Genomic DNA, 72089 nt, shown 5'->3' on the forward strand with positions numbered 1-72089 from the left:
GACCATCCTGTCTGTAGAGGTCCCACCTTCCCCAGAAAGAGCCCCAGTTATCCAAAAATCTGAATCCCTCCCGCCTGCACCATCCCTGCAGCCACGTGTTTAAATGCTCTCTCTCCTTATTCCTCATCTCACTATCACGTGGCACGGGCAACAACCCAGAGATAACAACTCTGTTTGTTCTAGTTCTGAGCTTCCATCCTAGCTCCCTGAAAGCCTGCCTGACATCCTTGTCCCCTTTTCTACCTATGTCGTTGGTGCCAATGTGGACCACGACTTGGGGCTGCTCCCCCTCCCCCCTAAGGACCCGGAAAACACGATCCGAGACATCACGTACCCTTGCACCTGGGAGGCAACATACCAAACGTGAGTCTCTCACGCTCCCACAAAATCTCCTATCTGTGCCCCTGACTATAGAGTCCCCAATTACTAATGCTCTGCTCCTCTCCCCCCTTCCCTTCTGAGCAACAGGGACAGATTCCGTGCCAGAGGCCCGTACCCCATGGCTTACCCCTGGTAAGTCGTCCCCCCCACAAGTATCCAAAGCGGTATACTTGTTTCTCAGGGGTACGACCGCAGGGGATCCCTGCACTGACTGTTTTTTCCCAGTCCCTCTTACAGTTACCCACCTATCTCCAATCTTTGGTGTAACTAATTCCCTGAAGCTGCTATCTATGACCCCTTCTGCCTCCCGAATGATCCGAAGTTCTTCCAACTCCAGCTCCAGTTCCCTAACTCGGTCTTGGAGGAGCTGGAGATGGCAGCACTTCCTGCAGGTAAAATCAGCAGGCCGGAGGCTACAGGCGGAATTTGGTTTGTTAACCACAGGGAGGACAGTGGAACAGCTCAGAAAGGTGAAGGGGACGATTTACGAGCACGGTGAGAAGACCAGCAAGCTGCTTGCACTGCAGCTCAGAAAGAGGGAGGTAACTAGAGAAATAGGGAAAGTTATTGACGGGGATGGGAACTTAGTTGGGGACTCGGCGGGGGTGAGCAAGGCCTTTCGGGATTTTTATAGCAGGTTGTATATAGCAGCACAGGGTCTCGCTGTATGCGGATGACCTACTGTTGTATGTCTCAGACCCAATGGAGGGGATGGAAGAAATTATGGGAATTTTAGGGGAATTCAGCCGGTTTTCAGGGTATAAGCTCAATATGGGGAAGAGCGAGATGTTTGTGGTCCAGGTGAGAGGTCAGGAGAGGCGACTGGAGGAACTGCTGTTCAGAGTGGTAGGGGACAGTTTCAGGTACCTGGGTATCCAAGTGGCGAGGGATTGGGACAGGCTACATAAATTGAACTTGGCCCGGCTGGTGGAGCAGATGAAGGAGGATTTCCGGAGATGGGGTGTGCTCCCATTGTCTCTGGCGGGCAGAGTTCAATCGGTAAAAATTATTGTGGACTTTGTATGGGGGGGGGAAGTCCCCGCGAGTGAAGAGGGCAATGCTCGAGCGGAGTCGGGGGGGATGGTGAGCTGACACTGCCAAATTTCAGCAATTATTACTGGGCGTCTAATATAGCCATGGTGAGGAGGTGGCTGGTGGGGGGGGGGAGCCGGCATGGGTGCGCATGGAGGCGGCTTCTTGTAAGGACACAAGTCTGGGGACATTGGTAACAGTGCCTCTGCCGTTCCCGCCGGCGCGATACTCCACCAGTCCAGTGCTGGTGGCGGCCCTGAGAGTCTGGGGGGAGTGGAGGAGACATGTGGGAGCAGAGGGGGCATCGGTATGGTCCCCAATCTGCGATAATCACTCATTTGCCTCGGGGAGGATGGACGGGGGGTTCCGAATTTGGCGGCGAGCGGGGATTGAGAGGATGGGGGACTTGTTTATAGAAGGAAGCTTCCCGAGTATGAGGGCACTGGAGGAGAAGTTTGCATTGACAGGGGAAATGAATTCCTATATTTACAGGTACGGGACTTTCTGCGGAGGCAGGTACCAACCTTCCCACTCCTGCTGCTAAGGAGGATTCAGGATAGGGTGGTTTCTAGAGGATGGATAGGAGAGGGGAGCGTCTCGGACATATATAAAGAGCTTATGGGTTCGGAGGAGACGCAGGCCTAGGAACTGAAGCAAAAGTGGAAGGTGGAGCTGGGGGGAGAGATAGAGGCGGGCTTTTGGGCGGACGCGTTGGGTAGGGTCAACGCAACCGCGACATGTGACAGGCTCAGCCTGATCCAATTTAAGGTCGTTCATCGGGCTCACATGACAGTGGCCCGGATGAGCTGATTCTTTGGGGTTGAGGACAGGTGTGCGAAGTGTGCGGGGGGGGGCCAGTGAACCATGTCCATATGTTTTGGGCACGTCCAAAACTGAGAGGGTTTTAGCAGGGGTTTGCAGACGTCATGTCCAAAGTATTAAATACGAGGGTGGCAATGAGTCCAGAGGTGGCGATTTTCAGGGTGTCGCAGGATCCGGTAATCCAGGAGGAGAAAGAGCCAGATGTTCTGGCCTTTGCTTCCCGGGTAGCCCGGAGGCGGATATTACTAGCATGGAGGGATTCGAAGCCCCCAAAATCGGAGACCTGGCTATCGGACATGGCTGGCTTCCTCTGCCTGGAGAAAATTAAGTTCGCCATGAGAGGGTCTCTGTTAGGGTTCGCCCGAAGGTGGCAACCATTCGTCGACTTCTTCGCAGAGAATTAATCGTCAGCGGAAGGGGTGAGGGGGGGCGGGAGGGGGTTAGGCTAGCGTAGATTAGGGGGGTAAGTAATGGTGGGACCTGTGGGAGAGGGAGGTGGTATTTGCACTGTTAATATTTTCCTTGTTATGTACATTGTTGATTTTGTTGCTGTTACAATGCCAAAGAAATACCTCAATAAAATGTTTATTTAAAAAAAAATGAAAGCAGTCCAATTCTACCACAGTAACTCCACCTTGACAGGTTTGCAGATTGTCAAAATCAATAATGGAGGTTAATATAAATTGGTGTGATTAATTTAAGATTAGACTTCTTACATGGTTAACAAAGCTAACCACATTAGAAAGCAGTCTATAAGTTTATACAGTTAGTGGTTAATAATGTTCTTGAATTTATACAACCTCATAATTATAAACTGTGTGGGTTTCCTCTGGGCCACTGGTCTTGGCCTGTGGGACGTCAGAATGATAAACCTCTAACTGGCCAGTTGTTGTCTGCTGCTCTCAGATTCTGTCTGCCACCTAATGCACTGGCTCCAGTATTCAAAATAGCTGACTTAAATCTCAGCTTCCCTGATCTTGGGGAAAACTTGCCCATTTAATATAACACTGGCTAGAGCAATGATGATGGTTAAATAAAACACATCGAAGGGGAAGCTAGATTAGTACATGAGGGAGAAAGGAATCAAAGGTTATGCTCGATGGAGTAGGGCAAGGGGAGGCTCATGTGGAGCATATACACCAGAATGATTTAGAGCAAATGGTCTGTTTCTGTGATGTTAAGACCATAAGACATAGGACCTAGGAAATTAGGCCACTCGGCCCATCGAGTCTGCTCCGCCATTCAATCATGGCTGATGTGTTTCTCATCCCCATTCTCCTGTCTTCGCCCATAACCCCTGATCCCCTTATTAATCAAGAACCTATCTATCTCTGTCTTAAAGACACTCAGTGACTTGGCCTCCACAGCCTTCTGCGGCAAAGAGTTCCACAGATTCACCACCCTCTGGCTGAGGAAATTCCTCCTCATCTCTGTTTTAAAGGATCGTCCCTTCAGTCTGAGGCTGAGCCCTTGGGTTCTAGTTGGTCCTAATATTGAAAACATTCTCTCCATGTTCATTCTATCGGCAAACCCCTGCCAAAATTCACCAAAATAAACATTCATGCAGCTGATTAGGATTCCAGTTGTAACACTTTGAATATTCAGACAAAAAGTATTCACTTTGAGAGTGGTTGTGCTTGATTTGTGGGTTAGGTTGATGCAGTCTCATTAAGATTGTTGCCTGCTGCACAATGTAGTACTAATTAGACAGACAAAAATGAACATGGAGATCTTTTGCTACTCTGTACACACTGATCATCTTCCAATTTTGAACATAGTGATTCCTTACTGCTTACACATCATATAATCCCTAAAGAAATGGGTGTGAAGGTGCACACTCCATTACGCTTAAAACTGCTTCATGAACATCTACCTATTATGCACCACTGCATAGGAACTGTTGGAATAAGGTGGAAATCATTACACCTAGGAAATATGCTCAATAGAAATTTAAAGGAAAGCATTGCATCATTTGATTAGGTCATTTATAACCCTCTGGATTCAACATTGAGTTCACAATTTCAGTGCGTAAGCTCACCGCCCCCCCCCCTTTTTTTTCCAATGGCAACTGGAGGTGTGGATTCAGCTGTTGCCATTTATACTGCCTCTCGGCCCATCTTTTGTTTCTTTACTTGCCCCATTACAACTCCTTTTGTCATTTAATCTCACAGGCCCTTTCTTTTGGTTATTTCCGCCCCTTTCACTTTTCCTACATTTCTACTACATGCTTAAACCCTGTCGCATCTCTAACTTTTTCTAGTTCTGATGAAAGTTCATTGACCTGAAAGATTACTTGTTTCTCTCTTCACAGACGCTGCCTGACCTACTGAGCATTTCCAACATTTTTTCATTTATAGTTTTGTTGATTTGCATCATCATAACTCCTAACATCTGAGCTGTCAGGAATAGTATCAATCAAACTAATTTATCAGAGAGAGTATATTATAATTGTGCTCATGCAAGTTGTGTTGGTAATCAAAACCTAAATCAAATTAAATGAGGGGCAGTATTATTTGATTGAATTGCATGCTGATGTTTCATTTCATAGGGATAAAGGGCGGGATTCTCCGACCCCCCACCGGGTCGGAGAATCGCCGGGGGTCGGCGTGAATCCCGCCCCCGCCGTCCTCCGAATTCTCCGGCCCCCCCAAAAATCGCCCCAGTGCGAATGGCGCCGCCCGCCTCGGAGAATGGTGGGGACCAGCGCAATGGGCCCCGGGGCCGCCCGAATTGTCCAGGCTGCGATGGGCCAAAGTCCCGCCCGTTTAACGAGGGTCCCGCCGGCGTAAATCAAGGTTGGTCCCTACCGGCGGAACCCAGCTCCATGGGTGGTCTCGGGGGGGGGGGGGGGGGGGTGCGAGGCGATCTGGTCCGCGATCGGGGCCCACCGATCCGCGGGCGGGCATGTGCCATGGAGGCACTCTATTCCTCCACGTCAGCCTTGTACTGATCCGCGATGGCCGACGCGGAGATGAACCCCCCCCCCCCGCGCATGCGCGGGGATGACGCCAGCAGACGCTGGCGCTCCCGCGCATGCACCAACTCGCAGCGGCCGGCGGTGACCCTTCGGCGCCGGTTGGCGCCAAGCCCCTTCCTGCTGGCCGGCGCAGCGCAAACCACTCCGGCGCTGTCCTAGCCCCCAAAGGTGCGGAATCCTCCGCACCTTTGGGGCGGCTCGACGCAGGAGTGGTTCCCACCAGGGTTTGGGACGTTTTTTCCCGCCCCGACGATTTGCGCAGAATCCCGCCCAAAGTCTTCCATTATAAAGTCTACTATTCCATTTAATGGAGAATAATTATTTGCAAAAACACCTTAATTATCTGAGACTTTACTCCAAGGCCAGTTTCATAAGTTCTAACAATTGATGTTGGGTTTCCAGATTAAATTCTTTGTTCTTATGTGCCCAGTTTTTAAACTGAGTTCCAGTGACCATAGATGGTCCATAAGGGGGTCTGTGAGATCATCAGATTTCTACCGATTTCTACATATATGAAGCTTGTAATGTATGTGCTACAAGCACAGTACTTCAAGACTCTGCCATTTTCAGCAACATTGTTGTAAACCCAACTAAACCATGGTCAATGTTTTACGGAGATTGATCGGGCACACGTCCGACCTGAACCTTTGTGAAATTGTGGGAGAAGACGTCAGGTGCTTGTCACGACATCATGGTGCCCTTGGAGCAATATTTTGGTTGGCGCGCACATGTGAGAGAAGTGTGCCCGCTGTCAATTGAAAGGGGAATTAAGTCCATTAAGAATGCAATTTGACCCTAATTTTACGTTTCTGTTGATCTTTGTTACATTCGGGCAATGCCCCTAACAGGAGCTGCCCTTTTTGCTTTGTCCCTAAGTTTGTTTCCTTTCTTTTATTTGGTTCACTTCAAAAGATTGGCCCGTGCGCTTGTGCGGTTGGTGCATGGATCAGTCGGTCAGGTGGCATTCACATGTTTTCACCATTCTTGGCCCAGGGTGGGATAAAATGTCCAGGATGAAACAAAATAAAAGAAAAGCATTGAGGGTTGAGGTATTGTGTGTTATGCTGCCTGTTGCTTCATTCTGCATTATGGAGAGAGTTTGCAGCATTTCTTTTGATGCCAATTTCCTTTGAACAATACTGCGGCTCCAAGAGGTAGTCATCAGCCTTCAGGGAGCTTGTTGGAAATGCCCACCTGCACTGTCACCTCTCTTGTCGCACCCCCCACCCCCAGCAATGCTCAGTCTTTCAGGAGTGTGTGTTTCGCTCTGGATAGCCATTAATTGGCCAACCAGCAGGAGCGGGAAATCAAACTCTGGGATCAGAAGCACATTTTGCATGCGCTTCCAGGCCAGCCGAGAGCGCGCGCCCAACAAGTGAAAAATTCAGGCCCATGAAAATGTTTGAAACCTTGCATGAACAAGTGGTGAAAGTACTGAATGGAAGTTACAATTGAAAACTTTTCAATTCTTCTTAACAAAAATGTAGGTGCTCCCAAACACATAGCAGGTACAAATCATAAGAACTAGGAGCAGGAGTAGGCCATCTGGCCCCTCGAGCCTGCTCCGCCATTCAATAAGATCATCTAACTTTGCCTTAAAAACATTCAACGAGGAAACCTCAACTGCTTCACTTTGCAGGGAATTCCACAGATTCACAATCCTTTAGGTGAAGAGGTTCGTCCTCAACTCAGTCCAAAATCTGCTCCTCCTTATTTTGAGGCGATGCCCCCTAGGTCTAATTTCACCCACCAATGGAAACAACCTCCCTGCTTCTATCTTAATTATTCCCGTCGTAATTTTATATGTTTCTATCAGATTCCCCTAATTCTTCTCAATTCCAATGAGTATAGTCCCAGTCTACTCAGTCTCTCTTCATAAACCAATCCTCTCAACTCCGGAATCAACCTAGTGAATCTCCTGTGCACACCCGCCAATGCCAGTACATGCTTTCTTAAGTAAGGAGACCAAAACTGTGCACAGTACTCCAGGTGTGGCCTCACCACCATCCTATACAGCTGCAACATAACATCCCTGTTTTTAAACTCCATCCCTCTAGTAATGAAGGACAAAATTCCATTTGCCTTAATTACCTGCTGCACCTGCAAACCAACTTTATGCGATTCATGCACAAGGACACCCAGGTCCCTCTGCACAGCAGCATGCTGCAATTTTTTACCATTTAAATAATAGTCCATTTTGCTGTTACTCCAACCAAAATTGATGACCTCACATTTACTATCTCCCAGACCCTTGCCCACTCACTTAAACTATCTATATCCCTCGGCAGACTTCCAGTGTCCTCTGCACACTTTACTCTACCACTCATCTTAGTGTCATCTGTGAACTTTGACACATTACTTGGTCCCCAACTCCAAATCATCTATGTAAGTTGTAAATAATTGTGGTTCCAAAACCAAAACTGATCCCTGAGGCACACCACTAGCCACTGATCGCCAACCAGAAAACACCCATTAATTCCCACTTTTTTCTTTCTATTTGTTAACCAATCCTCTATCCATGTTAATACATTAGCCGTAATGTTGTGCACCGTTATCTTATGCAACAGCCTTTTGTACAGCACCATGTCGAATGTCTTATGGAAATCCAGGTACAATACATCCACCAGTTCCTCGTTGCCCACCACGCTCGTAATGTCCTCAAAGAATTCCAATAAATTAGTTAAACATGACCTGCCTTTCTTGAACCCATGCTGCGACTGCCCAATGGGACAATTTCTATCCAATGGAACAATTTTTATCCAATGGAACCGAAAGAGAGAATGCTGGAAAATCTCAGCAGGCCTAGCAGCATCTGTATGGAGAGAAAAGATCTAACGTTTCGAGTCCACATGACCCTTTGTCAAAGCTAAAAGGCATAGAAAGTAGGAGATATTTATATTGTAGGGTGAGGGAATGAAAGATGAGTCATAGCCACAGAAACCAAGGGAAAAGAGTGCTAATGGCAGTCCCCTGAGAGAATAAAAGGTGTGAAAGGCCAAACAGCAGAGAAACTAAAATCAGAAGGTGAGCTGTGACAGATGTAGATATCATAGAATTTTTTCATAGAATTTACAGAGCAGAAGGAGGCCATTCAGCCCATCGAGTCTGCACCAACTCTTAGAAAGAGCACCCTACCCAAGGTCAACACCTCCACCCTATCCCCATAACCCAGTAACCCCACCCAACACTAAGGGCAATGTTGGACACTAAGGGCAATTTATCATGGCCAATCCACTTAACCCGCACATCTTTGGACTGTGGGAGGAAACCGGAGCACCCGGAGGAAACCCCGCACACACAGGGAGGATGTGCAGACTCCGCACAGACAGTGACCCAAGTCGGAATCGAACCTGGTACCCTGGAGCTGTGAAGCAATTGTGCTATCCACAATGCTACCGTGCTGCCCCAAGATATGGGGGGAGGGGGGACATGGGTGGGAGAGAAGTAAAATGAGAAACGGGGGGAAGGGGAAAGCAAAAGGGAGAAAAGGTAAGGAAAGGGGGGATAATATAGAAGGAAAGAGTGGGGTGTAAAATTTATTAAAAAAGACAAGAAATGAATAAAAGGTAAAAGCAAGTTAAAATGAAATGGAATGAAAACAAAGGGGTTGAGATGGGGTAGAGCTAGTCATCTGAAGTTGAATTCGATGTTGAGACGGAAGGCTGTAGCGTGCCTAACCGGAAGGTGAGATGCTCTTCTTCCAGTTTGCGTTAAGCTTCACTGGAATATTGCAGAAGGCCAAGGACAGACATGTGGGCATGGGAGCAGGATCTTGTGGAAAATGGCAAGCAACGGGAAGGTCAGGGTGTCCGATGGTGTCACTGCCAATTTGACTTTGACCGTGCCCTCAGCTTCATGCAAGTACCGAAGCTGAGGCTGTCTCAAAGTTTAATAAAGTAACACAATTTTGAAATGTGCTTGCCACAATCGTGCTTTTAGGCCACTGGTACCCCTCCTGCATGTATGTACATATCATCTTAACAATGAAGGGAGCTAGGCTCCTATGAGCAGCAGTCAGAACATCCTGTGCAACATACAGTCCATTGTGAATAGTCAGAGAAGGCACCACATGGGGCAGCACGGTGGCGCAGTGGGTTAGCCTTGCAGCCTCACGGCGCCAAGGTCCCAGATTCGATCCCGGCTCTGGGTCACTGTCTGTGTGGCGTGGGTTTCACCCCCACAACCCAAAGATGTGCAGGTTAGGTGGATTGGCCACGCCAAATTGCCCCTTAATTGGAAAAAATTAATTTGGTAGAGAAGTCACCACATCATCCATGAACGTAAGAAATAAGAGCAAGACGGGCAGCACAGTGGTGCAATGGTTAGCACTGCAGTCTCACAGCGCCATGGTCCCAGGTTCGATCCAGGCTCTGGGTCACTGTCCGTGTGGAGTTTGCACATTCTCCCCGTGTTTGCGTGGGTTTCGCCCCCACAACCTAAAGATGTGCAAGGTAGGTGGATTGAACATGCTAAATTGCCCCTTAATTTGAAAAAATGAATTGGGTACTCTAAATTTATTTTTAAAAAGAAATAAGAGCAAGAGTACGCCATACATCCTCACCTGCTCTGTCATTCAATGAGATCACGGCCAATCTTCAACCTGAATGTCATTTTACCACCCTATCGGCAGGAGCTAGGGAATGTGGATTGGGAGCAGCTGTTTAAGGGTAAATCCACATTTGAAATGTGGGAGTCTTTTTAGGAAAGGTTGATTAGAGTGCAGGACAGACATGCCCCTGTGAAAATGAGGGATAGAAATGGCAAGATTAGGGAACCATGGATGACGGGTGGAATTGTGAGACTAGCTAAGATGAAAAAGGAAGCATACATAAGATCTAGGCAATTTAAAACTGATGAAGCTTTGGAGGAATATCGAGAAAGTAGGACAAATCTCAAAACGCGCAATAAAGAGGGCTAAAAGGGGTCATGAAATATCTTTGGCTAACAGGGTTAAGGAAAATCCCAAAGCCTTTTATTCATATATAAGGAGCAAGAGGGTAACTAGAGAAAGGATCGGCCCACTCAAAGACAAAAGAGGGAATTTAAGCGTGGAGTCAGAGGAAATGGGTGAGATTCTTAATGAGTGCTTTGCATCAGTATTCACCAAGGAGAGCGACATGACGGATGTTGAGGCTAGGGATGGATGTTTAAATACTCTAGGTCAAGTCGGCATAAGGAAGGGGGAAGTTTTGGGTATTCTAAAAGGCATTCAGGTGGACAAGTCCCCAGGTCCAGATGGGATCTATCCCAGGTTACTGAGGGAAGCGAGGGACAAAATAGCTGGGGCCTTAACAGATATCTTTGCAGCATCCTTGAGCACGGATGAGGTCCCGGAGGACTGGAGAATTGCTAATGTTGTCCCTTTGTTTAAGAAGGGTGGCAGGGATAATCCAGGGAATTATAGACCTGTGAGCTTGACGTCAGTGGTAGGCAAACTGTTGGAGAAGATACTGAGGGATAGGATCTATTCACATTTGGAAGAAAATAGGCTTATCAGTGATAGGCAGCATGGTTTTGTGCAGGGACGGTCATGTCTTATAAACCTAATAGAATTCTTTGAGGAAGTGACAAAGTTAATTGATGAGGGAAGGGCTGTAGATGTCATATACATGGACTTCAGTAAGGCGTTTGATAAAGTTTCCCGTGGCAGGTTGATGGAAAAAGTGAAGTCACATGGGGTTCAGGGTGTACTAGCTAGATGGATAAAGAACTGGCTGGACAACAGGAGACAGAGAGTAGTGGTGGAAGGGAGTGTCTCAAAATGGAGAAAGGTGACTAGTGGTGTTCCACACGGATTCGTGCTCGGTCCACTGTTGTTTGTGATATACATAAATGATCTGGACGAAGGTATAGGTGGTCTGATTAGCAAGTTTGCAGATGATACTAAGATTGGTGGAGTTGCAGATAGCGAGGAGGACTGTCAGAGAATACAGCAAAATATAGATAGATTGGACAGTTGGGCAGAGGAATGGCAGATGGAGTTCAATCCAGGCAAATGCGAGGTGATGCATTTTGGAAGATCTAATTCAAGAGCGGACTATACGGTCAATGGAAGAGTCCTGGGGAAAATTGATGTACAGAGAGATCTGGGAGTTCAGGTCCATTCTACCCTGAAGGTGGCAACGCAGGTCGATAGAGTGGTCAAGAAGGCATACAGCATGCTTGCCTTCGTCGGACGGGGTATTGAGTACAAGAGTCGGCAGGTCATGTTACAGTTGTATAGGACTTTGGTTAGGCCACATTTGGAATACTGCGTGCAGTTCTGGTCGCCACATTACCAGAAGGAGGTGGATGCTTTAGAGAGGCTGCAGAGGAGGTTCACCAGGATGTTGCCTGGTATGGAGGGTGCTAGCTATGAAGAAAGGTTGAGTAGATTAGGATTGATTTCGTTGGAAAGACGGAAGTTGAGGGGGGACCTGATTGAGGTCTACAAAATTATGAGAGGTATGGATAGGGTGGATAGCAACAAGCTTTTACCAAGGGTGGGGGTGTCAATTACAAGGGGTCACGATTTCAAGGTGAGAGGGGGAAAGTTTAAGGGAGATGTGCGTGGAAAGTTTTTTACGCAGAGGGTGGTGGGTGCCTGGAACGCCTTGCCAGCGGAGGTGGTAGAGGCGGGCACGATAGCATCATTTAAGATGCATCGAGACAGATATATGAACGGGCGGGGAACAGAGGGAAGTAGATCCTTGGAAAATAGAAGACAGGTTTAGATAAAAGATCTGGATCGGCGCAGGCTGGGAGGGCCGAAGGGCCTGTTCCTGTGCTGTAATTTTCTTTGTTCCTTGTATCCCCATTTTCCTTAATTCCATTATCACTGACTGGAAGGATCCAATTGCAGTGATGTATCCTACTGTTGTTTACTTTGCAGTTGCTTTTTTGTTTCTCTGGTGGTAGGTTGAGTCCTGTTTCGTTGTTGATGCTGTATTGTATCTTCCCCGTTAACATGCTGATATTGATGGCATCATCCACATAGAAGCTCACAGCATCCACCTCTACACCAGCTACCCCTGTGTTGTCACTCACCTGGGATCTGTAAAATTGCTAAGAATCTCAGGGGCATACTTCAGAAAGTATCAACAGATGGGGTTAGTTTAAAGTTTCTCTGGGCGCAATCTTACCAAAATTGGCAAAGTGTCATGTCCGGTGAGAAAAATGGTGCAAATCCCGTCTTCTCACAGAATTTTGAGCCTCTTTAACAAAAGTTTATTTATCCACGTGAATGACGCCACACTCTAGACGGCCTCCCGCTAATACACCCATCACGGGTAACTTAATCACTGCAAGAACTGGGGAACTCCATATAAACACCTCCCCAGCATTTGTTTCCGACCCATTGGAGGTGAGATAGCAACCAGGAAGTCAGCTCTAAGATTCTCAGAGGGAGCCCTGACCAGACCCACACTCCAGAAAGCAGCCCACTGCCGAGGTGACCACCCCCGCCTGAGAGCCTATGGCGATATTAGTGAGTGGCAGCTCACTCCAGAAGAGGACGTGCAGCAGTGTCAAAAGAAAATTAATGACCAGCTGCGCCTCTATCGCATGGAGGACCACAGGGCCCTCGGGCATCCAAAGGCAAAAAATATCAGCAGGGGCACAGCCCGGGGCCATCCATCCAGGCGACCCTGAGGATATCCAACCCATCTGACACCCCCTCCCTGTGAGCGACACACCTCCAGCCTGGCACACCGGGGAGGGTAACATTGCAACACCCATGCTGCCTGAAAGTGTGCCCTCCAAGGGACACCTGCCAAAGTCATCTAAGACAACGGGGCATGAAAGTCAGCAGACTGCCTCAATCTCAGCTGGGGCTCCTGGGGATACACCTAGATGTAATGGGGGAGGGGGAGGAAGAGCAAGAAATAGTAGGTGTCCAGTGAATAAAAGCACTAGTTAAGATAGTTACATCATTTGTAAATAAATATCACTCTAATCACCAGCAGAGTTTTCATCCTGTCATGTTATGGCGCCATGCTCCGCAAAGTCCCCCACACACTCGGTGCTTCATCCCTGTGCAGTGTGAGAATTTCAGCACTATGTCTCTCACATCTCCCGCACTGATGACTCAGTAAAGACGCGTGACTGCTGGCACCGACCGCACCATCACCCCGACCCCCCCCACCCGCCAACTTCATCAGCACTCAGGCCTCTCATTTCGACAACTCTTCTCCAGTGATGGAATATGCCACAGGCTGACAAAGTGCAGAGAGGCTGACCCACCTCTGAGGTTAGTTGGAGGAATACAACCGGACCCCTGAACTCGAGGGGGCTGTTGCCGATGAGAGCTCATCCCACGTCTCTTAAACCCCATGATAAGCCCGTTCATTAACAGGATGTGTTGAGCTCTCTGTCAGACAGGAGTCAGGCATGTCGCTGAGGAAGAGAGGAGCATCGCTTGGTCCTCACTGCAAGTCGTCATCATTGTACCGCAGTGTCCGGCCAATGGATTTAGTGCCCTGCCCATGAAATAGGGCACCATCACGGAAATCTACCACTGGCACCACGTCATTTTAAAGGGACTTGACTGTATTCTTCTTCTAAATCACTTATGAAGACCAGTTAAATCCTTCTGGTCCATAGGCCTGATCTGCGTAATCATCTTCACCACAACTAACCATGCTAATACAGAGGACAGCAAAATCACATTTTGTTAATCAATTATGCCAATAACCTAGGCAGGCTCTCTGTTGCTGGTGGATTTACAGTGAGCCTCGCAGGCAGTTTTTTTATGAAATAGCTAACAACGAAGATCCTCATGACTAAGTTTGAGGAAAATTGGAGTGGAACTTAACTGGACAGGTGACCTCATACGTGGGTATAGAAACTGTTTGGCATTTCAAAACTGTTGTTTGTCCATTTCCAACAGTGACATACACTGTATTGCATTACTCTATTCTGCTTCTGTAGAGATTAAGAGCACGGGTGTTTGCATACTCTGACTTATTGATCAGCACAACCCTTATGTGCTTCCTCATTCTATTACAGCAAGACCCATATCCTGTTTGTGTTCGTGTTATGATTTCATCACAGCTAACTTTCATTTCTGAAATTGTCTGCAATAAACTGGACTTCTAACCACAAACTGAACATTTTATTACTATTCCTTATTGAATCTAACCTTCATAAGACAATGTAAAACAGGGAAATTGTTCTTTGGTGAGTTCTTCGCCAATTGCCGAATTCCTTCTAGAATGTTCACAATTTTAATGTTCCAAAATGATTTTTCAAAACTCAGAAGTACAAGTGGACTGTCCCTTTTTTTTTAAAGTCTTACAGAATATTGTTCTCCGAATTAAAATATGGATAATGTAGATTTCAGAAGGTAACTAAACACCAAAATATTGCCTTTTTTTATTTCAGCTTTTTCCAAGTATGAAAATTTTGGTTTTAAAGTTGCAGTGATTGCTTCCATTGTCAGCACAGCTGTCATTTTATTGATGACCATGGCTTTTTTAACCAGTTGTCTTCTCAAATGTGTGAAGAAGAATGAAAGAAGAAATCAACAGAGGTAAGGAGGGTGTTGGTGAAGAATGTGTTAAATTGTGATGCTATGAGGATTGTTGTTCCTTCACTGCCAATTTTCTCCCATTTTGTCTATCCCTAACATATGATTCAGGGCCATGTGTGAGGCCAACACTCCTCATGCATGAGCTTCGATAGTGGGTGAAGCCAGACAAGCCTGACTGTGGCAGGAACCACAACCAAGCTTTATTGTGCCCTCGTACAAGTACTTTCAGCGAGGCTCACTGGAAATCCACCAGCAACAGAGATCCTCCCTGTTTTATGGCCCTCCTAATCCAGAAGCATCGACGATACCTCCATTGCTGCATCAACTGAGCCCAACTAACCCGGCCCAAACTGGAGATGTGACATGGTTATTCAGATGATTCTTGCTTTGGCTCACACAGTTATGGAATAGGACTGCAGCGATTCAAGAAGGCAACTCACCACTACCTTCTGAAGGGCAACTAGGGACGGGCAATAAATGCTGGCCTAACCAGCGACGCCTGCATTCCGTAAATTATTATTTAAAATGTTTATAAAAGTGGGTCAGCACACACTGACAGGTCTGGGGAATGGTTTCCCACAGTGTTCGTTATAAATGTGAGCTGGGTTATAAAGAAATGAGAATTCACATTCTTTCCTGAGGAAAGGAGCGAGGGCGTAAGTCAAGCCACAAAACCCCTGGGTCCTTTTCAGTATCCAGCCACACAGCACTTTCAAAATAGCTTAAACTAGAAAAATGTATCGTATCGTTTAGAAGGATGCATCTCCTTGGGTTTCAGTAAGGAACACTAGCAATGGGGAGGTAAGGTTAAAATCAAGTCAAAGTGAAATAAAGTAATATACTAAGTAAGATAAAGTTAGGGTAAATGTAGTAAAAGTTAGTAATGATTTATTCTACTCACGCTCAGTGTAATAAATTGCTTTTAGAGTTACAGAATGGCAGATCAGCATAGCCAAGTGGAGCGTACATCCTGTAGTACGAATGAAGTTGTGGTTACATCATGTGTCCCAGACAAACACATCTGTATGAAGTGTCACCGGCTGCACAAGCTTGAGCTCTGGGTTTCGAAACTTGAATGGGGGTTTCCGTCACTGTTATGCATCGGTGAGGCAGAGAACTATGTGGATAGCACATTTAACGAAGGTGGTCACTCTGCAGGTCAGTACAGCCAGAGAGAGAATGGGTGACTGTCAGGCCACCTGAGGCAACCAGGCAGGTAGCGCAGAAGTCCCCTGAGTCTCGCTAATTGGTTTTCCATTTTGGGAGCTAATGAGGGTGATGGCTCTTATGGGGAATGCAGCCAGATCTAAGTCTGTGGCACCATAGGTGGCTCAGATGTATAGGGGAGGACAAAGAATGGAAGGGCAATAGTGATCGGGAATTCAATAGTCAGGGGATCAGACAGGTACTTTCTGCAGCAGTAAATGTGACCCCAGGACGGTGTGTTGCCTCCCTGGTGCCAGGGTCAAGGATATAACGGAGGGGCTGCAGGACATCCTTCGGGGAGAGGGTGATCAACCAGAGGTCGTGGTCCACATTGATACCAATGACATAGGTAGAAAGAGGGATGACACCCTGAAAGCCTGACTTAGGAAGGAAATTAAAAAGTATGACCTCAAGGTTATTTCTAGTTCCATATGCCAGTGAGCATAGGAATAGGAGAATTGATTGATTAAATACGTGGCTGGAGAAATGGTTAAAAGGGAGGGCATTAGGTTTCTGAGGCATTGGGACCAGTTCTGGGGCAGGTGGGACCTGGTCAAGCTGGATGAGTTACATCTTGACAGGGCAGGCACTGATGTACTCACAATGAGATTTGTTAGTGTTGTTGGGTTGGGTTTAAACTTGCTTGTGAGAACCTGAAAGATGGTCCAAATTGGAAGGAAGTATTCAGGAGGTAGTAGTGGGACTAGAAGACAGGAGAGACGAAGCAAAGCATCGAGTATGTGTCGAATGTGGAATGTTGTCAAAAAGACACAGTTAAGGGCACTTGACCTAAATGCGCGCATTTGCAACAAGTAGATGATCTCAAGGCACAAATAGAGGTAAATGGGTATGATATAATTAACATTATGGAAACATGGCTGCATGGTGATCAACACTGGAAACTAAATACTTAAGGATATTCAATGTTTAGGAAGGATAGACAAGAAGGGAAAGGAGGTGGAATTGCGCTGATAAGGGATGGGATCACTGCAGTAATAAGGGAGAATCTCTGATCGGAAGAACAATGTGTGGAATCTGTTTGGATGGAGCTAAGAACCAGCAAAGGAGAGCGGATATTGGTTGGAGTTGTTTATAAACCACCTAATAGTAATGGTAATGTGGGGCATATTATTAATCAGGAAATGAGAGAAGCATATAGCATGGACAATACTGTGATTATGGGTAGCTTCAATCTGCACACAGACTGGTAAACCAAGTGAGCACTAATGCTGAGGAAGACAAGCTTCTGGGATGGGCTTCTAGAACAGTACGTTGAGGCGCCAGCTAGAGAACATGCTATTCTAGATTTAGTACTATGTAATGAAAAAGAACTAATTAATAAACGTACTGTAAAAGAACCTTCAGGGATGAGTGACCACAACGTAATAACATTTTACATTATATTTCATGGTGAGGAAGTTCAATCTAAAGCTGATTAAAGGCATGAGGGGAAAATTAGCTGAGGTAGATTGGGAAATACATTAAAAAGTATGACTTTGCAGAGGCAATGGGTAGTCTTCAAAGAATTATTTAAGCATGCAAAATACTTAAAGGAATAGACAGGGTAAATGCAGGTATGATGCTTCCCTTGGTTGTGGAGCCTAGAACCAGGGAGCACAATTTCAAAATAAGGGGGAAACCACTTAGTATCAAAATAAGGAGAAATTTCTTTACACCGAGTGTTGTGAATCTTTGCAATTCTCTACCCAAGAGGACAATGGAGGCTCAATAATTGAGTATATTTGAAATAGTGATTGATAGGAAATAGAGATTGATAGATTTAAAAAAAAAAAAATTTAGAGTACTCAATTCATTTTTTCCAATTAGGGGCAATTTAGCGTGTTCAATCCACCTACCTTGCACATCTTTGGGTTGTGGAGGCGAATGTGCAAACTACACACAGACAGTGACCCAGAGCCAGGATCGAACCTGGGACCTCGGCGACGTGAGACTGCAGTGCTACCACTGCGCCACCGTGCTGCCCTGATTGATAGATTTCTGATTAACAATTACGTAAAGAGTTATGGCAATTTCATAAAGTGTTAGAGAGATAGTGTATGTAAAAGGCATTGAAGTTAATAATAATAATAAAATATTTATTGTCACAAGTAGGCTTACATTAACACTGCAATGAGGTTACTATGCATATCCCCTAGTCGCTACATGTTCAGGTACACGGAGGGAGAATTCAGAATGTCCAAATTTTTTTTTAAAAATATATTTTATTCAAGTTTTTTGGCCAAACATAACAATACGTAGTGTTTCTTTTACACAACAATAAAGCAATATAAATAACCGTGGCCAGTTTTAAACAAATAAATAAGTAATATATAAACAAAAACAAAAAACAAAACTAAATGGCAACTTCCTTGTCCAAAATAAATACTCTCCAAAAATACAATCCAACAATCCAATAAACAATTACATATACCAAATACCTATACATATACAATAACATCCCTGAGAGTCCGTCCGATTCCTCCCCCCTGCCCTTCCCCCACCCCCCCTCCCCCCTGGGTTGCTGCTGTTGTCTACTTCTTTTCCAAGCCCTCTATCTTTCTGTGAGGTAGTCGACGAACGGTTGCCATCGCCTGGTGAACCCCTGAGCCGAACCCCTTAACACGAACTTAATCCGTTCTAACTTTATAAACCCTGCCATATCGTTTATCCAGGTCTCCACACCCGGGGGTTTGGCTTCCTTCCACATTAACAATATCCTGCGCCGGGCTACAAGGGACGCAAAGGCCAACACGTCGGCCTCTCTCGCCTCCTGCACTCCCGGCTCTTCTGCAACCCCAAATATAGCCAACCCCCAGCTTGGTTCGACCCGGACCCCCACCACCTTCGAAAGCACCTTTGCCATCTCCACCCAGAACCCCTGTAGTGCTGGGCATGACCAAAACATGTGGGTGTGATTCGCTGGGCCTCTCGAGCATCTCGCACACCTATCCTCTACCCCAAAAAATTTACTAAGCCGTGCTCCAGTCATATGCGCCCTGTGTAGCACCTTAAATTGTATCAGGCTTAGCCTGGCACACGAGGACGATGAGTTTACCCTACGTAGGGCTAGAATGTCCAAATTAACAAACAGCACGTCTTTCGGTGTCTGATCAGCCATGATTGTATTGAATGGCAGATCAGGCTCAAAGGGCTGAATGGCCTGCTCCTGTTCCTATCTTCCTAAACATTTGGAGGAAAATATCTAGAGGGCGCGATTCAGCGGACAAAAGTTTAAAAAGTCCACTTTTGGACATGTTTGGTGGGGTGTTTTTCAGTGGTTGCTGCGCCAAATATCATTGAGCCATTCAGTGGCACTTTGCCATTTTTTGGGGCCTCGGGGACTTTCTCCCCACCGAGGCCATACTTCAGTCAATTTCCTGTCAGTGAACTGATCTCACCCGCAGGAACGACTCTTCTCAGATCTGGACGCCATTTTGAACGGCAGCCCCAATCTTTTCTCCTCCCCCCATCTCTCTTTCATGCTCCCGCTGCTTTATTAAGCCCCACCCTTAACACCCCCAACCTTGTCGAGGACGCTGGAACCCCACCTTCCACCCAGGCCCGGCCCCTGGCAGTGCCAACCTGCCATGTTGGCAGTGCCAGGCAGTGCAAAGGGGCCCAGGTGCCAGGGGAGTGCCCGGGTACTATCCTGCCTTATCCAAACCACCCTGGGGATATCTAATAGCCTGCGAGACCCCCCTCCCCAGGTGCTGTCACGCCTGGAAACCTGTGCTAATTGGCACCTTGGCGAGGTCTTGCAGGCACGGCCGTTGACACCCTGACCCTGGGTAAATATGCAGATCTGGATTTCGCCCATCGAGGGCAAGATCCAGATTGCGCAGCTGGACCAGTCGGGTGACTCGTGATTGGCCTGGCGAGGAGAGCCATTAGGGGCTCTCCCAGGATTCACCTGACGTGCCCGGATCCGCGCCAGGCGCAACACGATCGCTAAATCATGCCCATAGTCTACAAACCTATAAAGCTGGGGGGTAGGAAAAGACCAACTGCTCCATCTAACCTCACTTGTATAACTGTGGTGACTTTCTGCCATCACTTTCTATCCAGACAAAGTCACGTGATCATCTTGGAGAGGTCAGAACCAGGTAAACATTCAGGCTAATTAGGGGAACAATGTAATTTTGTTTCAAACATCATTTCAACTAAATTCTGTAAACAATTTTTCAGAGTATTGCAAACTTGGCTTGAATGTGATGTAGTAGAAGAGTCAGAGAATGTCACCATGGTTACAAAGGCAGAAACAATAGCAACAATAAAACTCCAGCTTAATATACTAACTAAAGAATTAGAAACAAATGGATTGGACAACAAAGAATTCTGCAGGTATAATTTTTAGAATCTAAAGTGCCAAAGAACTTTCATTAAGAATGATACACTTTCCTTCAACATACAAAGAAATAGATGTCCCTGATAATTTAATTGAGCGCTAACAGATGTGAAACTGAGTCACACAGACCTTTGAAAATCCTGCATTTGAATCCATGTCCACGCTGAGCAAATCAATAACCTGAGAGGGGGGGGAAATCAGTTCTCACTCCTTTTCCAGCATCCTCTGCTAGAAAGGAATGGTAAATGAGTGTTGATTTCAATTGATATCTGGTCACAAAGTAACCAAATACTCATGCCGGAAATCTCCGGCTGTTCCCTGGCAGTGGGATTCTCCGGTCCTGCCACAGCGGGCACTCCTGCCTGTGGCAGTGTGGGGTGGCATCACGGGGAAATCCCATTGACAGCAGTGGGAGCAGAGAGTGCCGCCGCCAGCAAACGGCGCGCCGCAGAGAAACACGTGGCTGGCAGACTGGAGAATGCCGCCCTCAGCATCAAGAGGCTCGATTCAATGAAGAAAAATCCATGTCTGGTTTTGGGTGTGTTTCACGGGGTGTTGCCCTGCGTCTTCAGCGCTGAGGAAAACCCCGCTATTCAATGGCAATTTGCCTTTTTTTTGGCCTAGGGGAGTTTCTCTCTCACCAAGGCCACACTTGAGTCATTTCATAAGATATAAGTTCATAAGATAGGAGCAGAATTAGTCCATTTGGCCCATCAAGTCTGCTCTGCCATTCTAACATGGCTGAAGACAATCGCCCAAGGCCGGAATCGAACATGGATCCCTGGCTCTGTGAGACAGAAGTGCTAGCCACTGTACCACCGTGACGAGCCCAGCAGGAAAGATTCCTCACAGATCAGGGCGCCATTTTGTCTGGCTGCCCCGATCTGTCCCCCTACCCCCACTTTCAGCCACCCCCCCGCTCCATTTTCGACCCCTCTCCGCCCCCTGGGTGGCACTGCCTGGGTGTCTGGTGAGACTGCCAGGTTGGAAGTGTCAAGTTGCCAGGGTGTCAGAGGGAATGCCAGGGTGCCATCCTGCTCTGATTGCCATGAAACGCGAGTGTTATTGGAGCTGCACTCTTCCAGCAAGTGGATTGGTTTACATAACACTCCTAACTTGTGCCTATAGATGGTGGACAGGCTTTGGGGAGTCAGGAGGTGAATTACTCACCACAGAGTTCCCAATCTCTGACCTGCTCTTGTAGCCACGGTAATTATATGGCTGGTCGATGGTCACCCACAGTATATTGTTGGTGGGAGGCTCACCACCACCTTTTCAATGTCACTTAGCGATATGCAATAAAGATGCTGGTCCATGAACATTTTTTGTTTTAAAAGCCCATTCCTGACCGTTGTCCAGATCTTGCTGTATGTCGGCAAAGACTGCTTCAATATCTGAGGAGTTACAAAAGGCACTGAATAGTTTGCAAACATCTATAAACATCCTCATCTCTGATCTTAGGTTGGAAAAAAGGCCATTGATAAAGCAACATAAGATGATTGGGCCTGGAAGACAGGGCTGAGGAACCCCTGCAGGATGTCCTGGGGCTGAGAAGTTTGGCTCCCATCAACCATTCCGGTCATCCATGAGTGGAGAGTTTTCCTCCTGACTCTTGTTGACTTCAGTTTATAGCCAGTAACGGCAATGGGTGGGTGAACAAGTCTGTCATGATATACAGCCAGATTAGAAGTGGACCAATTCAATATATGAAAAGAAAGGGAGAGGTCAAAGTGAACATAGGCCCCTTAGAAAATTAATCGGGGGAGATAGTTATGGGGAACACGGAAATGGCAGAGGAGTTAAACAGATATTTTGCATTTGCCTTTATGATGGAAGAAACTTTGAACATCGCAATTTTGAACATCCCATTAATACTAAAGAACACGGGGGAGGAATTAAATACCATCACTAGAGAAGTAGTAATAGACAAATTAATGAGGCGAAAGGTAGGTAAGTCCCCTCACCCTGATGGCTTGCATCCTAGGATCCTAAAAGAAGTAACTACAGAGACAGTGGATGCATCGGTTGTAATCGTCCAAAAATCCTTGGATTCTGGAGAAGTACTGGAGGATTGAAGAACTGCCAATGTGACATCCCTATACAAAAGGGAGGGAGGAAAAAGCGGGTAACTATAGGCCCATTAGCCTAACATCTATTGTTGGGAAAAAAGTTGGAATCAATTATTAAGAAAGTAATAATAGCACATTTGGAAAATCATAATCTAATTCTAATCGAGCAGAGTCAGCATGGCTTCATGAAAGGGAAATTATGCCTGACTAATTTATTAGAGTTCTTCGAGGACGTCTCAACCAGAGTGTATAGAGGGGAACCAGTCGGTTTGTTATATTTGGAATTACAGAAGGCGTTTGACAAGGTACCTCACAAAAGGTTGTCATAAGCTAAGAGGCCATGGTGTTGGAGATAGTATATTGTCATGGATAGAGAATTGGCTAATGGGCAGGAAACAGCGAGTGGGGAAAGGGGTTCTTTTTCAGGTTGGCGACTTGTAACCAGTGGGATTCCACCAGGATCAATGCTGGGATTGCAACTGTTTACAATATATATTCATGACTTGGAGGAAGGAAGCGAATGTACGGCAGCCAAATTTGCAGATGACACAAAAATAGGTGGAAAGACAAGTTGTGACAGGGATACAAACAGTTTGCAAATAGATATTGATAGGTTAAGTAAGTGACCAAAAAGTTGACAAATGGAGTATAATGTGGGAAAATGTGAAGTTCTTCATTTTGGAAGGGAGAGCAAAAGAACAGTATTATTTAACTGGAGAAAAACTGCAGAAAGCTGCAACACCGAGGGACTTGGGGTTAATTGTACACAAAACACAGAAAGCTACACACAGGTGCAGCAGGTAATCAGGAAGGCTGATGGAATGGGGGCCCTTATTTTCAAGAACATTGGGGTATAAGAGTCGGGAAGTCTTGCTGCATCTGTACAAGATACAGCTGAGACCACGGTTGCAATTCAGCAGGCTTACATTAAAGTCCGCTGAATGGCGCATTTAGCGGGGTGTTTCCCAGCGCACTTCACTATTTATTTTGGCCTCGGGCAGTTTCTCTCTGCCGCGGCTGCATTTAGAGCAATTTCCTGAAGCTCTCCAGCAGGAAAGGTTCCTTGCAGATGGGGCTTCCATTTTAGAAGGTTGCCCCGATCTTCTCTTTTCACCCACCCCCCTGCTTTCAGGAATCCCCCTTTTTCTGAACCACCTTCCCTCACCCCACCCCTCACATCCCTTCTACCTCGTAAGGCTTCCCTGGAAATGCAAACTTGGCAACTGGGCACCCGGAGATTGCCAGCCTGGCACCATGGCAATGTCAGGTCAGCCGTGCCAAGGTGCCCGGGTGGCATGGGGAGTGCCAGGGTACCATCCTGCCCTGTCCCCAACCACCCGAGGGTCTCCACTGGCCTGTGAGACCTCCTGAGGTTATGCCTGTTCCATGTTTGTATGGAGCAGTACTAAACGGAACCCTGGTGAAGTTTCGCAAGCGCGGCCATTGAGTCCTGGGCGCCAGGTGAATCCAGCATCCGGGTATTTAAGTGAGCCATTAGGCTCATTTAAATATGAAGACCTGGACCTTGCCCAGTAAGTGCGAGATCCAGATCGCGCCGCGCAGTGCTAATCACAAACAACAGTTATGGGGAAATCAAAGGGAATCAACAGTTATGGGGAAAGGACAGGAAAGTGAACGTGAGAAATGTTGGATCAGCCATGATCCTATTGAATAGCGGAGCAGGCTTGAGGGGCCGAATTGCCTACTCCTGTTCCTATTTTGTATGGTTTTATGGTGTAATGCCTGCAAAAGACCCTGGATACCTATTCCTCAGGTTACTTTAATGTTAAACGTTAGTGGACAGGAAGCATTTTTGTTCTTGACACTTTGAGATTCGGAAATGGTTTAAGTTATATGCTACTTTTACCGGCATTGTTTATTTACCAGTTCATTGAACAATAATTTTGTGGCAATAGCCTCCTCCTGGTCTTTGCTGCCATAGCCTTCTCCTGTACGGCTGCTCCGGGTTTCCTCCCACAAGTGCCGAAAGATGTGCTTGTTAGGTGAATTGGACATTCTGAATTCTCTCTCTGTGTACCCCAACAGGCGGCAGAATGTTGCAACTAGGGGATTCTCACAGTAACTTCATTGCAGTGTTAATGTAAGCCTACTTGTGACAGTAATAAATATTATTATTACTAGCCACCCCTCAGCTCTCCATTCCCCCTGCTCAATGCTGGAACTTTCTGCCAGAAACAGTTGAGCAACTGATTAAACCAGCTTCAGATGTGGGTTCGCATTCAGTGCGAACATCGCACCCATTATTTTAATAAACTTGCAAAAATTTAAGCCGAGGTCAAATTTGTATTGCTTGCGTCAATGGCAACGATATATACGGCTGAGCAGAGATTAGTTGGAGTATTTGTTCACCCCCAACAGGCGAGGGGGCACCTACTCCTCAAGTGCCTGAAATCTCAAGCAGTGGAGTTGATTGGAGCCACCAACTGATGCCTCTGATGGCAGTGAAGGCACAGGAGAATAAGCCAATGGCATGGCAGGTTGTTGAAGAGGGCATCAACACTTTGGAGGTTCCCAGTCGGCAATGCTTGATGCGGAGTAGTGGTTCTCAAGCCATAATCATTTGGCTCCCTCTATGAAAAAGAAGTACAAAGTGAAGAGACCACTATTGAGTTGCCACTGGTTAGGACGCCCAAGGTTGGTGGTGTTGTAACCCAACACACGGGACTTGCGGGGTGGGGATAATTGGCTTCTCCGTGTCCCTTGCAGAGTACGAACGCCCTCATTAAGGGGGCAGGGAAAACTCTATCCATATTGTTTATAAGGTTGGCCAGTTTGGCATCGACCATTAAGACCCGGGTGGGATCTACCGGGAAGCAGTGTATTATTGCCTTCATAAAAGGTACAGTACGAAGTCTTACAACACCAGGTTAAAGTCCAACAGGTTTATTTGGAATCTTTGACATCTTCTTCGGAGCCTTCAACACGTCATTGATGAAGATGAGCATCTTGCCAAGGTCATCCCCACACCCCCACTACTTGCCTTCAAACAATCGCGCAACGTTGCACGGTTTGCAGCAAACTACCCAGCCTTCAGAAGAACAGCGACCACAACACCACACAACGCTGCCATGGCTCCTCTACAAGACGTGCCAGATCATCGATATGGGTACCACCATTACACGTGAGAACACCACCCACCAGGTACCCAGTACATACTTGTGTGACTCGGCCAACATTGTCTACACTGCAGAAAAGGATGTCCCGAGGCGTGGTACATTGGCGAGACCATGCAGACGCTGCGACAACGGATGAACGGACATCACGCGACAATCACCAGGCAGGAATGTTCCCTCCCAGTCGGGGCGCACTTCAGCAGTCAAGGGCATTCAGCCTCTGATCTTCTGGTAAGTGTTCAACAAGCTGGCCTTCAGGTCGCACGACAACGCAGAATCGCCGAGCAGAAACTAATAGCTAAGTTCCGCACGCAAGAGTACGGCCTCAACCGGGATCTTGGATTCGTGTCTCATTACATTTAACCCCCCACCATCTGACCCGTGCTTGCGAAATCCTATCAACTGTCCTGGCTTGAGACAATTCACACCTCTTTAACCTGTGATTATCCCTCTCTCCAGTCGCACCGTCTGGACCTGTAAAGACTTAATTACCTGCAAAGACTCGCATTCAAAGTATCGTCTTGAACCATTGCCTTGGTCTATATATGCTGTGTTTGTGTAAACTACATATTCACTGACACGATGAAGGAGCTATGCTCCGAAAGCTCGTGATTCCAAATAAACCTGTTGGACTTTAACCTGGTGTTGTGAGATTTCTTACTGTGCCCACCCCAGTCCAACGCCGGCATCTCCACTTCATAAAAGGTAGAACCCTAAATAGTAGACCAGGAAGGGCCTGGCCTGGTATGGAACAATGGATGACGAGGCTGACCCCCAAACCATCGAGAGGTCAGATTCCGACAGCAGACTTCAAACCTACCCGGATCGCTGCAGACCCAGGAATCTGGGACGTTAGAACAAACTGGTCAGCTTGAGCAGACTCGGATGGAATGCGAAAGACATTCACGTTGTTAAGATTCGATAGCCAGGTTCAGGACAACTGAACAAGATGGAGAGTAGAATCTGTTTTATTCTGGTAGGATTGTTTATCAATATAGTGTGGGATTTCTGGTGTCCCCGAAACTATGGACTGCTATCACATGTGTGAAACCAGTTAACAACAGTGAAAGTGACGCAACTTGAGGCCTAATGAAGATCCGTGTACCTCATGCAAGAATATATGCAAACTGCAGCATCCTCTGAAAAAGATGCTAAGGAGGTGAATGTGATCTTTAGATGAATAGTCAATGCCATCTCCAAACATGAGAGATTAATTTGAATGGGAAATTTTAATGCTGAAAATAGGACGTGAGGCAACACAAGTGCTGTGGAAAATTCTGACTTGGTTAAAAGAAGTATAGAGGAGAACGGCTGATGAATTGGCGAACTGACAAACATATGCATCTGCATATTGAAGAGGAATGCAATGTGTGGATGTTGCCCAGTGGATAGAACAGAATGATGGAAGGAATTTAAAGGAAACATTTCTAAGTTCAATTGAGGCGGGTTTTTTAGGGAGTTTCCTGCCGGCTCTTGTCAGCGAGTTCCCCACCACTATGAAACGGCACTTTAGTCACTTTTGTGGGACCTGGGGAGTTAGTCACCGTTTTTTTTTCAACACTGGGAGCTGAACTGGAGATCGGGCCACCTTTTGAAAGGTGCACCGATCTCTAAGTGAGCTTGTGGGTCCCCACACTCCCCACCCATTGGCAATGTCACCCCCCAAACATATGGGCACTACTCCCAAGTGAGGAGACCCACTAAGGGGCACTATGGGGTCCCCTCTTGAGGCCCCCTTGTCCCCTTACAGCCCCCCCCCTCCAGGACCCCCACTGTCACAACCCCACCTCCCAGAGGGTCATACTTACCCGCGTGCACCCTCCCCCCTTCTAACCCACCCTCCTTTCATGGGCATGGCCCCCCCTCCTCGGACCCTAACCCTTGGCATTGCCACCCGGGCACTCTTGCACTGCCACCCTTGCACCCGGGTAGTGCCACCTGTGATGTGAAAAGGGGCATACAGCAATATGATTTGTGAGGCCAGCTCTGTGGGATGGATCCGAATGCAGCTCGTTACACGGCCTGGGTCTTGGGAGGACTTGGAACCAGAAGTGCTGATTAGCGATATTGAACATGCAATTAAGATTCTGGAGATCTGCAAAGCGACAGGCCTGGATGCCAAACCTGCTGAAGCTCTGAGGCTGGAATAGTGAGGGCCTTCAAAGCAATGAAATAAATCATTGAGCTGATATGGAGAAGTAGAATTTGGCCAGATGATTGGCTAATTTCAGAGCTGGTGACCTTGCCAAATGTTGATGACAGCCAAGACTACTTAACCAGATAAGCCATGCCTTCTAGAAATGATCAAAGTCTCTCATACTTCATCACAGTGAGGAATATTTCAGTTACTTGCAGGTGAGGGACATCCAGCACCATTCTAATGCTGTGCAACATAAACGAGAAGTGTGACAAAAAGCAAAATTACAAATGGTGGGTACTCTTTTCAGACTACATAAAGGCCTTTAACATATTTCACAATGCAGAGCTATTGAAAATCTAGTGTGGGTTTGAAGTATTACATCCCTTAATCTGGCTCATTCAGAGACTTTACAAACAAGCAAAATGTGTGGTTCATGTACTTCGATCCAAAACAGAGCTATTCAGTTTTGGCAAAGGTGCCTGCTTTCATCACTACCTCTTGATGCCATAGGAGAAAAGGCCATGAGATAGGTCAGCTGTCCCAAAACATCACAAGATGGCCACACAATCCGGAATATCAGATTTGCTGACAGCATTACCCGAATGGCCAAAGTTGAAATGCTGAGAAAGTCAAGTCTCAAGTTTAGGTTGAACATCAACACCAGTAAGACATGCTCAGTGACAACTTATAGTGAGAGCAGCGTGACGATTCAGTCTGCAACCATTGTGAATGTCGGTCAATTTTTAATTCCTGGGATTGAAAGTGACCGCAAATATGGATAGCAGCACTGAAACCTAGACTAGGCAAATAACTGCCTACTTATCAGCTGAATGAAGGGCATCCAACATTAACCAACATGTGAAAAAGCAAGTTGCAAAATCCCTGGTGTGGAACATCACACTTTACGGGTGCAAGAACTGGACCCTCGATAAGGTTGATGAAAAGAGGTTTACAACTTTTGAAATGCGGTTCTGGTACAGGCCCCTTTCCAGTCAGTTGGACAGAGTGGAGAACCAATGTTCCAGCTTCTTATGGGCTTTTAGCTGCAAAGAAAAAGCAGTGATTGAGAAAGTTTGATCAGTGGAAAAGGCAGGCCGAGAGTTTGGTGTTGGCGACAAAAGAAGGTGAAACATCAGGAAAGAACTGAGCAGATTAGAGAAGGACTGGATGGATGGAAAACAGCAGAAAGTGGATGGGAGGAGGAATGCCAGTGGCATGCAGAGTTGCAATGAAGAGAGAGAGAGACAGACAGAGAGAGAGAGAGAGAGCTCCTCTTGGAACATGGCTAATTGTGGATGGATGGTTCTCCCCAGTGCGGCTACCTCACAGTGAAAAGGCAAAACTAAATAACTGAGGAAACTGGAGTAGAAACTAATTCAAGATGGACTAAACAAAGTCCGACTGACGCTGGAGCAAAAGGAATGCACAATAATGTTATTGTAACTATTTGAATCACATTTGCTTTTGAAACATATTTTCAAGGCTGCCTCAGTGACATATTGTATGCTGTGGTAGAGAACAATATAACTAGCCAGGTTCCAGGTTTGATCTCTGCTCTCCCTGAGTTACATTCTTTAGCCAGGGTGATGTTTATGGTGCTACACTTGGTTTTGTAGCTTGGACTAAAGAGGGTAATTTTATTGCTGGAGAAAGAGAAAAGGGGAGGCTTATGGCAGATGTAGGGCGCTCAAAACAGCAGAAGCTCGACAGGCAGATAGAATGTGTAAGAGGGGACTTAAAAGAAAATTAGATGGGGAAAATGGAGACATGAAAGTATATTGGGAGGTAAAATAAAGGAAAATACTAAGTTATTTTACAAGTACATTAAAAGGATACCTGGAGAAAGAGTAGGGCCCATTAAGTCCCACAGTGGTAATTTGTGTGTGGAGCTGGAGGATGTAGTAGGTAGGGTTCTAAATGAATACTTTATCTCGGCGGTCACTGTTGAGGTGAACGATGTGGGTATAGAAATCAGGGAGAAAGACTGTGATAAAATTAACAAAATTAACATATAAAGAGGGGAGGTTCTGAGTGGTCTGGGAAGCTTAAAAGTAGATAAAATTCCAGGGCTGGATGAAATGTATTACAGGGATTCGAGGGAGGAAATAGCAGGGGCGCTGGCAATAATTTCCTATTCCTCTTTGGTCACAGGAGAAAATCCAAAGGACAGAGGATAGCCAATGTCCAATATTCAAGAATGGATAAACCAGGAAACTACAGGCCAGTCAGTGTAACCTCAGGGGTGGACAAACTATCGGAAGCAATTCTGAAACAGAATTAATCTGCATTTGACGAGGCAGGAATTAATCAAGAATGGTCAGCATGGTTTTGTTAAGGGGAGGTTAAATCTGACCAACTTGGTAAAGTTTTTGAAGAGGTGACCAGGTGTGTAGATGAGGACAATGCATTGGGCTTCAGCAAGGGTTTTGATAAGGTCCCACTTGAGAGACTGATAGCAAAAGTAAGAGCCCATGGGATCCAAGGAAATTTGACAAATTGGTTGCAGAATTGGCTGAGTGGCAGGAAGTAGAGGGTGATGGTCGAGGGGTGTTTTTCTGACTGGAAGCCTGTGTCCAGTGGGGTCCTGCAGGGATATTGTTGTTCGTGGTTTATACAAATGATTTAGACATGAACGTAGGAAGGTTGATCAGTACATTTGTAGATGATACGAAAATTGGTGGCGTGGCAAATAGTGAGGGAGATAGCCTTAGATTACAGGAGGATATAGATGGGCTGATCAGGGGCAAATTAAATTCAATCCAAATAAGTGTGAGGTAATGCATTTGGCCAGGACAAAAAAGGCAAGGGAACACACGATGAATGGCAGGACACTGGTAAGAACAGAGGATTCAAGGGACCTTGGTGTGTATGTACACCGGCCCTTTAAAGAAGCAGGGCAGGTGCATAAAGTGGTTAAGAAGGTATATGGTACCTTTTAGGAACTGGAAAGGGCTGGTTCAGGAGGCGGGTGGAGTACCGGGTCTCGCTTTATGCAGATGACCTGCTCTTGTATGGTTCAGACCCGTTGGAGGGGATGGGGGAAGTAATGCGAATCTTGGGGGAATTTGGCAATTTTTCGGGGTATAAATTGAACATGGGGAAAAGCGAGATGTTCGCGATCCAGGCGAGACGACTGAAGAGACTGGGAGAGCTGCCGCTTAGAATGGTAGGGAAGAGCTTTTGATATCTGGGAATCCAGGTGGCCCGGGAATGGGAGGCACTGCACAAGTTAAACCCAACCCAGTTGGTAGAACAAATGGAAGGGGACTTTAAGAGATGGAACATGCTCCCGCTATCACTGGCGGGGAGGGTACAGACCGTGAAAATGACGGTCCCCCCAGATTTCTGTTTGTCTTTCAGTGCCTCCCCACCTTCATCCCAAAGGCCTTTTTCAAGCGGGTGAATAAGGTTATTTCGGGCTTTGTGTGGGCGGGTAAAACCCCACGAGTGAAGAAAGTGTTGCTGGAGCGTAGTCAGGGGGAGGGCGGGTTGGCGCTGCCAAACTTCTGCAATTACTACTGGGTGGCTAATATAGCAATGATTAGGAAGTGGGTAGTGGGGGAGGGGTTGGCATGGAAGCGGATGGAGGCGGCGTCCTGCAAAGACACCAGTTTGGGAGCACTGATAACGGTACCTCTTGCGTTCTCGCCGGCCCGATACTCCACAGGTCCAGTGGTGGTGGCGGCTCTGAGAATCTGGGGGCAATAGAGGAGATATAAGAGAGTGGAGGGAGCATCGGTTTGGACCCCGATTTATAATAATCATAGGTTTCTACCGGGTAGGCTAGATGGTGGGTTCCGGAGTTGGCAGAGGGCAGGAATTAGAAGGATGGGGGATCTATTTATAGATGGGAGCTTCTCTGATACAATTTTAGGTAGTCCACCGGGCACACATGACAGCGGCTAGGATGAGCAGGTTTTTCGGGGTAGAAGATAGGTGTGCGAGGTGCATGGGAAGCCCAGCAAATCATGTCCACATGTTTTGGGCATGCCCGAAGCTTAGAGGGTTTGGGCATGGTTTTGCTAAGGCAATGTCCACGGTGCTAAACACACGGGTGGTGCCGAGTCCGGAGGTAGCGATTTTTGGAGTGTCGGAAGAGCCAAGAGTTCAGGGGTGAAAGAGGCTGACGTCTTTGCCTTTGCCTCCCTGGTAGTCCGGAGACAGATCTTGTTAATGTGGAGGGACTCGAAACCCCCGAGTGTTGATACCTGGGTTAGTGACATGGCTGGGTTTCTCAGTCTCGAGAAAATAAAGTTCGCCTTAAGAGGGTCAATGGTCGGGTTCGCCCGGAGGTGGCAACCGTTCGCCGACTTTCTCGGGGAAAATTTAAATGTCAGCAGATGCAGTATTCTAAGGGGGGAGGGGAGGGCCCGATTGTTGTTGTATGGTTGGGGTGTGTGAAGATTGAGATAGGGGGGGGAAATGTTTATTATACCATGTTGATGTCATTGTCTATGTTATTTTTATAAAAATTTTCAAATACCTGAATAAAAATATTTAAAATATTTTTTAAAAAAGAAGGTATATGGTATACATATTAGCTGGGACATAGAGTTGAAGAGCAGGGAGGGTAAGCTGGAACGGTGTAAAACATCAGTTAGGCTGCAGCTGGAGTATTGTGTGCAGCTGGAGAGTTCTGGTTATGAAGAGAGGTTGGATAGACATGGGTTGTTTTCTTTGGGGCAGAGGAGACTGAGAGGGGGGACATGACTAATATGTACAAATTCATGAGGGACATAGAGTAGACAAGAAGAAACTTTTCCCCTTGGTGGAAGGATCAATGACCAGTGGGCATAGACGTAAGGTAAGGGGCTGGTGGTTTAGAGGGGATGTGAGGAAAAGCTTTATCACTCGGAGAGTGGTGGGAATTTGGACCTTGTTGCCTGAAAAGGTGGTGGAGAGAGAGACCCTCACAACATGCAGATGTGCAGTTGTGATGCCAAGGCATAAGGGCCAACTGATGGAAAATGGGATTAGAATAGTTAGATGATTGTTTTTGACCGATGCAGACGCAATGGGCCGAAAGGCCTTTCCTGTGCTGCAGGCCTCTATGACACTAGGACAAGTACAAAACAGTATTTCTGATTAATGAGCCTCCAAGGGAATCAAATTTGGCGAGGACGAGATCAGATTTGACTATATTGCCCTCTAACTGTGGAATTGCTTGCTGACACTACGCTCTGCGTGAAGAATGGTTGTGAAAAGCTGAAGTGACCAATTATTTTTTCTGTATCGAGTAAGTGCTTTATGGCAAACATTTTATCATTTTAATTATTATTGTTGTCCACTGTCAGCTCTTAAAGTCTATTTTATTGAAAGCAGGTGCCAAGAGATGGGTATAAAGGATTTTGAACTCACAGCACGTTGCAGGGAAAATGGACCACAAGCAATTTTTCAGCCATGGAACCCACAGGTTTCCAGAAAATCTGGATTCACTGAATCAGAGATTTTATTGAATTCACTGACTGATGAGCACATTGATGAGACTGATGTGTTTGAACAATCTCAAGACAAATATGGACGTCAGATTCCAAGACACCATCATTGACATGGGAACCATCGAACTTGTGTTGATTATGGTGTTCAACTGAGAAGAAATGCTTGGGAGTGACACGTGCCTTATGATTAACATATCAGCAGATCTGCTTTTATTAAAGTTTTATTGAGCAAATGTTTATATTCAAAAGAAAAGAATGTTCACCAATGACAATCGACTATTTCAAGGGTATCCTGTTTTTATAAATCTTACTGAAGGTCCTGAATAAATCATTGACTGTGGTATTAATAATTTAATTGCAGTTTACCACAGTACAATATTTGAAGCATGTAAATTATTGTTTACTCCACAGTAACTAGCATACAACAATTGTATAATAAAAACAAACTACTGCAGATGCTGGAAATTTAAAATAAAACTTAAAATGCTGGATAAACTCAGCAGGCCTGGCAGCATCTATGGAGAGAGAAACACGGTTAATGTTTTGAGTCCGTATGACTCTGCTTCAGCGTTTTCTGTTTTACAACAATTATATGTCTGCCTTAAAGGCTGTTTAATGTACTTGTTAAATTAATTTTTTTTCATTATTGTTAGTGTTTCTGATTGGCATAATTCCGAACTTGAGGTCATTAAACCATTATTGCACTCGCCTATTTAAGGTGTGTTGTGTTTCAAGGTCACATGCAGCGGTGCTTTATGTCAAGCTATTTTCCTGCAGCCACCTCACAGCCAAGACAAGAGCGGCTAATGTAATACATCTGATGGAAGCAGTTTGGGGATATAATTCAATCCCTTTTGTTGAACGACTCCAGTTAACATTGAATAACTGCATACATGCAATTTGTGGACGAGGTCAGTCAAAAGTCAAGATTTGAAAATAATTCCTCATACTGAAGCTCACACTGTGCAATTACCGTCAAGAGATCTTTGCGAGTTTTCATTTTTGTTGTGGTATTTCCCTACTATTGGGAAAGATCTGTACCCAGCTCTGTGGATGCTGGATTGCTGGCCTGTACGGTTTAAGTTGCTTGAGGCCAGATTAAACTTGATTATGCCATTATCCAGTGTTCAGCAGCATCTCTGCAGTAGATGTACACTTCTGGGATTCCTCAAAGATCAATCCTTGATCCACTCTCCTTTTCAACTACATGTTGCCCTGTGGCGATACTATTCACAGACTTGGGATCAGCTTCCATGTATGCAGTGATGCCCACCTTACCTCTGCATGAGTTCTCTTTACGTCAGCATTGTCTCTCATCTTGTCAGGCTGCTTGTCCAACGTCCAGTGTAGGATGAGTTGCAATTTCCTCCATCTGAACATTTGTCAGACCGCAATGTTGTATTTGATCCCTGCCTCAAATTCACTTCCCTAGTGCAGTGTCCTGTTTGACCCTGAGGTTAGCTTCTGTCCTGTTTGTCTCTACTACAAAGACTGGTCACTTCCCTCTGAATCGCCTGCCTTTGCCTCAGCCCCTTGCGTCATTGAATATGAATCCTTTGTCACCTGCAAATGCCTCCTGGAGGCATTTGTGAAAGGAAAGCTTCATTTCTTTATGCCAGAAATGGATGCGCTGTCGGATGAACTTGCATTCTTTTCTAAAACGCTCTGATTCCATCTGTCTAATCATATAAGGTAAAGATATTTAAATGAAGTCTTTAAATGCTCAATTTTTTAAATTCCTGCTTCATGTAGCACATTTTCCCTCTGCTTCTTTTTAATTGTTACTAGATTGCTGATCAAAGTATATTGGACTCCAACCTGAATTTTCCTCTTTTGGGTCTAGCATCTACCCCTGCTTCCCATGCTGCCTTTTTTACTTTGATCTAACTCCCTTCTAGATTTCCTTAGTTATTTTTCTCCATTAGTCTGTCTGAATCTCATAGATTATCATAGAATTTACAGTGCAGAAGGAGGCCATTCGGCCCATCGAGTCTGCACCTGCTCTTTGAAAGAGCACCCTACCCAAGGTCAACACCTCCACCCTATCCCCATAACCCAGTAACCCCACCAACACTAAGGGCAATTTTGGACACTAAGGGCAATTTATCATGGCCAATCCACCTAACCTGCACCTCTTTGGACTGTGGGAGGAAACCGGAGCACCCGGAGGAAACCCACGCACACACGGGGATGATGTGCAGACTCCGCACAGACAGTGACCCAAGCCGGAATCGAACCTGGGACCCTGGAGCTGTGAAGCAATTGTGCTAACCAAAATGCTACCGTGCTGCCCCAATCTCTTCTCAGTTAGCATGCCTGACTGTACCTTCCTCAGTGTTTGCCATTAGTCTGAATCCATCCGTAGCTTTTGCCTTTCTTTATTCATTGTCTCTTATGCCTGAACATCAACGTGATTTCAGGGAACGTGGCGTCTCGTCTTCTTCTTAAGATTCTGGAATTTGCTTTCATCTTAATTTATAAAAACCACTTGTGGCTTTGGTATGTTACTCCCGAGAATCACGATGCCAAAATATCTGTCTCAAGGTTTTGACCATCATTAAGTTCATCTTGGGAGCTTTCAAACCTGGACGCCTGAAACTTGGAAAACAGTCAAAAGACGCTTCGTCATTGTCCTGCTCATGATGTTTCAAACCAGAGAAACTCCTGTTGTTTAAGGGCTCCAAATATGAGACAAATCTACATTTTAACCCATCTTGATAAATCCCGTCCTAATTTGTCCCAAGTATGCCTTCTATTTATTTTGGTGTGCTGGCAAAAATTGCATCTGTTTTCTACAATGATTCTGGTAGCCTTTAGATTTTGTATTAGACACAGATCCAGTATTGATTTTCACGTTTAAAAAGGTTGAAGACTATCCTGGTAAATGGTACCGAGGCTGCCTCTTTCCATTGTTACTGGACAGAATACAAAGCACCCCATAAGATCGTCTTGTTTGAAACTGATGTGACACATGACCTTTTAAATCAGCTTTTCAATGCGGTAGGATCTTTGAAAGCATGACTCGATTGCTCCATCTGCTCAGATCCTGTGCAAAGGACGTGTCATTTTAATCTATCTTTTCAGGTACGAGCGAGTTAGGAGTGAGCAACTGTCATAATAGTCATTTCTCACAAAGCGGAGTATTTAATAGGGCAGAGCTCTGATGTGGTTTCTTATTAATTGCAATCATTTGTTATTTACTCACTGAAAAAGACAGTGGGCGGGATGTTCTGTCAGCCGACGCCAAAATCAGGAAAGGAGATTGGGCGGAGAATAGGCAGGCGCTGATTTGACACCAAGTCGCAATTCTCCAGCACCTCGACAGTGGCGTCAATGCATTCCTAAATGCACGTACAGTAAACACTTTTTAAAAAATATATATTTTTATTGAAGTATTTGCAAAATGTTTATAACAATAACAAACAAAATAATAATAACATAACCATCAACATGGTAAGCTAGACATTTCCCACCTAACCCCTTCTGTACATCCCTTAACCATATTGCACCTGCCTCCCCCCCTTCAAAGTGCTGCTTCTGCTGACATTTTAATTTACCCCGAGAAAGTCGACGAACGGCTGCCACCTATGAGAGAACCCCAGCATTGACCCTCTCAAGGCAAACTTTATTTTCTCCAGCTTGAGAAACCCAGCCATATCACTGACCCAAGTCTCCACGCTCGGGGGCTTCGAGTCCCTCCACATTAAAAGGATCCGTCTCCGGGCTACCAGGGAGGCAAAGGCCAGAATGTCGGCCTCTTTCACTCCCTGAACTCCCGGGTCTTCTGACACTCCAAAGATCGCCACCTCTGGACCCGACACCACGCGTACCTAGCACCTTGGACATTGCCTTGGCAAACCCCTGCCAGAATCCACCAAGCTTCGGGCATGCCCAAAACATATGGACTTGGTTTGCTGGGCTTCCCGCACACCTCGCACATCTACTACCGCAATAAACTTGCTCATGCGCGCCGCCGTCATGTGTGCCCGGTGTACCACTTTAAACTGTATTAGACTAAGCCTGGCACATGATAAGAAGGAATTAACCCTGCTTCGGGCGTCCGCCCACAGACCCACCTCTAACTCTCCACCCAGCTCCTCCTCCCACTTGCCCTTCAGTTCCTCCACCGGGGTCTCCTCCACCTCCAACAACTCCTGATAGATATCCGACACTTTCCCCTCCCCTACCGAGGTACCGGACACTGTCCTGTATCCCCCGTGACGGCAACAGCGGGAAAGCCAACACCTGTTTCCTCAGAAAGTCCCGCACTTGCAGATATCTGAAACCATTCCCCGGCGGCAACTTGAACTTGTCCTCCAGCGCCTTCAGAGTGGGAAAACTCCCGTCTATGACTAGATCGCCCATCCGTCTAATTCCTGCTCTCTGCCAGCTCCGGAACCTGCCATCTATCCTGCCCGGTGCAAACCTGTGGTTATTGCAAATCGGGGTCCAGACCGACGCACCCTCCACCCTCTTATACCTCCTCCATTGCCCCCAGATCCTCAATGCCGCCACCACCACCGGGCTAGTGGAGTATCGGGCCGGCGAGAACGGCAGAGGTGCCATTACCTGTGCTCCCAAACTGGTGCCTTTGCATGACGCCACCTCCATCCACTCCCATGTCGATCCCTCCCCCACCACCCACTTCCTAATCATTCCTATAAGTAAACACTGTTTGCATATCATTAGCGGGCCCGACCCAGTATTCTCCGGGGCCTCCGTGATTCTCCGCCTCCGATGGGGCAAGTTCCGATGGCGCGGGTCACTTGTGCTTTTACAAATCGTGAAACCGGCGTGGCGGCTGCTAAGGGAGAGAGAAGGGGTATGGAAGGTGTCCAACATTGCCATAGTTTGCGAACAGTTGTGCCACTGGCCGGGGGCTTCTGCCAGGGCTGGGAAGAGTAGTGGGGGATAGGCAGGAGGTGGGCTGTGGGGTCGTGGTGTACGGGTACGACCATTGCCGCAGCCGGCAAGGCAGCCATGCAGCTATGCACACCACTAACAGCCCACTTTGAACTTAGTGCCACATGTCGGATAGGTATCCCACCAGGGCACCCCCTGGGTGCCCTCTGGCCCCAGCCGACCCATCAGCTGTATGGGCCCACTCCAGTACAACCAGTGCCATCGTTTTGGCTGGGATGGTGTAGGTGAGGATTGTAATGGGTACATGTGGCTGCAGCTTGTCAGCCTCTCGAGTGTCAATCACGGACCCGGCGAATCCCCCAGCGTTTTCATTGGAATCGATTGTGTTCCACATGGTGCAGTGCTAACCCTTTAATAGCAGCGGAATCGGTCCAGGTGTGGCACCAGTTTTTCTGTCGTGAAAGTCCACGAATTCTGTGTTGGCGTCTACACTTAGTCTCAGAAACAGAGAATCCCGCCCGACTCTTTCATTTTTGCCATGGCGTCAGTCAGATTAAAATGTCCAAAGCAAAGCATTGGGAAGTAATGTGGAATCTAGATTGCTGAAATGAGGCATTACAGATTCTGGGCAGAATGTTAGGGGCAGGAAAATCAACACTTCAGATACACACAGCTGGATTCTCCGGTCGCCAGCACCAAAATCGGGTTCGGCGGTCGGCTGGGGAATCACAGTGACTGACCAACTCAGGGGCGGGGGCGCTTCCGCGATGCTCTGCCCCCACCAAAGCGGCATACTCCCGATGTTACGCCCCCGACTGGCCAAGTTCACGATGGCGTCAGTAGCGTGTGTGTGGTGAATGTATAATTACTGATAATTCACCAGTGCACTGTATTATGTTATGTTATGTTCTTAACCCTGTGGGCTCCACCTATGGGCCATTGTGTGGCTTCACCCACAGGGGATATGTTGGGGCCTGTATGGGCTCCGCCTTTAGAGGAAGTATAAGAGCAGCTGACCTGCAGGGCCGCCTTCAGTATTGTACCGGTCGCAGGCAGGCACAGTTCTAAGGTGATTAAAACCACGGTTTACTTCTCCACGTGTCTTCGAGTGAATTGATGGTCGCATCAATTTAATCAGCTTAAAATACTACTATGGAATCAGCCCTCAAACCTGACAGACTGGAACTCGATCCACAGGCCGTGGAGGCGAAATAAATTTTTTCACATTGGCTTCGATGCTTCAAGGCCTATCTCGCCATGTCATCTACGCCATCCGTTACTGATGAACAGAAGCTGAGCCTCTTCCACACATGGGTGTGCCATAGCATTTCTGTCCAGCTCAACGAAGTCGCTTCCTATACAGAGGCCCTCGCACTACTCTAAGGCCTCTACGTGCGGCCTGTGAACGAGGTCTACGCGCGACACGTCTTCAACACTCGCCGGCAGTGCCCCGGGGAGTCGCTAGATGATTACCTACGCGACCTCAAAGCACTCGTGCGCAACTGTAACTAACAGGCCGTTACGGCCACTCAGCACATGGAGCTCGCTGTCCGAGACGTTTACGTGGTGGGGCTGCGATCGAACTATGTGAGACAGCGCCTGCTCGAAAAAGGGGCCAGGACCTGGACAACCCGGTAAAACTGGCTACCTCTCTGAAGGCCGCTTTTCAGAGCCTTACTGCGTTCCCGGTCGTTCAAGCGACCCCCTCGTGGGCCCCCGACCCGAGACTACCCCAGGCCTGTGCCGCGCGGCCGCCTGCCCATCATGGGGGGGCTACCTGCTACTTTTGCGGCCAGTCCCAACACCCCCGACTGCACTGCCCGGCCCGCAAAGCGAACTGCAGCAGCTGCGGGCGAAAAGGACACTTCGCCAAGGTCTGCCTGGCCAGGTCTAAGAACTCGAACTCGCAGACCCGATCCACAGACTCACAGGCCCGCAGACCCCGCAAGTTGGTAGCGTGTCTGCCGACTCCGCCTCCGCACAACATGTGCGACTCATGGGGGCCGCCATCTTGGCCATCTTCCCCCACGCGGCCGGCCACATGCGATCCATGGGGGCCGCCACCTTGGACGCCATCTTCCTCACTGCCCGTCATGCTCGACCAATGGGGGCCGCCATCTCGGCCGCCATCTTCTACGCCGCTCGACGCGTACGACCTACACGGACAGCCATCGCAGGGCCGCTTCAGCACCTCCAATCACGCCGATGGCTACCCACAACTCAGCGCGGTCACTCTGGACCAGTCGCGACCTAAGCACCTCCGGAGCTCCATGATGGCCGTCCGGGTTAACTGGTACGAGACACCTTGCCTTTTCGACTACAGGAGCACAGAGAGCTTCATTCACCCGGACATGGTAAGACGCTGCTCACTCCCAATATTCCCAACACAACAAACCATCTCTTTCACCTCTGGGCCGCACTCGGTGCAAATCCAAGAGTGCACTACTGCAACCCTAGCGATACAGGGCGCTGAGTACGCTAATTTTCAGCTATATGTGCTCCCAGACCTCTGCACTCCTCTCCTTTTGGGACTCGACTCCCAGTGCAACCTCAGGAGCCTATCTCTTAAGTTCGGAGGGCCCCTGTCCCCGCTCACCATATGCAGCCTCGCGACCCTAAAAATCGACCCCCCCCCCCTTCGCAAACCTCACCGCCGATTGCAAGCCAGTAGCCACCAGAAGCAGGCGATATAGCATGGAGGACAGGACGTTCATTGGGTCCGAGGTCCAACGTCTCTTGCGGGAGGGGGTCATAGAGGCCAGCAATAGCCCCTGGAGAGCTCAGGGGTGGTCATCAAGACCGGGGAAAAGTTCCGGATGGTGGTTGATTACAGCCAGACCATTAACCGGTTTACGCAACTCGATGCGTACTGTTGCTAACTTTTGGTTGGCTCTTAAATGTTGCTCATTGTGTCTTTACTTAATTTGCTCTGTTTCTATAACCTTTGCACTAGAGTCGCCAGGTATCTTTATGATACCGCCACGAGGTTCAAGTTCAAGTGCTGATCAATAACTCAATACACCAATTAGTAAGTTTCAAATCAAAACACATTTATTATACACAGTCAATCACTACTCATGCATAGAACTCTACTTACTAGACTATCTCTAACACTAAAAGGTCTATACTTAGCTTCGGAACTGGCCCACCAGGTCAGAGGAACAAATGGCCTTTCGTTCAATTCTGAGTCTGCTGGATTCAAACCTGGTATAGACTGGTAGCTAGGAGCGCCTATCTCGTAGCGTGCGTTGACTGGAGACTTACTTGTTTGATGCGGCAGCTAGGCAGGTCACTGTCAAGGGTTGTTTCGAGCTGCTGAGTGACCCTGCCTAGAAGGACAAATTGAACTTTGGGACTCTACTTTATAGTCCCCAGGGGCTTCGCGCCATTCGGGGCGGACCCCGTATCTGGTTCCAAGTGATTGGACTACATTCTGATCACTTGGATCGATTTCTCCAATACTGGAGCTGTTCCCTGATCGCTGGGCGGTTCCTGAGTGTCCGTTGGCCTTCCTTTGTCTTGGCTCCTGCTGGCGCCGAGGAGTCTGGCTTGGCCTTATTTACCTTAAATGTTTCAATTGTTCCTGGGGATCGCTCATTAATATGCGGATGGTTGCTAGTTTCAGTGCTGTCTGGGTTTCTGCAAGTTTTAATACACAGGAAACTTTGCATCTGCATTCTTTGCGGATCTCCATTTTAAGTCGGGATGTGTCCAACCCAGGTGGCTACACTCCCTCCTTGTGATCCCTAACGCGAAGCGTGAAGGATCACATAACTGCGTCGTCTTCACTTCCTGACCCAGCGAGCACTCTTCCATGGCTTCTACACTGACCATAACTATGCAATAAATTTTCAACTGACAATTCTAAGTGGCGCTATGTCACAACAGGGACAAGCAGTACAACATTAAAAAAAACAGTATCTCTAACCATCTTCCATAAACTACACTCACTTAAACATCCAATCATACTAACTTCCTAAAAATGCAAAAATAATAGCAGCATTCACATTTCCCTCTGGCTTGGCGGTTAAGCTCAGAGTTGTACAATCTTTCAGTTGGCTTTATTCACAAAATGACGCCGAACGAATGTCCTTTATTGTAGATCAAGAGGTTCGGGGGCCTGGTGAAAACCGAAAATAGGGGATCTCATCCTGTATACCGGGGTGCGAGAGTGGTAGGCTCTCCTTCGCCATTTTCTCATGCGGATAGTCTGCACGATGCTGCAGAATATCGCCAATACTAAAAGGGATTCAATTACGTATGAAAGGGAGTAGTACCATGTTATAAACCGATCACACCATGATGGTGCATTGTTACTTGTCACTGGGCTCTGGGTGCTATGGGGAAGTGAATCATTGACGGCTAGGGGGTTTGGGGTCAGGGGGTTCGCGGTCGCGCGTAATCGAATACAAATTACAAAAGCGAAAAGCACGTATGACGTCTTCATTGTTCTCTTCTTCGCTTCTCTTCCTTTTCGTCTCTTCTCTCTTCCTGGAGCTTCTGGAATTCTGTAAATCAAGCATAGTTCCTGTTACTATCTTGTTTAATATCTCGAACGTTAGCATGTCTGTCTTTTAGTGCCAATTTCCCTTTATAATTGGTCACCATGTGTGACTCCCTCTTTTTTTTAAAACTGAATATTTCGACTAGACATCTAAGGAAATACTGAAGTACTGCGAGCTGTCTCGCAGCCTATGTGATTTACCATCCTAGTGTTTGAGGATGTAAATAGCAGAGGGAAGCAACCATAGGTTGCCAAACCAAACAAAATCATTTTGAACGTAATCGAGCCAAAATGGGGTGCGTATGGGCTGCGGCGGGTAAGATTTGGATGGAATCCCCGGGTAGGACGGTGATCAATGCCGTATGTGCTCTACCTGAGCGTAGTTGACCAGAGGGGGCTCCTCAGGCAGGGTGGAGACCAATGCTGTTTCTCCACTGCCTGAGCAACCGGCAAGAACGGGTAAGAATGTGGTCGTCATGGGGGCTGCCTCTCATGATTACCTTCGAATCAGGAGAGTAGTTATGATTGTTGTCTGCCGACAGACTAGTTCCTCTGAACTGTTGTCTGGGACAAACTAGATGCTCTAACCATTTTCAGTCGACAGACTAGTTGCTCTGAACGTCTGGGACAGACTTGTTCCATTAACAACCGGGCACCAACGGAGTGGTGGCGTGGGGCCGTGAAACTTCCGAGTTTACAAAGAACACTTAACGATAACATTAACAAACAAACACTGAACAAACATGCTGCAGGTTCCATCAGAAAGGACACCGTTTCTCCCAAGCGGTTCCTTTAAAACATCATCTGGACACCTCAGTTATCAGTTGCGAACAGGGTCGCAAAGGGGTTCTCGTTTTGGGAATCAGACTCAATGTCATCCTCTTCTCCCGGATGCCATACTCTTGAATGAATGAGGGTTGCTAAAGCTGCATGGTGTGACTTAGGGTCCATCTCGTCGTTTCGGACCAGCCTGTACGAATTGTCACGGTGCCAAATAGTGGTGTCTAATTTTGTGGGGACGGAGTCAGGGTCGTCATCGTAGGGCGGTGGTCTTTGGTGAGGTTTGTCAAGGAATATGATCAGGAAGGGATCACTCGAATCGTGTTCAGATTCGCTGGGTGTGGGTCCTGTTGCATGGGGATAGGAGGGAGGCGTGCTGTGGCTGTTGCCTGTGTCACAGTTGCTGTCACTGCTGCTGCTGTCTGTGGGCGTGCCGGGGTGGAGTCTAGAGTTCGGGGTGTTGCTAACTTTTGCCTTAGTTTAATTGCTCTGTTTTATCACCTTTGCTCTTGAGTCACCAGGTATCTTTCTGATACCGCCACGTGGTTCAAGTCCGAGTAATGATCAATAATCCAATGCACCGCTTAGTAAGATTTAAATGAAAGCACATTTATTACACACAGCAATCACTACTCATGTATAAATTCTATGTCTAAGCTACTTCTACGACAAACAGGCCAATACTTAACTTGGAATTGGCCCACCAGGTCAGGAAAACAAATTGCCTTTCATTCGGGTTCTGAGCCTGCGGGATTCGAAGTTGGTACAGATTGGTAGCTAGGAGCGCCTATCTCGTAGCGAGCGTTGAAGTAAGACTTACGAGATTTCAGCGATGGCTGGACCGGTCACTGTCAAGGGTTGGTTCGCGTTGCTGAGTGACCCGGTCAAGCAGAGGGCAGATTTGAACTTGGGCTTGATTCTTATAGTCCCCAGGGGCTTCCCGCCTTTCGGGGCGGACCCTGTACCTGGTTCCAAGTGATTGGACTTTGTCCCTGTTATAACCTGCCTACTTACCATTGGTTGGGGACTAATGACAATCCCACAATCCTGTGGGAGTATGAGCTTCCCCAATGAGGGGGGGCGGAGAAACCATTAGTAAACTCCTAGTATAAATAAAGCTGGCCAGTTTAGGAACCAGCAGGAGAGGATGTGCAGCAAGGGAAGTTGCTGCTGCTGTTATATATATGTTATTGTAAATAAATATTATTACTTTGCATCCTTAAAACTCATGCTGGATTCTTCGTGGCCCTCACAAAACTGGCAACGAGGATGGAATTCCTTGGACTTTGGGGGGGAGGGATGTTATAACCTGCCTACTTACCATTGGCTGGGGACTAATGACAATCCCACAATCCTGTGGGAGTATGAGCTTCCCCAATGAGGGGGCGGAGAAACCATTAGTAAACTCCTAGTATAAATAAAGCTGGCCAGTTTAGGGAGCAGCAGGAAGGAGTGTGCAGCAAGGGAAGTTGCTGCTGCTGTTATATATACGTTTTTGTAAATAAATGTTATTACTTTGTATCCTTAAAACCCGTGCTGGATTCTTCGTGGCCCTCACAAAAGTCCCAATCACTTGGTTCGATTTTCTCCAATGCTGGAGCGGTTCCCTGATCGATGGGCAGTCTTGAGGTGGTCGTTCACCTCCCATTGTCTAGGCTTCTGCTGGCGCCATGGAGTCTGGTTTGGCTTTATGGTTCTAAATGTTGCTCATTAATATGCAGATGGCTGGTGTTTTGTTGTGCTGACGGTTGCCGGTATCGATCTTGTCTGGCCTTTCCAGAGGTAAATACACACTCGACCTGCAGCTGCTCGGTTGTGTCCTGTTGGCTGACTTTCCCATCAGCCATTCGCCATTCTAAATCGGGAGTTAGCCATTTTAACTGGCTACAGGGGGTGGAGTCGAGGTTGTGTCCGTGGATGGAGTGGACGTGTTGGGGGAAGATGGGGATACGTGGGCTGTGGGCGGGGCGTGGTCTGCTGTGTCGAGCATGACGTGGTGTGTGTGGTTAGACTGCAAGCCATATACCTTGAGCTGGTTAATATGAAACCACGCGGTCTTCCCGTTGGGGTACTTGATCTTATAAACGGAGGGACTTACTTTGTCCGCAACGGAGTACGGACCTGAATACTTGGGTGACAGGAACATGCTGGAGTTGTAAATGGAGAGCATGACCTGCTGTCCTACATCAAACTCAGTCGCGTGCACTGTCTTGTCGAAACAGGCCTTGCTCTGTTTCTTCCTTATGCCTAATTTTACTGCGGCTGCTAGCTGAGCCATTTTTACATTTTTGACTAGTTGTTTCACTGCGTTCTCGTGTGTGAGGGACGTCACTTCGGGGCTGGTCAAGTCATGTCCTAATAAAAATTCTGTGCCTTTCATGGGGTGTCCGGTCATGAGAGTGTGTGGGGTGTATCCTGTGGATGTCGAAACAGTGTTACGCAGAAACATTAGTGCAAAAGGGAGGACTGAATCCCAAGTGGTGCTGTTCTGCTGGACCATTTTCCTGAGGGTTGCTTTTAGGGTCCGATTCATTCGCTCCACGGTACCACTTGACTGGGGGTGGTATGCGATGTGGAATTTTTGGGTAATGCCAAATATCGTGAGGAATATCATCCGTGTCTGGAACCTGCTTTAGCCAGTGCGTCGACTTTTACGATTTCCAGATGGGGAGGAACAGTGGTGACTTCGAACTTTAATAATGCCAAATATCCTGTCCTGTGCTTTGTCCAAAATGTGCCAGAGCAATGGGGCTGAAGGGAGGGGTTTTCTGTCCACGGAAAAAATCCTCTTGCTTTCCATAGGGGTAGAAATTCTGTGAGGCTGTTACAGACATAGAGGCTGTCCGAGTATATGTCTGCTGGGCTGGGGAATGAATCTGGGTGATCTATAATGCACGCAATGGCTGCTAGTTCTGCCGTCTGCGCGCCTAAGTGGCCTGGCAGTTTTAAGGAGATTTCTTCTAAGGCGCATCCCTACGCGTCCTCAACATAGATGCCGCATCCTGTAATGCGCTTCCCGTTTAATACAGTGGAAGAACCATCCACATATATTCTCAAAGGTGTGCACGTGTCTGTGTGCTTGGGGGTCTGGGATGAACTACCTCTCTTTTTGGGGGGTGTTTTTGCGATAAAGGGGCCTGTGTTGTGGTGCGGTGAGATGATTTCACATTCGTGGGGGGTGCCTGGGTACTGAAGGTTGGTGGCTAGGAAAGTGTGGGTCTTGGTCCTTTTAACAGTGATGTCCCGTCCCTGCAAAAGAAGGGTCCATCTGGCTGCTCTAATCTGGCTTACTGTACCGTCCTTGAGTCGTCAGTCTAGTAAAAGTTGGGTGGGGGGGTGTTCCGTGAGGATTGTGATGGGGTTTAGTCCAGTGATGTATGAAAAGTATTGAACTGCCCAGAAAACTGCGAGCAGGTGCCTTTCACAGGCCGAAAATCCCTGCTCCACAGGATCTAAAACTCTGGAGGTGTAAGCCACGGGTCTTAACTGTTCGTGCCGTTCCTGGAGGAGCACGGCCGAAAGGGTGCGGTCTGTGCTAGGTATCTCTATAGCATAGGGGGAAAGCGGGTCTGGAACCTGTAATGCAATGAGTGCGCGCTTTAAAATATCTACGGCATCCGTGTGCTGCGGAAGCCATTCCCAAGGGGCTCCTTTCTTTAGGAGTTCCGAGAGGGGTGCTGCCTTGGTGGTGAAACCGTCAATATGGTTTTGGCAGTAGCCAACCAGTCCTAAAAACGACCGGAGGGCTGAAACATTCTGAGGAAGGGGCAATTTGACAATCGAGTCAATTCTTTTATGCTCGATCTCGCGTTTACCATGCGTGATAATCGTTCCCAAATATACCACTTTGTTTTCCAAAATTTGGGCTTTTTGGGGTTCACTTTGCATCCAATTTGCTGTAGGAGTTCCAGGAGTTCGGCCAGAAGCTCGATGTGCTCTGCCTTGGTGTCTATCTGCAGTAATACGTCGTCGACATACTGGACCAGACAGTTGGGGCGAGAAAATTTTGATAAACCATTAGCCAGCTGGCGGTGGAAAATGGAGGGGGAGTTGTGGAATCCTTGTGGAAGGCATGTCCACGTGTACTGCTGACTGTTAAAAGTGAAGGCAAATTTGTACTGGCACGCCTTTGCCAATGGAATGGACCAGAATCCGTTACTGACGTCCAAAACCATAAAATATCGTGAGTTGAGTCCCTGTTTGAGCATGGTCTCGGGACTTGTGGCTACCGTGGGGGCTGCTGTGGGGGTGACTTTGTTGAGTTCCCGGTAATCGATGGTCAGTCGCCATGATCCATCGGGCTTTCTCACTGGCCAAATCGGGGCATTATTAGTAGAGGCTACCGATCGAAGTACGCCTTGTTCTAATAAGCTATCGATAACCTTTGAGATTTCTCCCTTTGCCTCTTAGGGAAATCCACATTGCTTCTGGGGTCTAGGGTCAGGTCCTGTTATTTGAACCAAACCAACATCCTGCCGCAGTCATGTTAATTACTTGCAAATGCGGTCCTGTTCTTCTGAAGAACTGCCCTCACCTGTCTGTCTGCACTAATCGTGGTCAGGTCAAACCAAAAATCGCCGACTGCGCTAATCATATTAGCATACTCACCTACTGTGAGCGTTGCGGGGGCTCTTGCTGACTTTGTCATTTTCCAGACACATTGATTTACTGGGTCAAATGAAAGGTTGTGGGAGTTCATGAAATCTATGCCCAAAATGTGTTCTGCTGTGTGGTCCAGATCGACCAAAACTATGGGGTGTTTTGTTGTGATGTTGCCAATTTGAATGGGTACAGGGGCTGTGATGTGTCCCTGTTGTGAGTGGCCTGTGAAGCCGCTGAGGGTGATGGTGGCTGTGGTGAGCCACGTATCTTTTTGGAACATGGTGGAGGACCCTCCTGTGTCCCAGAGAAATTCGATGGGCTGTCCCCGTATTTTCGCTGCAACGACTGGTCGGCCGGACCTATCCCAAAGAGTGTCGCAGACCCAAGTGGGGAAGCCCGAACACCGTTAGTCAGTTCCGTTCATGTCTGTCTGATCTGAACGGGTGCCTACACTATGTATGGGCTTTGTCCTGTTTCCATTCAGAGTGCCTGCCTACTGGGCTCTCTGTGGCTTTCGTGGGGCATTGCACTCTTGTGCAAAGTGACCTAATTGTCCACAGTTGTAACACTCCTGTGGTTTCTGTGGGGGGCTGTTCCTGCCTTCGTTCACCCATGCGGGGTTGTGGTGCGCTTTCACTGCTTGGATATCTGCCTCTGCCTGCTGTTCTTCGGGTTTCCTAATCAGGGGTTTGTTTTGGATAGATTGCTCCCAGGCGCAGGCCAACCTTTTTAAAACCTACTTTTCGTTGTGCGTTTCTTCCGAGGGGTCATAATTGGTACAAGCTTTTTGTCCTGTCTCTGTGGCATGGGAGATTAGGGTGCGGGTCCATTTGGCCATGTTGTCTGGGGACAAATGGGCGCGTTCTAAGTTTACGAAAACGGCTGTAAAATGGATCCACAGGCGTCCAGCAAACGGTGTGGGGTGTTCTGTCTTCTTCTGCCTGCACTTATTGAGGCCTTCTACTGGGTCACCTCTGTTATAGCCGATCGCATCTAGGATCGCCGTGTGCATCTCTGCAAGGGTGCCTCCTCCTACATTCTGTGTGTCGGGAAGGGCTGCTACAACCGAAGGGTCTAAGCTTAAAACTGTGAGCTTCACTTGCTCACGCTCATCCAGGCCGTACATGGTCGCCTGCTGCTTTACTCTAGCAAAGAAGTGGTGGGGGTCTGAGGTGGGGAGGAACTGTGTGATCCTTTCACACGCGTCCCGTAATTGGGTCACGGTTAAGGGGGTGGTGTAAAGGAATTCCGTGTCTCCTTCCGATGTGACTGTGCAGTGGGTGGTTACTGGATTTTTAAATTTTTTTTTTACATAGAATTTACAGTGCAGAAGGAGGCCATTCGGCCCATCGAGTCTGCACCTGCTCTTGGAAAGAGCACCCTACCCAAGGTCAACACCTCCACCCTATCCCCATAACCCAGAAACCCCACCCAACACTAAGGGCAATTTCGGACACTCAGGGAAATTTATCATGGCAATCCACCTAACCCGCACATCTTTGGACTGTGGGAGGAAACCGGAGCACCCGGAGGAAACCCACGCACACACGGGGAGGATGTGCAGACTCCGCACAGATAGTGACCCAAGCCGGAATCGAAACTGGGACCCTGGAGCTGTGAAGCAATTGTGCTATCCACAATGCTACCGTGCTGCCCGTGGATTCATGGGTGCCTGATCTATCTGCTCTGTGGGGGGTTGGAGTGCTTTTCTCCTTTGGGGCTTTCCTTGCGCACATGTTCCCTGTACATATCTATGCGCATTTAGTTCTTGCCAATCAGGGCCGTCTTCTTCATCTAATTGGGATCCAAAGATGCTTTGAAACCCATTTTGCACTGAAAGCAAAGACTGCAGTTCCTCAATCTGCTTCCTGAATTTTGCATGATCCACTGAGCTTTGTCTGTGCTCCATGGTGGCAGCATGGAGTGCTCTTAACGCTGCTTTTAGATCGCTGCACTGCCTTTGCAATGCCTCCACCTGTTTCTCTGTCTCTTCTCTTACCAGGACTGCATGTTGCGTGTCCTGATAGGCCTTATCGTATTGGGTTTGGAAGCTGCTCAGATGCGCTAGACAAGACTGGTATGCCCCTCTTGGCATCATCTACCTCTCTGTCCTTTGCTGCCAACTTCCTTCTCAAATGTATATTCTCTCTCTCGATCTCACTAACATAGACCTTGCTCATTCGATGTCTCTCTTCTATTTCTTTGCGGAGCGTCCGAACGACCTCCTCTGTGCCTCGCAATTTTGCCAGACAGGACACGATTGCCATCGGCTTGCGAGCTTTCCCTAAGCTTTTCTTATGTATCTCTGACAGGTTCTCCCACCAAGTATGTCCTATACTCCCGGGTCCTGTTTCCTCATTGTCACAGAACTCACTCCAAAGGGGCCATCCTTTCCCTTTGAGATATTTTCTGATCTCTTCTTCCCAAACAGGACACTGTCCTACTCTATTGCCGGTCGCTGCGACCTCAAATTCCTGGGGGTTCCCTTATCTGAATGCTCTCTTTTAAAATTTGGAACGAGGGGTACAAAGGCGGTGCTGTAAACACGGGTACGGCGTGCGCTATTTTCCGGAATATAAACTCCCGACAGTTTTCGCAACAAAAATCTATCAGTTTTACCTTATAGCCCTGTTAGTTACGCATGCATTAATACGCTTCCGAATTATGAGGATTGATCAGGACTGCTTGAACACTTGTGGTTCTCCTGTTCCCAATTGGATTCTCAGTTCAAATTTTGGGTTCTCCCGGAGTGGTTAGGCCACTTCTAAGTCGGGTCCCGTCAGAATGTCGCCAGTAAATGTTGCTAACTTTTGGTTGGCTCTTAAATGTTGCTCGTTGTATTTTTACTTAATTTACTCTGTTTCTATAACCTTTGCTCTGGAGTCGCCAGGTATCTTTATGATACCGCCACGAGGTTCAAGTTCAAGAGCTGATCAATAACTCAATACACCAATTAGCAAGATTCAAATCAAAACACATTTATTATACACAGTCAATCACTACTCATGCATAAAACTCTACTTACTAGACTATCTCTAACACTGAAAGGTCTATACTTAGCTTCGGAACTGGTCCACCATGTCAGGGGAACAAATGGCCTTTCGTTCGATTCTGACTCTGCAGGATTCAAAGCTGGTATAGACTGGTAGCTAGGAGCGCCTATCTCGTAGCGTGTGTTGACTGGAGACTTACTTGGTTGATGCGGCAGCTAGGCAGGTCACTGTCAAGAGTTGTTTCGAACTGCTGAGTGACCCTGCCAAGAAGGACGAGTTGAACTTAGGGACTCTACTTTATAGTCCCCAGGGGCTTCGCGCCGTTCGGGGCGGACCCCGTATCTGGTTCCAAGTGATTGGACTACGTTCCGATCACTTGGATCAATTTCTCCAATACTGGAGCCGTTCCCTGATCACTGGGCGGTCCCTGAGTGTAAGTTGGCCTTCCTTTGTCTTGGCTCCTGCTGGCGCCGAGGAGTCTGGCTTGGCCTTATTCACCTTAAATGTTTCAATTGTTCCCGGGGATCGTTCATTAATATGCGGATGGTTGCTAGTTTCAGTGCTGTCTGGGTTTCTGCAAGTTCTAACACACAGGAAACTTTGCACCTGCATTCTTTGTGGATCTCCATTTTAAGTCGGGAAGTGGCCAACCCAGGTGGCTACAGTACCCACTTCCCCGGATTGCAGACATGGTAAATCAGATCGTGCACTACCGCGTATTCTCCACGATGGATCTGAAGTCTGCATACCACCAGCTCCCAATCCGCCCGGAGGACCGCCACTACATGGCGTTTGAGGCAGACGGATGCCTTTTCCATTTCCTCCGGGTCCCCTTTGGTGTCGCGAACGGGGTTTCGGTGTTCCAATGAGCGATGGACTGAATGGTGGACCAGTACGGGCTGCGGGCCACGTTTTCGTACTTGGACAATGTCACCATCTGCGGCCATGATCAGCAGGACCACGCCACCAACCTCCACCGATTTCTCCAAACCGCCCAAAAACTCAACCTCACCTACAACAAGGAGAAATGCGTTTTCCGCACAACCAGGCTAGCCATCCTCGGCTACGTCGTGGAAAACGGGATCCTAGGGCCCGATCCTGACAGTATGCGCCCCCTCCTACAACTCCCTCTCCCTCACTGTCCCAAGGCCCTGAAGAGGTGCCTTGGATTTTTCTCCTACGACGCCCAGTGGGTCCCCCGGTATGCGGACAAAGCCCGCCCACTATTTAAGGCCACCCTCTTTCCACTGGCAGCCGAGGCCCGCCAGGCCCTCAACTGCATCAAGGCGGACATCGGCAAAGCCGCGATGCGCGCGGTGGACGAGTCCGTCTCCTTCCAGGTGGAGAGCGATGCCTCAGAGGTCGTTCTCGCCGCCACCCTCAACCAAGCAGGCAGACCGATAGCGTTTGTTTCATGCACCCCCACCACCTCCGAAATTCGACACGCCTCGGTCGAAAAAGAAGCCCAAGCCATTCTGGAAGCCGTGCGGCACTGGAGGCACTACCTCGCTGGTAGGAGGTTTACCCTCATCACCGACCAACGATCGGTTGCCTTCATGCTTGACAATACGCAGCGGGGCAAGATCAAGAGTGATAAAATCTTGAGGTCGAGGATCGAACTCTCCAGCTATAACTACGATATAGTATATCGTCCTGGGAAGCTCAACGGCCCCCAGATGCCCTGTCCCGCAGCACATGCGCCAGCGTGCAAGATGACTGCATGCGGGCTATCCATGATGACCTCTGCCACCTGGGGGTCACCCGGCTCGCCCATTACATCAAGGCCCACAACCTGCCCTACTTCACCGAGGAGGTCAGAGCTATAATCAGAGACTGCCAAATCTGTGTGGAGTGTAAACCGCACTTCTATCGACCGGATAAGGCCCACCTGGTAAAGGCATCCCGGCCCTTTGAACGCCTTAGTGTCGATTTCAAAGGGCCCCTCCCCTCCAATAACCGCAACACGTACTTCCTTAACATCATAGATGAGTTCTCCCGCTTCCGGTTTGCCATCCCCTGCCCCGATATGACCACCCCCACTGCCATTAAAGCCCTGTATAGTGTCTTCACCCTGTTTGGTTTCCCCAGTTATGTCCACAGCGACAGGGGCTCGTTGTTCATGAGCATCGCCTCGAGCAGGACTACCAGTTATAACTCCAGGGGAAACGGGCAGGTGGAGAGGGAGAACGCGACAGTCTGGAAGACCGTCTTACTGACCCTGCAGTCCAGGAATCTCCCAGTTTTTCACTGGCACGAGGTCCTCCCCGATGCGCTCCACTCTATTAGGTCCCTCCTTTGCACGGCCATAAACCAGACTCCTCATGACCGCTTGTTTGTTTTCCCTAGGGGAGCTACCTCAGGGGCCTCGCTTCCGCCCTGGCTGATGACACCGGGTCCAGTCCTCCTCCGAAAACACGTTTGGAGCCATAAGACCGACCCCCTGGTAGAGAGGGTCCAGCTCCTACACGCCAACCCACACTATGCGTACGTCGAACACCCCGATGGCCAGCAAGATACCGTCTCCCTCCGGGACCTGGCATCCGCAGGCTCCACCACCACTACTACTACTGCATCCCCCACACTATGTCCCATCCAACCTCCCATGTTCAGCGCCCCCACCCCTATATAGTTCCCGTGCTCCCTCCCACCCGCTGCACCGGTCCACAGGAATGAAGCTCCGGAAGAGCCGCTCCCGGAGTCCACGCCTGTGCCCGCTTCGGACCCACTTCCACAGCCACCCGAAGCGGCTGCAACACCAGTGCTTCGGCGGTCGCAACGTACGATCCGGGCACCGGACCAACTGAATCTATGAGCCTGTCACCCCCGCCGGACTTCATTTTTTTAAACAGGGGGTGAATGTGGTGAATGTATAATTACTGATAATTCACCAGTGCACTGTATTTTGTTATGTTATGTTATTAACCCTGTGGGCTCCACCTATGGGCCATTGTGTGGCTTCACCTACAGGGGGATATGTTGGGGCATGTACATATCCCATGGCTGCACCCCTTTAGAGGAAGTACAAGAGCAGCTGTGTAAAAGTCGTAAATATAGAAGTATCTGTAGAGTTGCTGATGGTGAGTTAGAAGGTGGCATTCTCTGTTTCAGAAACTAAGGGTGGGATCCTCCATCCCGCCAGCCGGCCAATGGGGTTTCCCATTGTGGCACCCCCGCCCCGTCATGAAATTCCTGGGCGTGGGTGTGCTGCCAGCGGAGAATCCTGCCAGCGGAGAATCCTGCCAGCGGAGAATCCTGCCAGCAGAGAATCCTGCCAGCGGAGAATCCCACACAACATCTTGACGCCGGGACTGAATTGGTGGACTTCTATGACTACTAAATTGGTGCCACTGCCGGAGCAATACCAAATAATGGTCTAGCACCGGCGTCACGTGGAACCCGAGCGATTCAAATGAAAAACAGTGTCCGATTCACCGGGGTTGGGACTACCACCCAAGAGGCTGACAAGCTGCAGCCACGTATTAGCACTCCACTCCCCACACACACTCATTCCAGCCAACAAGATGGCAGCACGGAGAGCGGCACCTCGGGTTGTGGATGCGAAGCTCGAGAGCTTACTGTTGCCCAGGGTGGGAAGGAGGCTGCCACCCACCGGCGTACACCAGGCCTTGGCACACATGACAGAGGCCATGGGCATCAATGCAAGGGCCAGACAGCAGTGCAGAAAGAGGCTGCATAACCTCCTCAGAACGGCCAGGGGGATGGGGCAGCACTCTGCTCCTGACACCAACCTCCATCCCCAACACCTGTAACCACCACCCCCGGCAATGTGCAGGCACCCCATCCTGTACCACATGCCAGCACTCATACCAACTGCCCTGCCCGGGTGCCGTGGCCACAAAGGCCACCAGTTGCCCATCCCATATGCTGCCCGCATCTGAAGGTCAAACACTGTGTGCCTTCTGTCTCCCCGCCCCCAGGAGAAGGTGGAGAGAGAAGATCGGAGAGGACCTCTGGAACCTCACTGTCACAAGGCAGGGACTGGACCTGGTTGGTCGGCCCAGAGAGAGGGCAGTCACCAAGTCCATGGTCGGCATCGGGCAACCAATTGAGACCCCACCCCCTGCGTTGCGGTTTGCTACGGTATGCGTAGTGTGATCCCCACCCCTCACCATCCCACACCAACCCACGATCCAATCGTGCATCATGTCTTGTGTCTTGCAGGATCACCTAGCGATGAGGCAGGCCCTTCTGGTGTCCCCTGCCCCCGACCCCAACCCAATAGATGCCAGTGAAAAGGAGGCAACGGACAGTGACGCAAGCCCCCAAACGCCAGACCGAGACACCCCTGATCTCGAGTCCGGAAACGACACGGACTTCCCATCACAGCTGTCTCCAACACCCTCCACCTCCTCAGAGACACTCACCTCAATTGGGCACTTTTGTGAAGTGGCTCCTGGGGCACTATCTGGTGCACACCACACTCGTGCTGCGGTACATTAGGCGGAAGTAGGAACCTCCAGATGGGTCTTGGGCTTCTGGAAAGGGCTGTCCCATTTATAATGGAGATGCAGACACAGAGTCAGTGACTACATTAGGGACAGTCAGCCACCATCCAGTGCCTGCAGGTCCGGTGGGAGGAGTCTAACCGTGTTCAGGGGCAGGAGCAGTGCCGACAAGCGTGCCACACAGGCTAACAGCGCATTGATGACGTCCGAGGTGGAGGCCTTTAGGGCGAAGGTGTCGGTCATGGGTCAGGATGCCCAAGACATCTGTGCAGGCAGTGGCCAAGGCACAGGATATGGCTGCCCTGTCACAGGCAACTATGCACCTGAACAATGCAGCAGTGCTCCGGAGCTTGGCCCAGTCACAACGGGTTGTGGTGAGAGCGTCATCGGCATTGCCTGGGTGCTGGCTGACCTGTGTCAGTCATGGGGGGAGGTGGCACTGTCACTGAGTGATGTGGCACTGTCCCAGAGGGAGGTGGCCCAGTCCCTGTGCACCATGGCCATGAGCATGGAGGCCCTGGTCGAGACAAGTGTGGGCCTCCAGGGCTGGTGGAAGGGGAGCCCCAGGAGTTCATGCCGGTCGCACCCCCATCCCACGGAATACCCCGGGAGCCATAAGAAATTCCGAGGGAGGAGGAGGTGATAGGGCCCGTGCCGGAACACTATAGCGCCTCAGATTCCACCCTCCTGTTCCTTGTGCATCTGTTGGGCAGCGATCAGAACAAGATGGCACCACGTCGCTTGGGGCACTGAAGCAACTGCCGCACCCATCCAGACCCGGTCACTCCAGAGTATGGCCGCCAAAGGGGGACCCATGTCACAGGGCGGGATCGCAGCAGGCAGACTCCACTCCTGATGTTGTACCACCTGGGGATTCATCTAGTTGTAGCATTCGGGCCCGAAAGGCCAGAAAGATAGACATCAGTTACGTTGGCACGGGTGCAGCACACAAAATAGCGTTCGGGCTAAGGCACAAATCAGTGATCTTCACATGTTATTTTCAAAACTTGCCTCGATGCTCTGTCAGAAGGGAGGGTGCAGGAGGGGGGGGAAAGAGAGATGGGCAGACGGTGGATGTTGGACCTCGCCACCCCCCCCTCTCTGGCATCCCAAGGGTTCAGTGGGACTGTGTGATGGAATGGCCAACTTGCAGGCTGGGATCACCCAGGCGTACAGAGCTACTGTGGGCAGGAGTCAGATGTTGTCAAACGATGTGGAGCACCAGAACTCATCGCAGAGCGGAACGTCATCATCCTCCAACCCATGTACCAGACCCATTGTTACATCATCCTCCATCCCATGTACCAGACCCATTGTTACATCATCATCCATCCCATGTACCAGACCCATTGTTACTGCCAACCCAGGGGCTGCACCCACAACAGGAATCACGGAGGGGGATGCAGTTGGCGGGGGGGGGGGGGGGATGTGATGTCCGTGCATTGGCCAGGCCCCCTAGTCAGTGAACTTCGAGGCGATTAGAGTGCCCCGTGGTGACGGCCCTGATGCACAAGTTGTGCGGCCTGCCCAGGCCCCATGCCCTGCCCACCTTCATTCTCATCGCCGGATGAGGCCTGGCGTTCATCCACCTCTCCCAGCATGTTACCCCTCTGCTGCACGTTGTTGTGGAGAACGCAGCAGCCACCACAATGTGCGAGATTCCCCTAGAGCTATACCCAGAGCAGTCCAGGCACCTGAACTGCATCTTCAGGACACCGATGCACCACTCAATTACACCCCTGGTTACGGCATGAGCATCATTATGTCGGTCTGTGGCCTTCGGATAAGCAATATCAGCCTCGACCACAGTGGATAATTCATGTCACCCAGGAGCCAAGCCCTCACCCAGGGGTGCGCCTCGAATATTTCAGGAACTGTCGAGTGTGCCAGGATGAAGGCATCGTGCACACTGCCCGGATATCGGGCACAGACGGGCACAATGTGCAGCTCATGGTCACACACCAGCTGCACGTTCATCGAGTGGATCCCCTTTCGGTTTATGAAGACCGTCCCACAATAGGCCAGTGCTTGTATCCCGTCGATCACCACTTGGACCTGGTGCATCCTGGCAATGGGGGTGAACCCCGCTGCCCTGGCATCCTGTTGGGCAAAGTCCAGATTGAAGCTGATATGTTATGCCAATAGGTGCGGATGCACTGAGGTCTGCGAGATACCAGACAAGTCCCCACTCGCCACCTGGAAGGACCCATGGCTTAAAGGTTCAGGGTGACCTTGATGGCCACTGGGAATGGATGTCCTCCCCCAGGCCTCCGCGGTTCCAGGTGCGCCATTAATCCGGCAGATCTCTCGCACTGTCCCCTTGCTCAGCCGGAGTTTTCAACGACATGCCCGCTCCAGCAGGTCCTTGAATGACCGGTGCTGCTGGTACACACGGGACCTGATGCGGCGCCTCCTTCCCACCTCCTCATTGGCCTGTTGGACGACCGGCTCTCCATCCTCACCCGAGCAGCTCTGATTGTACAGCCTCAGTGCATCCCCCAGGGGACTGCAGCCCCTGCTCCCTCATGACCCCTCCTCTCCCATCCTTACGCTCACCCTTGGCCATTGCGCCTGGCACTCTGCCTCCCGCACTGCACCCATCCCTGCTGACAGGAACCCGTCCCTGCCAACAGGGGTACCGGTGACTGGCCCTACCCATGCCAGCAGTATGCTTCACGGCCCCCATCTGGCGCCCTCCTGTAGGTGCTACTGTGGGCATCCCCCTTTGGGTGGGCTGTGTGATGCCCTGCCGGGGGTTGTGGAGGGTGGGGTGGAGGGGGGGTGGAGTGCGGGTGTGATGGCGGCGCCCATACGGCCGGTGTCACTCTACGCAGCCATGGTGGGGGGTCACTGGGGCGTGCAGCAAGCTGGTTGCCTTGCAGGCTCCGGCAGTGGCGGTACGTACCACAATACCCCGCTATCACCCCAACCCCACGGCCCATCACCTGCCGCTACTCCGCTCTGGCCCTGGCAGACGCCTCCCCCCCCCCAGCCAGCCAGCCATGCCAGCGCCAGGTCCGGCACCCACAGTCGCTGCTCTGGGAGCATGTCCCATCTCCTCTCTCTCCCTCAACAGCCACAGCACCTGTTTCCCGATTTTTAAAACCACAAGTGAAACCCACTGGCGGAGGTGGAGCATCGCGGAGGACCCGGAGAATAACGGGTCAGGCCCGGTTAATGATTTGCCAGCCGAATGCATTCACAGCGCTGGCGAGGCACCGGAGCGTGGCATTGCGTCAGGTGCCCGGCACCGGCAACGATATTCGCCTCACCCGTGATTCTCAGGGTCTTTTATAGCAATAGGGACTTAATACTATTCTGTATTATATGTTCATAATGGAAACTTTGTCAATTTTGAGGTGAGAAAGATATAATTTCATCCATTGCTCTGTGAAAACCATGCCCAGGTTATCTTGGTTTTTTTGTTTGTTTTGATTCTTTTCCTGGTGTATATCATTTCATTTCATCTTAAAACCTCAGGACACACATAGTGGAGATGATACGCATGATGTCCCAGATTGGTTGATTGCTGGCTGCTTGATAATGATCGCTGTTTCCTGCTGGCGAGGGGGCCATCTTGGTCAGTCAGTAGGCCATCAGAGCAATTTGTTCTACACATTTTGGATCATGTAAAAAGGACTTTTTCACATCAATAAGTTGTTCAACATCAATGTCTGTACAGTCTACTTCAAAACGGTGGAAATGCATCAAGCGCGTTGTTAAATGTCTTACCCCACCTTTGCATGATGTACACTTATTTACTTCTAAATCTGCCATCGCACCCACACTCAGAACTTTGCAAGTAAGAGGCACAGTAAAATAGAATTTTATAAGGTTCAGAATAGAAATGTTTTTGTTAGTGGCTCAAGCAGTGAATTTAGCATCAAATCTCAAGGTTTAATTTTGAAAATAATTTCATTTTAAGTGGAGCATATACATTGTGTTTTTTAGAGAGGAGTCTAGAGGTTTTGTGAATATTTAAAAGCCTCTTGCTATCAAGAATTTCTGCATTTTAAACTGAACTGCCGCGAGGGTAATCTGTACAATGGTGGTAGAGCAGCTTTCCTGTCTTAACGTTTCTTGTGCCCATCTTGGTAGACGCCATGGGCTGAATGTTTCTACAGGAAAAATCAGAAACCCGATAGGAACAAAATCAGAAACCTGACCATTTCCAGGTCCAAAGTACCACTGGTGTCTGATGTCTGCCCCCGTCCCCACCCCACCCCAGCCCTGTGTGACCTAATGAGAGGCCGCCAGTTAAGAGGCTGTCTCATTAAAGATAGTGGGTGGAACAGTGATTGGGCCTCCCACAACAGAGGGTCTGCAGCACTGGATTTCTGGCAGCCCCACCAGGAGAGGGGAGCACTGCTGAGACAAAAATGAAAGCACACGAACAAAGAACAAAGAACAAAGAAAATTACAGCACAGGAACAGGCCCTTCGGCCCTCCCAGCCTGCGCTGATCCAGATCCTTTATCTAAACCTATTGCCTATTTTCCAAGGACCTACTTTTCTCAGTTCCCCGCCCGTTCATATATCTGTCTAGATGCATCTTAAATGATGCTATCGTGCCCACCTCTACCACCTCCGCTGGCAAAGCGTTCCAGGCACCCACCACCGTCTGCGTAAAAAACTTTCCACGGACATCTCCCTTAAACTTTCCCCCTCTCACCTTGAAATCGTGACCCCTTGTAATTGACACCCCCACTCTTGGAAAAAGCTTGTTGCTATCCACCCTGTCCATACCTCTCATAATTTTGTAGACTTCAATCAGGTCCCCCCTCAACCTCCGTCTTTCCAATGAAAACAATCCTAATCTACTCAACCTTTCTTCATAGCTAGCACCCTCCATACCAGGCAACATCCTGGTGAACCTCCTCTGCACCCTTTCTAAAGCATCCACATCCTTCTGGTAATGTGGTGACCAGAACTGCACGCAGTATTCCAAATGTGGCCTAACCAAAGTCCTATACAACTGTAACATGACCTGCCGACTCTTGTACTCAATACCCCGTCTGATGAAGGCAAGCATGCTGTATGCCTTCTTGACCACTCTATCGACCTGCGTTGCCACCTTCAGGGTACAATGGACCTGAACTCCCAGATCTCTCTGTAAATCAATTTTTACCAGGACTCTTCCATTGACCGTATAGTCCGCTCTTGAATTGGATCTTCCAAAATGCATCACCTTGCATTTGCGTGGATTGAACTCCATCTGCCATTTCCCTGCCCAACTCTCCAATCTATCTATATTTTGCTGTATTCTCTGACAGTCCTCCTCGCTATCTGCAACTCCACCAATCTTAGTATCGTCTGCAAACCTGCTAATCAGACCACCTATACCTTCGTCCAGATCATTTATGTATATCACAAACAACAGTGGTCCGAGCACGAATCCCTGTGGAACACCACTAGTCACCCTTCTCCATTTTGAGACACTCCCTTCCACCACTACTCTCTGTCTCTTGTTGCCCAGCCAGTTCTTTATCCCTCTAGCTAGTACACCTTGAACCCCATGAGACTTCACTTTTTCCATCAACCTGCCATGGGAAACTTTATCAAATGCCTTACTGAAGTACCTGTATATGACATCTACAGCCCTTCCCTCATCAATTAACTTTGTCACTTCCTCAAAGAATTCTATTAGGTTTGTAAGACATGACCTTCCCTGCACAAAACCATGCTGCCTATCACTGATAAGTCTATTTTCTTCCAAATGTGAATAGATCCTATCCCTCAGTATCTTCTCCAACAGTTTGCCTACCACTGACGTCAAGCTCACAGGTTTATAATTCCCCGGATTATCCCTTCTACCCTTCTTAAACAAAGGGACAACATTAGCAATTCTCCAGTCCTCCGGGACCTCGGCTCAAGGAGGCTGCAAAGGTATCTGTTAAGGCCCCAGCTATTTTGTCCCTCGCTTCCCTCAGTAACCCGGGATAGATCCCATCCGGACCTGAAACTTGTCCACCTTAATGCCTTTTAGAATACCCAAAACTTCCCCCTTCCTTATGCCGACTTGACCTAGAGTATTTAAACATCCATCCCTAACCTCAACATCCGTCATGTCCCTCTCCTTGGTGAATACTAATGCCAAGTACTCATTAAGAATCTCACCCATTTCCTCTGACTCCACGCATAAATTCCCTCTTTTGTCTTTGAGTGGGCCGATCCTTTCTCTAGTTACCCTCTTGCTCCTTATATACGAATAAAAGGCTTTGGGATTTTCCTTAACCCTGTTAGCCAAAGATATTTCATGACCCCTTTTAGCCCTCTTTATTGCGCGTTTGAGATTTGTCCTACTTTCCCGATATTCCTCCAAAGCTTCATCAGTTTTAAGTCGCCCAGATCTTAGTATGCTTCCTTTTTCATCTTAGCTAGTCTCATAATTCCACCCGTCATCCATGGTTCCCTAATCTTGCCATTTCTATCCCTCATTTTCACAGGGGCATGTCTGTCCTGCACTCTAATCAACCTTTCCTTAAAAGACTCCCACATTTCAAATGTGGATTTAACCTTCAACAGCTGCTCCCAATCCACATTCCCTAGCTCCTGCCGAATTTTGTTATACTTGGCCTTTCCCCAATTTAGCACTCTTCCTTTAGGACCACTCTCGTCTTTGTCCATGAGTATTCTAAAACTTACGGAATTGTGATCGCTATTCCCAAAGTAATCACCGACTGAAACTTCAACCACCTGACCGGATCATTCCCCAATACCAGGTCCAGTATGGCCCCTTCCCGAGTTGGACTATTTACATACTGCTCTAAAAAACTCTCCTGGATGCTCCTGACAAATTCTGCTCCATCTACGCCTCCAACACTACATGAGTCCCATTCAATGTTGGGGAAGTTAAAATCTCCCATCACACCCACCCTATTGCTCCTACATTTTTCTATAATCTGTCTACATATTTGTACCTCTACTTCACGCTCGCTTTTGGGAGGCCTGTAGTAAAGTCCCAACAATGTTACTGCACCCTTCCTATGTCTTAGCTCTACCCATATTGCCTCAGTGCTCGAATCCTCCATAGTGCCCTCCTTAATCACAGCTGTGATATCATCTCTGACCAGTAATGCAACTCCTCCACCCCTTTTACCTCCCTCTCTATCCCTCCTGAAGCATCTATACCCTGGGATATTTAGTTGCCAATCTTGCCCTTCCCTCAACCAAGTCTCAGTAATACCAATAACATCATATTCCCGGGTACTAATCCAAACCCTAAATTCATCTGCCTTACCTGCTACACTTCTCGCGTTAAAATAAATGCACCTCAGACCACCTGTCCCTTTGCGTTCATCATCTCTTCCCTGTCTACTCTTCCCCATAGTCACAATGTGTTTATTATCTAGTACCTTACTGGCTTTAGTAGCTGCCTCTTTACTGACCTCTAACTTCCTAATCTGGTTCCCATCCCCCTGCCACATTAGTTTAAAACCTCTCCAACAGTGTTAGCAAAAGCACCCCCTTGGACATTGGTTCCAGTCCTTCCCAGGTGTAGACCATCTGATTTGTAATGGTCCCACCGCTCCCAGACCGGTTCCAATGTCCCAAAAATCTGAACCCCTCCCTCCTGCACCATCTCTCAAGCCACGTATTCATTCTGACTATTCTTGAATTTCTACTCTGACTGTCTTGTGGCACTGGTAGCAATCCTGAGATTACCAACTTTGAGGTCCTACTTTTTAAACTTATCTCCTAACTCCCTAAATTCTGATTGCAGGACCTCATCCTGTTTTTTACCTATATCGTTGGTGCCTATATGCACCACGACAATGGCTGTTCACCCTCCCCCTTCAGTATGTCCTGCAGCCGATCTGAGACATCCCTGACCCGTGCACCCGGGAGGCAACATACCATTCGGGAGTCTCGTTTTTGACCACAGAAACGCCTGTCTACTCCCCTTACGATTGAATCCCCTATGACTACAGCCCTGCCAGTCTTTTTCCCCGCCCTTCTGTGCAGCAGAGCCAGCAACGGTGCCATGAGCCTGGCTACTACTGCCTTCCCCTGATAAATCATCTCCCCCAACAGTATCCAAAACGGTATACCTGTTTTGGAGGGAGATGACCACAGGGGACACCTGCACTGCCTTCCTGCTCTTTCTCTGCCTTTTGGTAACCCTTTCCCTGTCTCCCTCAGCAATCCTAATCTGCGGTGTGACCAACTCACTGAACGTGCTATCCACGACCTCCTCAGCATCGCGGATGCTCCAAAGTGAGTCCATCCACAGCTCCAGAGCCATCATGCTAACAGGAGCTGCAGCTGGACACACTTCCCGCACATGAAGGAGTCAGGGGCAGCAGCCGCGTCCCTGAACTCTCACATTGAGCACGAGAAGCATAACACGGGTCTGGGATCTCCTGCCATTTTTACACTTTACCTTAACTGATTACAAATATAATATCAAATAATGAATAAGTGAAAGGAATAAAGATTTTACTTACCAATCATAATACTTACCAACACACTAGGAGTTAAATTTCTCCCAGCTACTGCTAATTGGAGCACTTTCCTTACCAGCCAATCAGGTCACTGCTTTGCTGTGATGTCACTCTTCAAATTTATCCCCAAAGACCCTGTGGCTGCTGTTTAAGCAGCGAAGCAGCTAGTTTAAATACTCACCGCTCCACCCACTCCAACAGCTGAATTCCCGCTGAAAAGACTCAAATCCGCGAAGCAGCTAGTTTAAATACTCACCGCTCGACTCTGTGGCTCCGCCCACTCCAACAGCTGAATTCCCGCCGAAAAGAGCACCTCAAATGCCCACAGCTGTTCGGACCACCAGTGTGGAGAGGATGCCCCTTCGTAGGATCGATTGTGGTTGCAACTGTGGCCTTTTCCATAGAATTTACAGTGCCAAAGGTCGTGGTCCATATTCGTACCAACAACATAGGCAAGAAGAAGGATGAGGTCTTGAAAGCAGAATCCAGGGAATCTCAGAATAATGCAGTGCAGAATCGGCCCTTTGAGCATGCATCAACACATGAAAAACACCTGACCTGCCCACCTAATCCCATTTGCCAGCACTTGGCCCATAGCCTCGAATGTTAAGATGTGCCTAGTGCTCATCCAGGTACTTTTTAAAGGATGTGAGGCATCCCACCTCTACCACCCTCCTAGGCAGTGCGTTCCAGACCATCACCATGCTCTGGGAAATAGTTTTTCCTCAAATACCACTTAAGCCTCCTGCCCCTCACCTTGAATTTGTGTCCTCTCGTAACTGTCCCTTCAACTAAGGGGAACTAGGAAATGAATTAAAAAGCAGGACCTCAAAAGGAGAAATCTCAGAATTACCCCCAGTACCATGTGCTGGTGGTAGCAGGAATAGGAAAATGGGTGGCTGGAGAGATGGTGTAGGAGGGAGGGAGTTGGACTCCTGGGGCATTGGGACCGATTCTGAGGAAGATGGGACCTGTCCAAGCTGGATGGGCTGCACCCCTGCAGGACCAGGACCAATATCCTTGTAGGAGTATTTGGCAGTGCTGTTGAGGAGGGTTTAAACAGGAGAGGAAGGTGGATGGGAGCCTGAGTAGAGAGACAAAATGAGCAAAACAAAGATAGAAATAAAAGACCAATAAGTAGAAAGAAAAAGTGGAAGGCAGAGGAAACAAGGGCAAGCATCAAATAGTATGAAAAAAATGTGTAAAAATGTTTTTTTTAAATGGGACGTCGAAAGGCATGGAACCTGAATTTATGGAGCATTTACAATAAGGTAGATGAATTAACAGCACAAGCAGATATATATGGGTACAATATGGTTGTGATTACAGAGATATATATGGCTGCAGGGTGACCAAGACTGGGAACTGAATATACAAGGGTACTCGATATTTAGGAAGGACAGGCAAAAAGGAAAAGGGGCCAGGGTTTTTCAAACTCAGGGTCGCAACCCATGGGTGGGTCGTGGGCAGGTGTCAGCAGAGTTGCGGAGCAATCAGTTGTGACGTTCCTGACCACGGGAAGAAGACCCCAGTAGCTGTGAGCGGCTTTTAAGAATGATGACTTTGGGCAGTTCCCAATCGGTTGCGGCGTTTGAGGGGGCGGGGTCGCGCGAGGCTGGGCTGTGTGCTGGTCACCGTGTGCGTGCGGGGGATGGTGGGGACTGGGGCTGATGGGATCCACATGGACGCTAACAGTGGTGGCCACAGCTTGAAGCTGACGCTTCTAGTGCACATCCTCTGCACGCTGCTCGGCTCAACCCTCGCCACCGATCGGCAGTATGCAACCAGCCACTCCGTGGTCAAGCTGTTTAACGGCCGGCACAATGGCCATTTGCACTCCCACAATGTGAAGTACTGGTCGGGAAGTGGTCAACGCTCTGTGACTGGGGTGGATGCAGCTACGGGACAGTGAGAGGGAAGCCAGGCCAAATTTGCCAAAGAGTAATACCGATCAAACAAGGCCAGTCAATTCAGCTGACAGATGTCAACGCAGGAAGACACCTACACAGTCATCACTTTGTGTCACCACTCTCTGGAAATCAGGAAGTACGTGCTTTTGATGAGAATGGAGAAGGAGATGACTTGGATGTTTGGATAGTGCAATGCAGCTTATTCACTCTTCCAACGTCTTCCATCGGGCAGGAGATACATAAGTCTGAGAACACTGGTGACAATAAACAAATCCAGAAATATTCTGATATTGTATGTGTAGACAAGTTACTTCATCTCGTCTAAAGTCATTGTTTGTAAAGTAAAAACAAAATTGTATATTTTCATACTTGTATAAAGTTCTGAAGAAATGGGAATATACTTAAAACAAAGTTTGTGTGTTAATGTAAGGATGAGCATGTTTAACTGAAATTGTTACATTTTCAGTAGTTACAAAGTCATAAACTTGGAAAAATCAGGTATTGGAAATAAAATTTTAAAGTTAAAAAAAAGAATGCCGGCCAGGACCGGACTTTAAATATGAACAATGGAGTTTTTCCGCCAGCGGATAGCGGCAGAGAGAAGGTCACGCACCCGGCAGCTACACTGACGCCACACGTATGTCCATGCTTTGGGCGTGAAATCATGGAGGAGAGATTCCTCCATTTTGTAGCTGCCAGCACGCAAGCAACAGGACTGTGTGAAGAACTGAAGATGGATTATTTTTTAATAAGGAAGAGAGGGCGAGAGACACAAACAGACCAGGATCTCACAACTGAATCTGCTGGAGAGAGCTTCTCAGGAGAGTCCATGGCAGGACAAAGCAGTGCTGGTGTGAGCTGCATACAGAGTCCCAGGACCTCTGGTGAACAACTCATTAAGAAGAAACTGAAATCGGGAACAAAGCAGTACAAAGATGATTCCATGAGGTACGGCTTTATTGTGCCAAAGCAAATCAGGATGCAAAGCCCATGTGTGTTTTTGCAAGGAAGTACTGGCAAATGAAAGTCTAAAACCCTCAAATCTTCAAAGGCATTTGAAGATTAAGCATGCCGAGTTTGAGGACAAAGCTCTTGATATTTTTCAAAGGATGCAATGAGAACTTAAATCGTCAGCTGAAGTCCTTAGCAGATCTGTAGCATTGAATGACGAAGCAAGTGAGATTGTGAGCACCAAGCAAGTGAGATTGTCAGCACCAAGCAGGCACACCGTCACATTAAAGGTAAGCAATAATGGTGTGGTGTGAGGGTCGGCCAGCGAGGGTCGCTAAGGTCAGCTGGCAGGGGGAGTGAACTCCAGCCGGCATGGGTCCTGAAGGTCCACCGGTTGGTAAAAGTGGGTCCCGGGAAAAAGAGTTTGAAACACACTGCAGTAGGCTTCCTCCTGGAGAGGCATTTTAGCTCTTATTAAACTGGGCCTTCAATTCAAATGTTTAGCTTCAGACCTGTTTCTTTCTCTTCGTCTCAAAGCCGGTTTTCAGCCCATGGTTGGACTTCAGTCCTTCTCAGTCTCATGAGAATGATATCAAGTCTTATTGGGGGAGAGGAACGAGCTCTTACTCTGGAGATGTCACCTTATCAGAGAGAGAAAACCAGAGTTGTCCCTTCCAAGCCTCAAAACCAAAAGCGAAACTAGAAAAACAGCCTAGTCTCTGAAAAAACATGTCAGCAAGATCAGAACCAATCACTATTGATTACCGGACAAAGCCCAGCATTTTTAGCCAGTTCACTGGCCGCCAGCCAAGTCAGTCAAAGTGAGTCATCACTGATGCTTCCTGCTGCTTCTTTGCCTTAAAGATACAAGTTTATTAATCAGCCCTGGATAAAAATGATAAAAGCACTTCCGGTGGAAGCCATGGAATAGGTCACACATTTGGTAGCTCCCACTTGTGACAAAACATTTGGACCTTTTCTCCTGTTTTCTTCGGAGTTTTACTGGATAAATCAGTGGAGAGTGAGACAGTGAGGAGAAATTCCCCACCAGTCTATGGAGCATTGGACTAGAAATGGCCGTGTAAGGAGACATAGTCAGCAAGGAAGACGTGTGCAGAGCCGGCAGCGCAGGAAGACATGGCGGAGGTGTAGTGGCAGAGTGGTCGATGGTACAGCTGGTGAAGGTTTTTGAGGAGAACTTTGCCAAGCTAAAGAAAGATAGGCTGGACCCGATTAAGGCATCGATTGATCGGGTGGAACAGGGTCTAGAAACCCACTGATGCGCGATTCAAAAGGTGGAGGAAAAGGTTTCCGAGCGCGAGGACTATCTAACCACGTTGGAGGCCGAGATGGGGCTGATGAAGGACCACCAGAAAAGGTTGCAGGAGAATTTGGAGGACGTGGCGAACCCTGTTTAGCACAGGGTTAAATCGCTGGCTTTGAAAGCAGACCAAGGCAGGCCAACAGCACGGTTCAATTCCCGTAACAGCCTCCCCGAACAGGCGCCGGAATGTGGCGACTAGGGGCTTTTCACAGTAACTTCATTTGAAGCCTACTTGTGACAATAAGCAATTTGCCCTTTGGATTTCGGCGGCAGCGGTGCGCAGGGGCCTTCTTGGAGGTGAGTAGTGTATTTCAAAACCTTACCTTTACAGGAGCAGCCCTTTGGATTTCGGCGGCAGCGGTGCGCAGGGGCCTTCTGGGAGGTGAGTAGTTAGTTTAAAACCACTTACCTTTACAGGAGCAGCCCTTTGGATTTCGGCGGCAGCGGTGCGCAGGGGCCTTCTTGGAGGTGAGTAGTGTATTTCAAAACCTTACCTTTACAGGAGCAGCCCTTTGGATTTCGGCGGCAGCGGTGCGCAGGGGCCTTCTGGGAGGTGAGTAGTTAGTTTAAAACCACTTACCTTTACAGGAGCAGCCCTTTGGATTTCGGCGGCAGCGGTGCGCAGGGGCCTTCTTGGAGGTGAGTAGTGTATTTCAAAACCTTACCTTTACAGGAGCAGCCCTTTGGATTTCGGCGGCAGCGGTGCGCAGGGGCCTTCTGGGAGGTGAGTAGTTAGTTTAAAAAGCCTTGCCTGGTCCCGTGTCTGTTCTTCTTTTCAGTTTTATTTGTTTTTATATAAGGCGGGAACCGGAAGTTCTACCTCTGGCAAGTCCCCCCCCCCCCCCCCCCCCCCCCCCCCCCCCCCCCCCAACCAATACAGTCTGGTGGAGAGGAAACCCGAGACACTACACGTGTAGTGTCTCCCACCCGCCCTCCTCCTCTAACCTAATAATAAGACCCATTGGTGTAAGGTAAGTGCCATATTATATTATTATATTATTAGCATTGTGCAGGTCAAGGATCGGTGGTGGAGGAGCAGTCTCTGTCAGCGAGAGAACCTGAGAACATCTCAGACACTCAGAAGGCAAGTAAGTGATTTTTACTTTTATACCTTTTTTCAAATTGTGTGTGTCGGGGGGAAACTGAAGCGACATCACGGAAAAGCTGTGACCTGAGTGGCTGGTTGGGATTCTAACCTAAATTTAAAAAAATTTGAGTATTTGGGAACTAATTAAACATAATAACTTAATTATAATTTAGAGGATATCTAAGCCAGAGATCGGAGAGTATTATAGTTAGCTATCGCATTTCTATTAGAAATCTAGTGCTAGGAAACAGATAGTTGACAGTAACTTTGCAATTTAAAAAAAAAAGTATTTATAAAAAAAAAGACAAATTTTAATTTTAATTAATTGACGCAATGTCAGTTAGAGGGGTGCTGTGCTCTGACTGTGAGATGTGGCAGGTCCGGGAGGCTTCCAGCGTCCCGGATGGCTTCATCTGCAGAAAGTGCACCCAACTGCAGCTCCTCACAGACCGCATGGTTCGGTTGGAGCAGCAATTGGATGCACTTAGGAGCATGCAGGTGGCGGAAAGCGTCATAGATCGCAGTTATGTAAATGTGGTCACACCCAAGGTGCAGGCAGAGAAATGGGTGACCACCAGAAAGGGCAGGCAGTCAGTGCAGGAATCCCCTGTGGTTGTCCCCCTCTCGAACAGATATACCCCTTTGGATACTGTCGGGGGGGATAGCCTATCAGGGGAAAACAGCAGCAGCCAGAGCAGTGGCACCACGGCTGGCTCTGATGTTCAGAAGGGAGGGTCAAAGCGCAGAAGAGTAATAGTAATAGGGGACTCTATAGTCAGGGGCACAGATAGGCGCTTCTGTGGACGTGAAAGAGACTCCAGGATGGTATGTTGCCTCCCTGGTGCCAGGGTCCAGGATGTCTCCGAACGGGTAGAGGGAATCCTGAAGGGGGAGGGCAAACAGGCAGAGGTCGTTGTACATATTGGTACTAACGACATAGGCAGGAAGGGGCATGAGGTCCTGCAGCAGGAGTTCAGGGAGCTAGGCAGAAAGTTAAAAGACAGGACCTCGAGGGTTGTAATCTCGGGATTACTCCCTGTGCCACGTGCCAGTGAGGCTAGAAATAGGAAGATAGAGCAGACAAACACGTGGCTAAACAGCTGGTGTAGGAGGGAGGGTTTCTGTTTTCTGGACCACTGGGAGCTCTTCCGGGGCAGGTGTGACCTGTATAAGATGGACGGGTTGCATCTAAACCGGAGAGGCATAAATATCCTGGCCGCGAGGTTTGCTAGTGTCACACGGGAGGGTTTAAACTAGTATGGCAGGGGGGTGGGTACGGGAGCAATAGGTCAGAAGGTGAGAGCATTGAGGGAGAACTAGGGAATAGGGACAGTGTGGCTCTGAGGCAGAGCAGACGGGGAAAAGTTGCTGAACACAGCGGGTCTGGTGGCCTGAAGTGCGTATGTTTTAATGCAAGGAGCATTACGGGTAAGGCAGATGAACTTAGAGCTTGGATTACTACTTGGAACTATGATGTTATTGCCATTACAGAGACCTGGTTGAGGGAAGGGCAGGATTGGCAGCTAAACGTTCCAGGATTTAGATGTTTCAGGCGGGATAGAGGGGGATGTAAAAGGGGAGGCGGAGTTGCGCTACTTGTTCGGGAGAATATCACAGCTATACTGCGAGAGGACACCTCAGAGGGCAGTGAGGCTATATGGGTAGAGATCAGGAATAAGAAGGGTGCAGTCACAATGTTGGGGGTATACTACAGGCCTCCCAACAGCCAGCGGGAGATAGAGGAGCAGATAGGTAGACAGATTTTGGAAAAGAGTAAAAACAACAGGGTTGTGGTGATGGGAGACTTCAACTTCCCCAATATTGACTGGGACTCACTTAGTGCCAGGAGCGTAGACGGGGCGGAGTTTGTAAGGAGCATCCAGGAGGGCTTCTTAAAACAATATGTAAACAGTCCAACTAGGGAAGGGGCAGTACTGGACCTGGTATTGGGGAATGAGCCCGGCCAGGTGGTAGATGTTTCAGTAGGGGAGCATTTCGGTAACAGTGACCACAATTCAGTAAGTTTTAAAGTACTGGTGGACAAGGATAAGAGTGGTCCGAGGATGAATGTGCTAAATTGGGGGAAGGCTAATTATAACAATATTAGGCGGGAACTGAAGAACATAGATTGGGGGCGGATGTTTGAGGGCAAATCAACATCTGACATGTGGGAGGCTTTCAAGTGTCAGTTGAAAGGAATACAGGACAGGCATGTTCCTGTGAGGAAGAAAGATAAATACGGCAATTTTCGGGAACCTTGGATGACGAGTGATATTGTAGGCCTCGTCAAAAAGAAAAAGGAGGCATTTGTCAGGGCTAAAAGGCTGGGAACAGACGAAGCCTGTGTGGCATATAAGGAAAGTAGGAAGGAACTTAAGCAAGGAGTCAGGAGGGCTAGAAGGGGTCATGAAAAGTCATTGGCAAATAGGGTTAAGGAAAATCCCAAGGCTTTTTACACGTACATAAAAAGCAAGAGGGTAGCCAGGGAAAGGGTTGGCCCACTGAAGGATAGGCAAGGGAATCTATGTGTGGAGCCAGAGGAAATGGGCGAGGTACTAAATGAATACTTTGCATCAGTATTCACCAAAGAGAAGGAATTGGCAGATGTTGAGTCTGGAGAAGGGGGTGTAGATAGCCTGGGTCACATTGTCATCCAAAAAGACGAGGTGTTGGGTGTCTTAAAAAATATTAAGGTAGATAAGTCCCCAGGGCCTGATGGGATCTACCCCAGAATACTGAAGGAGGCTGGAGAGGAAATTGCTGAGGCCTTGACAGAAATCTTTGGATCCTCGCTGTCTTCAGGGGATGTCCCGGAGGACTGGAGAATAGCCAATGTTGTTCCTCTGTTTAAGAAGGGTAGCAAGGATAATCCCGGGAACTACAGGCCGGTGAGCCTTACTTCAGTGGTAGGGAAATTACTGGAGAGAATTCTTCGAGACAGGATCTACTCCCATTTGGAAGCAAATGGACGTATTAGTGAGAGGCAGCATGGTTTTGTGAAGGGGAGGTCGTGTCTCACTAACTTGATAGAGTTTTTCGAGGAGGTCACTAAGATGATTGATGCAGGTAGGGCAGTAGATGTTGTCTATATGGACTTCAGTAAGGCCTTTGACA

This window comes from Scyliorhinus torazame, chromosome 13 (genome assembly GCF_047496885.1).
Source record: "Scyliorhinus torazame isolate Kashiwa2021f chromosome 13, sScyTor2.1, whole genome shotgun sequence".
Taxonomy (NCBI): domain Eukaryota; kingdom Metazoa; phylum Chordata; class Chondrichthyes; order Carcharhiniformes; family Scyliorhinidae; genus Scyliorhinus; species Scyliorhinus torazame.